The 71,806-nt window shown below is 45.8% G+C and overlaps 2 protein-coding genes and 1 pseudogene across 3 annotated transcripts in view; 2 read left to right on the plus strand and 1 right to left on the minus strand.

Moving 5' to 3' along the window:
* Positions 1-17,282: 17,282 nt before the first annotated feature.
* On the minus strand, positions 17,283-59,730 carry DUXA (double homeobox A). Its single transcript, XM_088027036.1, has 5 exons — positions 59,587-59,730; positions 58,882-58,990; positions 58,106-58,251; positions 52,643-52,760; positions 17,283-17,407 (listed from the first exon to the last, which is right to left on the minus strand). Exons 1-5 carry the CDS (start codon positions 59,728-59,730, stop codon positions 17,283-17,285), a joined length of 642 nt encoding a protein of 213 aa, XP_087883162.1.
* Positions 55,554-56,314, plus strand: LOC114202504 (proline-rich protein 3-like; annotated as a pseudogene).
* An 11,208-nt stretch (positions 59,731-70,938) lies between the features above and the next one.
* Positions 70,939-71,806, plus strand: part of LOC114202503 (uncharacterized) — a 16,245-nt gene continuing 15,377 nt past the window's right edge. Inside the window, exon 1 of one of the 2 annotated variants that reach the window (XM_028095749.2) lies at positions 70,939-71,296. In XM_028095749.2, coding sequence (XP_027951550.2) covers positions 71,267-71,296 — 30 coding nt within the window. In that variant the 5' untranslated portion in view covers positions 70,939-71,266. Of the gene's footprint in view, positions 71,297-71,613; positions 71,632-71,806 lie in introns of those variants that run through there. The other variant, XM_088026968.1, reaches the window with a different exon arrangement.

Genomic DNA, 71,806 nt, shown 5'->3' on the forward strand with positions numbered 1-71,806 from the left:
AATGTCACTGCCTTGAAGGGTCGTTCCCAACCCACCCTCGCTAACATAGTCCTTCCACTCTGGTCTTTGTCATCATATTACTTTGTTTTATTTCCTTCATCATTTATTATTTTTGGAAAGTGTCATTTTCATTTTCATGCTCAAACACACACACAAGAATTTAATCTGAATCAGGTCAGGTATCTTGTTGGTCTTGCGATCTAGTGATCAAGTCGGCATTCAGTTAAAAACCAAACAAACAGAAAAGGCATGTTCTTGAAATGTAGGAGTATGTGGTTTCCTGATTAATAAATCACAAGAAATGCACGGGGTGCCTGGCTGGCTCAGTTGGTGGAGCATGAGACTCTTGATCTCTGGGGGTTGTGAGTTTGAGCCCCACATTGGGTGTAGGGATTATGTAAAAAACAAAACAAAACAAAAAACAACTTGAAAAGAAATCACAAGAAATGCTCAGTGTTTTAATCCCAGTGTCTCCAACAGTACCTGGTCCATATTAGGTGTTCTCTAAATATTTTTTTGCAGGAATAAATGAACATGTGAAGAGACAGAATATTATTATTATTACACTAAAAGAAGCTGCTCAACCGAAAGCTGGCTTCTTTGGGAGGCTGAAAAGTTCTACACGGCCATTTCTTTGCTGTCTTGTAAATACTGTGTTCAAGTCTTGTCCTAACGAGTAATAACTCTGTGTTCTACTGGGGACACCTCGGGCCCCCGAGTTGGCTGGTGAGGAGTTTCTCTTCCCCTGGGGCCCCAGCTTGCAGTGGGGACAAGGTGTGATCAGGCTGTCCCCACAGAGAGGACAGCCGAAATGAGGAGGGAAGGGCTGGGAACTGGGCAGAGAGAACCCTGTCACTAAAATTCTCTAGGCCCTGCTAGCTGGAGTTCCTTTTAAAATAAGGATATGAAATTACCCCCTTTTATTTATTTTTAATGTGTGTGTTTTTTTAAAAGATTTTAAGGTAATCTCTATCCCCAAGGTGGGGCTTGAACTCATGACCCCAAGAGTCACATGCTCCATTGACTGAGCCAGCCAGGTGCCCTTAGAGTCACCTTTTATTTATTTCTTTTTTTAATTTATTTTTTAAGTCACTTTTTAAAAATAACGTTGTTCACTGGAATAAAATAGGCACAAGTGTTAGTATCCCAAATGTAGAGACTTCTTAAAGATTATGAGACAGAAGACCAGCAACGCAAAAAGAATAAAGGGGGAAAGACACGAACAGATAATTCACCAAGAAATTTATGAAAATAATATAAAATTAATAAAACTAAAGTTGAAAATAAAAATAACGAATAAAATAAAAACATACAAAAGTGAACATAAAATGGTCACACCCACAATGAGAGAAACACAAATTGAAGGAATATTGAGATACCAGTTCTCACCTATCAGACTAAGAAACCTTTAGGGGTGTCTGGGTGGCTCAGCCGTTAAGCGTCTGCCTTCGGCTCGGGTCGTGATCCCGGGGTCCTGGGATCGAGCCCCGCATCGGGCTCCCTGCTCGGCGGGAAGCCTGCTTCTCCCTCTCCCACTCCCCCTGCTTGTGTTCCCTCTCTCGCTGTCTCTCTCTCTCTCTGTCAAATAAATAAAATCTTTAAAAAAAAAAAAAGAAACCTTTAGAACATGTAACTATATGGACAAAACATAAATATATGGACAACAAAACATAAATATATACATGTGTTGGGGAGGCGATGAGGAAACAGCTTCTCTTATCTGGTGGGAATGCAAAGTAGGACAGTCCTTCAGGACAAAACTACACGCGTGCTTTCCTTTCAGCTCAACCACTTATGGAAATCTACCCTGAAGGGACAACTCCAACAGCAGGAAAATGCGTTGGCACAGAGTAATTCACTGCAGGATTGGCCGCAATTGCAAACGATCAGAAACCCCTTAAGTACCTGTCTGTGGTGGGGAAAAGTAACCCCCAAACTCAAAGAGGTTCCAATGATAAAGTCAGAATTATCCATTCTGGCCCATGGTGAATTATTGCACAGCTCCTGGCTCTGGGGGTGACCTGTAATTGCCCTCCTTGGGGGAAAGAGAACCACCATTCATGCTATCATTTGTGAGCTATTGATCGGTCTCCAGCTATATACCAGGCACCACTTAGTGCCCACATGCCCTGGACAAGAAGAGCCAATGGATTTTGCGTTGTTTCACTCTTTAAAAAAAAACAAAAAAAACAACTTAACTTTTGAGTAGTGAATACATTCATGTAATAGGAAACGCGAGTGATAGAAAAGGATAATTATTGCACTTTCCTTCCGTCCTCCACCCCCCAACTCCTGAGGCCCCTCTTTTGAGGCCACCAGGGTTACCAGATTCTTGGTGTATCCTTACAGAGATCCTGTGTATGCAAAACAAACATTTTCTGTTTGTTCCCTTCTTATTTATTTTTATTTTTATTTTTATTTATTTATTTATTTGACAGAGACACAGCGAGAGAGGGAACACAAGCAGGGGCAGTGGGAGAGGGAGAAGCAGGCTTCCCGCCGAGCAGGGAGCCCGATGCGGGGCTCGATCCCAGGACCCTGGGATTGAAGGCAGATGGTTAACGACTGAGCCACCCAGGTGCCCCTGTTTGTTCCCTTCTTAACACAAAACATGATGTTGTATGTGTCAAGCTGTGGGTTTTACTCTTTTTCCCTCACACAGTGGTGCATGTTAGTGATGGGTCTACAGCAGTGCATAGGAACTTGCTTCATTCTTTTCGTGGCCATATAGTATTCCACTCCTTGCTGCACCACAATTTATTTGATTTATCCCCTCTGCCTAGACTTTTAGGGTGTGTCTCACCTCTTGTCACTACAAATTCTGCTCATGTGAATAAGCTTGTTGGTGAAAGCTTAGGTCTGGACATAGCTGTGCAGAGAGATGCTTGCCTGTGGCATCCGGTCTTACCCCTGGGCAGTGCGGGCACCCCACACTCTGTGCACTAAAAACACCCACCAGGATCATCTCGGGAACCCCTGGATGTGTCTGGATCTCTCCTTTTCTGTTTTCAATCAATCTCTTAACTCTCCCTAAAGCTCCTTGACTCCCTTTCAAGGTAATCTGATCTGCTCAGGGTTACAACGTTTTAGAGCCAGAATCATTACCCTGACTCTGGACTAGTATGTATGTATGTATGTATGTATGTATTTAAAAAGATTTTATTTATTTATTTGAAAGAGAGAGAGTAAACACAAGCAGGCAGAGGGGTAGAGGGAGAGAGAGAAACAGACTCACTGCTGAGCAGGGAACCTGACTCGGGGCTCGATCCTAGGACCTTGGGATCGCGTCCTGAGCCAAAGGCAGACGCTTAACCAACTGAACCACCCAGACGCCCCTGTACTGTTTCTTAAAATAAATGAAAGCCAGGGCGCCTGGGTGGCTCTGTTGGTTAAGCAGACGACTGTTGATTTCAGCTCAGGTCATGATCTCAGGGTCCTGGGATGGAGCCCCGTGTCGGGCTCCGCGCTCAGTGAGGAGGGCCTCTGGTCCAGGATTCTCTCTCTCTCTCTCCCTCTGCCCCTCCCCCTGCTCATGCTCTCTCTTTCCCTCTCTTCTCTCAAATAAATATCTTTAAAAATAAAATGGAACATAAATGAAAGCCTATTCAGTATATTGAAAAGAATCTATAATGTTTGATGAAGGAGATGTTTTCAACCTCGTGTGCTGTTCCCGTCGACCTCTTTCCTGGGTTTCCAAGGCGCCACGCGTTCCCCTTGCCAGTAATTGTCTTGCTGTGCCTTCCTGTCTAAGGGGCTGACATTTAAGTGATAAATGTCATGCCTCAAAATCCAGCACGGAAAGACATCTCTGTGGAACTGCTAAGAGCTGTTTTTACTTGCAAATTTCCAACCTGAGCTGATCTCCCCGTGTTCGCATTACTCACACAATCTGGGAAGTGACTCATCGTTAGGGAGTCGTGATTCTCTGCAGGGCCCAATCTCTAAAGTTGTTGCAAAACAGAAGCGCTCTACATCTTTCCAACAAGGCAAATATTCACCTTTTTTTTTTCTTTTGAGTATTACAGAATTGCATTACCTTACAGCAAGGGATCACTCACTAATTTTTAAAAATTTCCACAACATTTTTCCTGGTGAGATACACAATACAGAAAAGAAGGTGCATCTAGCTCATTTGTTAAGGTCAACACGTGATTGGAGCTATTTCCCAGGCTGATGAAGGAGATCTGGCTTCCCAGAAACGCACCCCCCTCCAAAGATAACCACCATCTTGCCTTTCATAATAATAATTTCTTTGCTGTTGTTGATAGTTTCACTGCCTGGGTAAGCCATTGTTTTTTTGTTTGTTTGTTTTTAAAATAGTAATCTTCTTAATCGTTAAAATTTTGGTAATCTTTGTTTCCTTTTTTTTCTTTTTTTTCTTTTTTTTCCTTCTTCTCCACATCTCCCCATTCCCTCCCCTTTATGGCAAGTGAAACTGGTTTTCCAATCTATTGTGGGGATTTAAGTTTCTATCTTTTTAAAATTTGAATTGTGGGAAAAAACATAACAAAATTTACCCTCTTATCCATTTCGAGTGTACATTTGGGGTGCATTAATGACTTCCATATTGTTGTGCAGCCAACCCCACCACCCATCCATAGCTCTCTTCTCCAACTGATGCTCTGTCCCCATTAAATACCATCTCCCCATCCCCCTCCTCGAGCCCCTGGCACCACCGTCAACTTTCTGTCTCTATGCATTTGAGAACTCGAGGGACCTCACAGAGGTAGAATCATGTAACATTTTTCCTTTCATGACTGGCTTACTTCGCTCAGCATAAAGTCCCCAAGGTTCACGCACGTTGTAACTTGTGTCCAGATTCCCTTCCTTTTTAAGGTTGATAATATTCCACTGCATGGATATACACAGCTTGTTTATCTGGTCATCCGCTGATGGACACCAAGTCGCTTCAACTGTTTGGCTTTTGGGAATAAGGGGCCACTCACAGTTGGTGCCTGGCACACACAAGAGGGCAAAGCCCACAGGAAGACGTCAATCAATATTTGTATAATGACTGGAGGGATGAAGGAGTAAATCAGTGAAGAGGAGGAGACGATTGTCATGCCTTACACACTCACACAGCTGCTGGGCGGCTGTGACCGCCCCCCAAGCCTGCTGAGGCCAGACTCACTCCGGGTTTGCCTCTGTAAAGCTCTTGCCCAAAGACAGGATTCAACACTCAAGACACACGGGCCTGAGCTGGCGATTGACGTCCCAAGTCTGTGCCCCTTCTCTGGACCCCCTATCAGGCCACTTTGAGGGTCCCCTTTTCCAGCACCCACATCACCCCCCCAAGAGCTCTCACAGCTGTGGGTGATAGAGGCAGGCTCAGGTGGTTGCCATGGAAACTAGCACCATAGAGAGCTGAAGAATGATCGCCAATGTTAAATGTAAAAGCCAGGTCTTAAATAATAAATATGATGATGCTGTTATTTGCTGTAGAAAATACAAAGAAGTGTGGTTAAACACACACACACACACTCAACAAATAGCTCTGGAATGACAGACACAAAAAGTTGTTAGTGGGGAGGAGTGGGAAGGAAGGGAGCAGAAGGAAAAGTGAGCAGGTAGGTGTGGGAGGTAGATTCATTTCCACCCCTTCTTTCCTATTAGCGTGCAAATCGCCATCTTCCCCAACACTAAAATGACACAAGCAGAGTATCCAGAAAATTTTAGCTACTGATGTAAAGTCCAGTTAGAGCCCAGTTTTCAGCTTACACCAAAAGTAATTCCAAATGATTTAAAGGCAGACACTACGGTTAAAATAACCAACCAACCAAACAAACAAACAAACAAAAAAACAACAGTTTTGATTCTTGGAAAAAATAAACCAAGGAGCAACTTAATCAACATACTTAAAATATCCACTATATGCCATATAAGAAACAATTGATTGCCTTAATATATAAAGAACTCTAAAAAATCAATAAAGTAAACATCTCAGGAGGAAAAAAAAAAAACCTATGCAATCAGCAAGTGAAACATAAGAGAAATGCAAACACACTGGAACCCCAATGAGCAATGGTCATAATAAGAATGTTTGTGCCCCCCCATTTCATATGTTGAAACTCTAAACCCCAATGTGATGGTTTTTGGAGGTGGGATCTGTGGGAGGAAATGAGGTTTAGATGACATCATTAGGATGAGGTCTCTGTGATGGGATTAGTGTCCTTATAAGTAGAGACGACAGAGAGCAAGCTTTTCTCTCTCTCTTCACCTTGTGAGAACACAGCAGAGAAGCAGCCATCGGCAAACCAGGAAGACAAGTCCTCCATCTTGGATTTCCAGCCTCCAAAACCATGACAAACAAATGTCTGTTGTTTGAGCTGCCCAGGCTGCGCTATTCGGTTACATCAGTCCAAACTGAGTAAGACCTGGAGGGTCAGGGACAATGAGGTGCTCGCATATTTCCATGGAGAGTCCACTGGGGCAGCCATTTTGTGCAATGTGACTCAGCACTTTTTCCTCAGGAAATAACCGGTGCACATCGACATGCACACAAAGGTGTTCACTGTGTCACCAGCGAAATAGGAATTGGGAAGAACTGTGGGTGGCAGAACAACCACCCCCACCCACGTCCACATCCTAATCTCTGGGACCTGTGAATGTGGTGCCTGACATGGTAGAAGGGATTCCGCGGGCATCATTCAGTGAAGGATTTTGAGGGAGGGGCAGGATCCTGGATTACTCAGGGTGGGGCTCCAGGTGATCATAAGGGTCTTCAGAAGTGAAGGAAGGAGGCAAGAGGAGATGTGACTTGGGAGGCAGAGGCTGGAGGGACAAGGGGCCACAGCCAAGGCATGCAGGCAGCTCTGGAAGCTGGACACGGCAAGGGACAGAAGGAGCACAGCCCTGGCGCGTGTGGATTTGAGTCATGAGACCCGCTCTGGACTTGTGACTTCAGGGCTGTAAGATAATAGATGTGTGTTGTAAGCCACCGAGTTTGTGGTACTTCGTGACAGCAGCCGTAGACACTCGTAGACACTCGTGCAAGCCCCAATACCCATGAATAGAGAAAAGGGTCACTACCTTCAGGGATGTTTTCTATTGTATTTATTGACATGGAAACAGACCTATCTTTACGATACAACTATGGGAACTGTTGTTGAAATAAGTAGGTACTATATGCAGGTCTACTGGTTGTCACAGTTTGTTTTTAAGCCTTGTTGAGTGGTGGAGGTGGGGTTGCCAGGCCAGCTCAGCAGTTGCCATGGAAACAGCAACCTGGGGAAGGCAGGAGCTGGGGAAGGGGCAGAGCTGCTGCCGCTGGAAGGTTCCAGGCTCCAAGGTCAGACAGGGCATGGAAACGTTCAGGGTGGGGACCAAGGCTGCCGGGCAGACGCAGATGCATTTGTGCTTCTGACGGCCTTTACTGCGGCATCTCAAATTAGGGGAACAATCTTTCCTAGCTCATTGGGTTGTTGCAAGAATCCGATGATGTTTGCCAAGCATGTGGCCCTTTTCTGGGATTTTCTGTGGTGACAGGTAGAAACACACAGTAGGAGAATCACCAGATTGGGGGAGAGCCGGGTAAGAGTGCTGATCTCTGGGGCTTAGCTCAGTCCAGTGAGGAAGCTTAGTTCAAAAACCACACGTCCTCTGCAGACAGAACAGGGGTCTCTTAGCCACTCTTCCTTCCTTTTTCTTTCTTTCTCTTCTTTCTTTCTTTCTTTCTTTCTTTCTTTCTTTCTTTCTTTCTTTCTTTCTTTTTCCTTCTATCTATCTATCTATCTTTTGGTATGTCCATCCGTCCATCCATCCATCCATCTTTATCTATCTATCCATCCATCCATCCATCCAGCTATCTATCTACCTGAATATATAGAGGAATTTTTTCACTATTACTAGTTGAATTACCTTTCTTACTGTCCTGTTAACTGCCATTCTCCATCTACTCCAGCGTGTTCCCTGAAAGCAGAGATCTTTCCATCTTCTACATTCCTTTAATTCACAGAAAATTATTGTTATAGGTTGAATTGTATCTCACCCAAATTCACATATTGAAGCCCTAGCCCCCAGCACTTCAGAACGGGAGTGTACTTGCAGACAGAGCCTTTAAAGACACGATGAGGGGTGAAGTGGGGTCATCAGCCCTAATCCAATGTGACTGGTGTCCTCAGAAGAGGAGATCAGGACAGGGACACACACACAGGGAGGACCGCGTAAGGACACGGGGAGGAGACGGCCGTCGACAAGCCAAGGAGAGAGGCCGCGGGCGAAAGCCACCCTGCGCACACCTGGATCTTGGACTTCCGGCCTCCAGAACTGGGAGAGAATAGCTGTCTGTTGTTCAAGCTGCCCGGGTTGGGGTGCTTTGTTGTGGCACCTTGACAACGCCCAGGAGAAGGAATTTGCAAACATCTAGAAAATTCACAAGCACATTTCCCCTCTGGCTCAGGAGCGATTGATCAATACTTAACTCAAATTGCAAACACACACAACCTTGAATCTGCAATGACATCCCACGAGTTCATCCAGAAGTCACGACAAGATTCAGATGAAATTACATCTGTGCAATTAGACTGTTCACTGCACCGGGGTGTTATTGCTCTTATTTTGCAACAGAAACACAATAGAAACTCATCAGGAAACTGGCCCATGAAATTTTGGGGATCCACAAATGGAATGTCCTATGGCCATCAGTAAGAATACATGACGTCTTTGTGCGCTAATGGGGGTTCATCACCGGGACACGCTGTTTAGTAATGGAAGGGAGTGAAGGAAGGACAGGTATTGGTGCCGATCTATGTGTTCAGTAGCTCCGCAAGGACACAAAGGGGTTGGCAACGGGGTTTACCTCTAGAGCAGGGGTGGGCAAACATTTCTCTACCCAGGCCCACCGCCGGGAGGGCGAAAGCAGCTGCAGACAGTTCGTAAGGAATGGGCATGGCTGTGTCCCAACAGAGCTTTATCTGAAAACAGACAAGCCAGATGTGGCCTGTAGGGAGGACAGTTTTATGAGTCTCGAACTCACGACCCCAAGATCAAGAGTCCCATGCTCTGCCAGCTGAGCCAGCCAGGAGCCCCAGGAGGATGGTTTTCTGATTCCTGGTCTACAGCATGGATCTGGGGGGATGAGGGTCAAGACTGAGACGGAAACTTATCATCCCTGTTCCCTTCCATAGAGTTCACTGAATCCTCAAGCTCCTACGTGAGAGCAACACACAGATCTGGAAACCACGCTTAAGAAAATTGCTAGCCTCTTAAGAAGAGGCTAGCCGGGAAGCAGGAGGGCCAAAATGCACAGTCCATGTCTAATCACTGCCACGGGTTATCACGCCACCTTCAGAGAGGGACTGTTCCTTCTATCTTTTACCCAAGAGGGAACCAAAGCACAGAGAGTTTGAGTAAGCTTCTCTAGGATGCACAGCCGGTAGGGAGTCACTCCTGGGTCTCAATTCAAACCACGATGCCAGTCACCAGCACTCTGGTTCCCTCCCTATTTCTGTAGACAATGCCTCTTTATGTCCTCAGGTGCCCCCCCACACACCGGCTCTACTGACCCTTCCCCACCTCATTCCTTTTACCTCAACGTTCCCCTCAGGGGCCAGACAAACACGGGCTCACTCTGCCCCCATCAGCACCATACTGAAGTATAAAGAGCCCCCTGAGCCTGCAAGGGCCTCACACCCTGACTTCCTCCTCTCTGTCCCTCCCTCCGTCCGGCCTGCCCCCACGGCCTCTTGGCTCTGCTTCCAGAACACCCCAGATACATCCCTTCTCCCGGCCAGGCCTTGATGAGCACAGCAACCTCTGCCCCCCCAACCGACCAGCCTCTTTCCTATTTTTCTTTCTTTTAAAAATTTACCTAAGGTTTTTTATTTAACTCAAGAAATCCAAGTATTACCATTTCAAAACATCAACCACATCACAACGATGAATAACAGAAGTTATGTCCTCTGCCTCCTTCTGTGTTTCGAGGCCCAGTGCGCATGTCTCTGCTACAGCACATCTCCGTGTGAGGGTTAACTTTGACCAGATACGCTTGGTGTGTGCCAAGAGCCCGTGTGATGTGCAGTCACGCACCTTGGAATGTCCCTACAACCCAGCCGAGTCTCCCTGTTCAGAGCTGAATTTGCACTGGCACCTACCAGTCTGCTCTCCGCTTGTCCGGGCGTGGCTTCTGCAGATCCCAGCCAGGACGGTGCGCTGGGGGTTCTCTCTGTGCAGGGCGTGTTCGCCAAGCAGCATGTCCTCCAGGCCCAGCCGAGCTGCTTCCAATACGAGGGTCTCCTTTTCGGAGGCTGAATCGTATTCCGTGGTATCTACATCCCACAATTGCTTTATCTAGTCATCTGTCTATGGACAGTGATGTTGTGCAAGTCTCCTGCCTGTTTTCTGACTGTGTCGTTTGCCTTTACCCACGGGTGTTTTCGTTCCTATCCCATCGCTGATTTTATAGGTAAGGAAGCTGAAGCACAGAGAGGCTAAGTGACTTCCCCATGAATGCACAGCTGATAACCGGAAGAGCCAGAACACAGGAACCCAGGCCCTCTCCCTGCAGAGAGGCCCTCGCCCCTGTAGATGTGTCTTTAAGAGCATGTGGTCATTCTGTGTTCTGAGAAACAGCCCTGGACCATGTTCTGGAATCTGATCATTTCTAGGAGCTCCAGATGGCCTGGCTTGTACCCACCTCAGGGCCTCTGCACCTGCTGTTCCCTCAGCCAGGAAAGTCCTTCCCCAAGACATTCTCCCTGTCAGCATTCAGGCCCCAGCTCCAACATCATTGCCTCAGAGGCCCATTTCCTTTAGTTTGGCCTTTGATTTGTTGACTTGCTTGTTGTCTTGCCCTGCCAGGAGGATTTAAGCTCCGTGGGGCCAGGTGGCTTATCTGTGCAGGGACGGGCCTCCAACCCTAGCCCCATCTCTCACCAGTCCTCTCTCCGGCCCCTGAACGTTTCTCACGTCTACAAATGTACCATAGTCTCTGTCGCTATACCACCCAACACAAGAGATGAGCAATACATGCTCATTGAATGACATAATGAAAATAGCAAAAGTGGAAATCTGGAAATGGACTGTTTTCTTAAAAATTGGCAACCTGCAGATTAGAATCATGGAAATTGTCTTCTCCTGAGAAAACAAATGCTCTTTTTGTTCAAGTTCTTATTCTTCTCTCTCTGGTTCCAGGAGAAATTCTCTGTACAATATCAGGTCAGTGAGAGAAGTTTTCCTGCACCGTGACAATGGGATGGGGTACAGGAGCCGGCCTCCGGGATGGTCCCATAAGGCCCTGGCCAACTGGTGTTCATGCCCTCATAGTTCCCCACATCGAAGAGGGCTTTGTGATCAGTAAAATGGCAGAAATGACCACATGTGACTTTTTTCTGCCCTGCTCTCTCTTGGCCACCTGTTTAGAGGGAATCCAGCTGCCATGCTGGAGAGGCCTCCTGCCCACAGCCAGTGGCCATTCACCAGCCATGTGCATGCACCATCTTGGAAGTGGCTCTTCCATTGCCAGTCAAGCTTTCAGATGACCAGGGTCCCAGCCAATATCTTTACTGAAACCTTATGAGAGACTTATGTTCCCCAGCCCCTCTGTCCCTCACCTTACTCTGTTCTTCTTCCTTGTTCCTTATCAGCACCTGACCAGCACACGTTGGTTTCTGTTTATGACCTCCCCTTGTTATGACAAGCTACCACAAGGCCTGAATATTGCCTATTTGCTTTACTGCTAATGTCAACAGCCTCAACAGTACCTGGCATGCTGAAAAATTATTGGCTGAATGCTGTGGATTAAGAAGGGCCAATGTTTCTGATTGCTCAAGAAGTGGTATCTGTTTAAGTGGCCTCAGGACACCTTGCAGTTTCTTTTCCACTCTTTCCAGGATGCTGAGGCCGCCATGCTGTGAGGAGAACCAGGCCCCCAGGGGAGAGCCAGCACAACTGCTAAACACAAAGGGAAGACATCTGAGACCCCCTAGCCCAGTGGATCCTCCAGCCAAACGGGGTCATACAAGTGGGCCCAGGAAAAACCCATTCACAGAATGGGTTTCCACTAGCCAATCCATGGAATTGTGAGAAACAATGAGCTGTTGTTTCTATACAAGTGTGGGAGCAACTGGTTACCTGGCAGTAGGTGACTTATACACTCAATAAATGACCAGCTCCTTAACAGCCCTCCCTCCTCCTGCCCTTGGCCCCTGCAGTCCCTCTGTACACTGCAGCAAGAACCAGGTCTTGGAAAACACAGCTGCTAATGTCAAACTCTCATCTCACTCAAAGCAATGCAAAAGCTCCCTGTTGCCTTGAGGATAAAGGAAAAAGGCCGGAGATGATGAGGCTTTGCAGGCTGTAGCCTCTCCCTTTGTGTCCAGCCTCATCACCTTCCACCCCACACTCCAGGCACTCTGGAGTGTAACCGGTTTACTAAAGGCTCCATATTCCATCCTGCCATGGTGCATTTGCACATGCTGCTCCCCTGCGTAGAATGTTCTTCCCCGTGCCCACGCCTGGTCACATCAGATATCAACTCCAGCGTCATTTCCCCAGGAAAGCCCTCCTTGATTTCTTCAAGACAGACCATCCTGCCATAAGCTCTCACAGCCCTGGGCACCTTTCCTCTATGAATGCTTACCATGGGCTGTCATTTTTTCTGATACATGTCTGTATTAGAGTTCCCCAGAGAAAGTGATCACATGATTACAGAGTCTGGCAGGTCCAAACTCTGGGGGGGTTGGGGGGGGCCAGCGGGCTGAAGACCAAAGGTAAAGCTCATGCTGCAGTTCAAGTCTGAAGATCATCTGCTCGCAGAATCCTCTCTTGCTTGGGGGAGGTTAGTCTTCGTTCTGTTCATGCCTTTGATTGATTGGATAAGGCCCACCCACATTAGCGAGAGCAATGTGTTTGACTCAAAGACCACAAATTTAAACATTAATCTCATACAAAGAAACGCTCAGAATAACGTTTGAGCAGATGTTCAGGCACCATGGCCCAGACAAGTTGCCCATCACAACATCCATCTCCCTTGCTAAGAGGTAACTCCTGTGAGGGCAGGACCATATCTGTACTTTCCCTCTGTGCCCCTGCATGGTGGCCAGCATGGTGGCTGATGAGTAGCTGGTGCTCACTCAACGCTTGTCGTGGGAAACATGATGCTGTGGCCACTTCCTTCCTGCTGAGTCTCATCATCCTCTCCCCACACCCAGGATTCCTGCAGCAGCTCCCTTTGGCGTCTCACGGCCACCCTATTCCTCTTTTCTAGTCTAATCTTCAGCGTGGTTTTCCAAAACATAAATGTCAACAACAACAGTTGATCTGACTCTGAGCATCTTTACTTAAACACTCAGAGCAGATCCCCACCATCTACAGAGTAAAGCTTAGCTTGGCCCATAAATCACTCTCATTCTGTGGATTCTGGGATGTCCCCAAGACTCACACTCACTGTGTCCACACCCTGTGTAATCCTCCTGGGTGTGGCTTTGAGATCTTGCTCCTGTGATTGTGTTATGTTCCATGGCAGAAGGGAGATCCCCTGAGTGGGCCTGACCTAATCAGGTGGGCCTTTAAACAAAAGCAGAGGACACCAGAAAGACACACGCCTACTAACCCAAACCTGAATTCCTGACCAGAAAAACCATGAGGTAACAAATTTGTGCTGCTCTAAGCTGTGGGGCAGTGGTGATTTGTTGAGAGCCGGATGTGAACACACCTTCCATTGGCTACTCCACCAATGTGTATCGAATGCTGGCACTGGCAGGGCCCGAGGACCACAGCCCCAGGGAAGTGGAGCAGAAAGGTCCCGTGGTCGTGGCCACAGACCTCTCAATGGCTGCAGGTCTTGAGCTAGAACACACATTTTGGGGCCATCGAGCAACGCAGTTCATTATGGGGACCAGCTTGGTGTCACTAGGACCTGGTCCACAGCCTGGCTCTGCTCCTTCTGGCTGGTGTCAGAACCTCTCTGATCCCAAGCTATTCAACTATAAAGTAAGGGTGAGGATAGTGCCTTCCCTATGAGGTCCTGAGAATGAAATGATTGGACTCCTTCCTAAAGCATGTGGCCCGGGGCCTGGAATACTTCTGCACATGGAAATACTACCTGAACTCATCCCAACCAAGCCTTTCATCCATGTGTCCATAACCGTGTGCCTAAAGGCACGCACGTGCACACACACATGAACATGCGTGCACACAGCGAGGCTCCCACACGAATGGAAGCTCTCCTTGCTCCCATACCTGTATCGGTGGAAATCATTCAATAAGCATTTAATTGACACCAACTGGCTTCAAGACACCGTGAAGGGTCCCTGGGACAGAAAGCTACTTCCTTTGAAAATAACATTGCGAAATGAGCAGTTCTCAGATTGCAGAGGGAAAAACTGGTTAGAAAGAGAATGTGGTGATAACAGTTTGCCAAACAGATGGTTAGTATTACTCTTTTTCTCGTGTTTTGGAAAGGGGTGTCTCCACTATGCTGTCTGTACCGAGCTGGGTCCAAGAGAGCCATTCCTGTGCTTGGTCACATGGACATATGTGCTGCTGGTATCCGGCCTGGCCGTTAGCTCAGTGGAAATTCCATGGGATTCTGGAGCGCTGAGGGTCCGTCTGGGCCACTTAGCCTCGTGTGAAACTTCTGACAGCTTCTCGCTGGAGTGTTTCTCGCATCTGTCCCATTCACCAGGGTCAGGACTGGGGTGAAGCAGGGTAGGCTCTCAGCTCGGGTGCAAAATCAAAGAGTGGGTTTGAGCGGGGCACAAACATTTCAGTAATCAAGAGAAACAATATTTCAATGCAACATTTCTTTACAGTTTCAAAATTAATGCAAAAAAATCAACAGTGAACAAAATAACATTTTAACTAAAGAGGATCTGATGCAATCGGGATCAGGATGAGGTGAGGGAGGTGAGTCGCACAAAGTGTAGCATCAGAGCCCATCTTGAGCAAGAATTTAGGTGTTGGGTTTATTGTGGGTTATTCCTGCATAATTTTTTACCTAAAAAAAATACCACGTTCAAATGTCATCTTGACTCTTGCACCGCAGATGGACATCTCCCTTGTGCCCCCGGTCACTCCACATCCTTCCCCGCCGACTAAATGGCTCTCAGATCTCTCCTCCTTCCCCACCACCCTTGTCCTCTCTGCCATCACGTCTGGCCTGAACTGCCGCAGCAACCTCCCAACCATCCTGTCCATGCCCCAGCCTCGTCCATCTCATGGGAGTCAGGATTAAATCTTCCTTCCGACCTTTCCTCGAAGTCCACGTTCATCCGTCCACGGGTCCTGCTGACTCCACCATCGGCCCCCACTGTCTAGAAACGGCTAACCACTGGCCACTCAGTGCCCCCGGTGCCTGTGCCGTCACCTTTGGCAAGGGTGGTCGCACCTGACTCCGTACTACACGTTCTCAGCTGTCTTCCGTTCCCCGCCCAGGGTTTCCCGGGATGTGGGGCAGACGGCACCGTTGTGGTGTCATTTCACGGTTCGGCTTTAAACATAACCGAGTTTCACCGTAAAAACGCTGTTCCCTCGTGGACTCTTTCCATTTTGTTCCAGAGGAGGTTTCTGTGAGGTGCTGGTGCACCCTCAGCACCCGCCACGGCACTTGCTGATTGCTTTCTAAACAGAGGCGAGCTCTGTGCAGAGCCTGGGTAAGCAGTAGCATCTGGCCCAGGGGTTCCCTGCTCAGCACCGAGGCCCCGGGCCGGAGAACCGTTTGTGGCGGGGGCGTCCTGTGCAATGTGCCGGTCTCGGCGCCCCCGGATGTCAGCAGTGTGCCCCTCACCTATGTCATGACAACCAACACTGTTTCCAGGCACTTCCAGTCATCTTGTCGTGGGTGAAGTCACCCCTGGTTGAGAACCACTGGCTTAGCCACACTTATTCACAGTTTCGTTTCTACTGTGTTTCCTTTAAAGAAATGGGGGCGCCTGGGTGACTCAGTCGTTAAGCGTCTGCCTTTGGCACAGGTCATGGTCCCAGGGTCCTGGGATCGAGTCCCGCACCAGGCTCCCTGCTCGGTGGGAAGCCTGCTTCTCCCTCCAACTCTGCTGCTCCCCCTGCTTGTGCTCACTCTCTGTCTGTCAAGTAAATAAATCTTAAAAATACATATACATATATATTTAAAAAAAACCTTCATTTTTTGAGAGCAGTTTCAGGTTCAGAGTAAAATTAAGGGGAAGGTACAGAGAGATATCCTGTGCACCCCCACCCCCACTCCGGCAAGGCCTCCCCACTATCAACATCCCCCACCAAGGGTACATTTGTCACTGCTGATGAGCTGGTATCAACACGCCATGGTCGCCCGGAGTCCATAGTGTTCAGTCAGGGCACTCCGTGCACACTGTGGGTTTGGGCAGATGTGTGGTGGCATGTATCCAGCCTCATAGTATCATACAGAGTATTTTCACTGCCCTAAAAGTCCTCTGTGCTCCTCCTGTTCATCCCCCAACCCCCACTCACCACCCCACAAACGCAACACACACACAACACAATCCCTCGTGTGCTCACGCGCAGCCAGTCACACTCTCTCGCACACTTTGAGACCCACCACGATCAGCTGTATGTGGAGCACCACCCCTCCAGTTCCTCACGTGGCTCTGGAGGTGGGGACCCCGAGAAGACATGGAGGCCCTGAAAATCAGCGGGTGTGAGTCTGTGCTGTTGAATTCCTTTTTTTTTTTTTAAGATTTTATTTATTTATTCAACACAGAGAGAGCACGAGCAGGGAGAGAGGGAGAGGGAGAAGCCAGCTTCCCGCTGAGCAAGGGCTCGATCCCAGGACCCCAGTGTCACAACCCGAGCCCAAAGCAGACGCTTCACCCGCTGAGCCACCCAGGAGTCCCTGTGCTGTTGAACTCCTCACGAGTGTTTCCAACATGGCACACGGACGTTCGGACGTGGATGGGACACTAAGGTGAATGGTGACTGGGGCATGGGGGCTGGAAGAACACACAGAAGGGAGAAAAGCTGCTCTTAAAGGCCCCACGAGGCATTCTCAATGCCGGAGTCCTGGGAACTCGGCCTGGATCTTGTTTCTTTTTTTATGTTTCGCTCCAGCATCTTTTGTTCTGCTCTGCCCTTTCTGCCCCACAGCGGCTTCATCCGGAGTCCTCAGGTTCGCTATTAAGGAAAAGCCATCTGAACCCCATCCCCAACTGTAGGAAAACCCAGGCGTGTGCTGTAAAACCACCGGGGGGCGGGACGGTTCAGTACAGGGCAGGTTGGGGGGCACTTGGTGATGCCCCAGACTCCTGCCTTTCCACGGGACAGCCTCTCCGAACCAGGCGACGGGGTTGTCTGGAGGCCACGACCATCTGTGACCAATTTCACGGCGCTCGAGGTTAGAAACAGCAGCTCGGCAGCAGCTGCCGGGGGTTGTGGGCGATCAGGTGCTGCCCTCGGCCGCCTTCAGTGGAGACCGTGCGCTGCTCAGAGGCAGCTTGCTGTGCCCCGGGGGCCAGCGCAGCTGTCGGGGGGATTAGCCGTAAGGAAAGCCGATCCCATGACAAACGTGCCAGGTATGTCCGCCCCTGGGACGCGGGAGCGCCAAGGTTTGCATCATAGAACTGGTTGGCATCAAAAGATAGAGAACGTGTTTGTTTTCTGAGGCCCCCAGAGAGTCGGGATGTGGACATCATTGGACGTACCCAGAGAAACAGAACACGAGGTGCCAATCACACGTGGGCTGCAGGTGCCGCACGGAGCTGCGGGCTTGGGAGTTTCCGCATCGAGACTCCCTTCGGTGGTTTGCTCGCGTGCGTCGCTCGTGGTTTCTGGGATGTTCTGTTTCTCGCTCAGAATTCTGACACGGGGTACTTTGTGGTGAAAGGAGTACTGGAGGCAAAGTGGGAACTGTGCTGCTCGGGAGGGAAACCTGAGGCCAGAGGGGCCAAAGGTGTCATCAGAGGCTTTAGCGGAATGTCACCGTCGCCCCGTGAAACGACGAGCGTCCAAAGCCCCGGGCGTGGAGGGACTTGCGATTAAAGATTATGAATCTGTACAATTAAAGAGCTCCTCTTTCTGACTCTTTTAAGGAGGAGAGTGGGGTTTGAAGCGGGGCAGGGGAGTGGTCAGATGCGCGGTTCAGGAAGGTTATTCCAGCTTTGAGTTCGAAAAGTGGCGGGTGGGGGGCAATGTGTTGGAAAGCCTGAAAACATGCAAAAGCCGACAAGAGCATAATGGATCCTCTTAGACTCACGGTTTCGACGATGATCTGCTCACACCCCCACCCCCAGCCTACTGTATCTGCCACCCCACCCGCGATTCTTTTAAAGCCAATCCCAGACACGGTACCATTTCATCCATAAATATTTTAGTACCTGTGTCCTCAAGAGAAAGACTCTTTCTTGCATGAAGCTGACTTTGGAACCCATGCCGGGTGATTTTCACTAAATAGGAAGAGTGGTAAATGCGTTTCAGGGTTTGCATTTTTGTCAGGATTCTCCTGTTGGTCTCCACGGCTCACATTTCACTTGAGGTATCTGGGTTTTTTGGCTTTTTTTTTTTTTTAGAGTTTCTAATATGTTAAATAATCAATTGATTTCATACCAATTATACAGGAGTGCTCCCAGAATGGAGTTTTACTTTTAAAAAATTGTTTTTAATTTTTTGCTTTTTAGGGGCACCTGGGTGGCTCAGTCAGTTAAGCATCTGCCTTCGGCTCAGGTCATGATCTCAGGATCCTGGGATTGAGCCCCGCATCGGGCTCCCTGCTCAGCTGGGAACCTGCTTCTCCCTCTCCCTCTGCCCCTCCCCCTGCTTGTGCTCGCTCTCTCTCTGTCAAATACATAAAATCTTTAAAAAAATAAATTTGCTTTTTAAATGTAACTTTTTTTCCCCAAATGAGTGACTGTATGGGTTTTCTAGGGCTTTCAGAACAAAGCACACAGCCTGGGAGGCTTATGGGACAGAAATTATCTCCTAACGATTCCCCTGAAGCCTGTCTCCTTGGCTTGGACATGGCCACCTTCTCACTATGTTCTTACATGGTCTTCCTTCTGTGTCCTGAGCTCTTCTTCTTCTTTTTTTTTTTTTTAAGATTTTATTTTTAAGTCATCTCTACACCCAACATGGGGTTCAAATTCACTACCCTGAGAGCAAGAGTCACATGCTCTTCCAACTGAGCCAACCAGGCGCCCCCTGATCTCCTTTTCTTATAAGGACACCAGCCACACTGGATTAGGGCCCACCCCAACCACCTCATTTTTAATTTAACCACCTCTTAAAAGATCCTGTCTCCAAATACAGTGACATCCTGATGTCCTAGAGTTAGGATTCCAACACATCAGTTTTGGGGAGACACAAGTTGGCCTATGACAGCCAGAGCCCAGGTGGTGGGGCTACCCAGATGGGGCTGCAGGGCTTGGCAAGGGTCAGATCTGGAGATTCATTTTAGATCCCCATCAGCGGCTTAGACTTCACCCTGATTTCAGGAGGGAGCCCCCCTGGACATTTGGCAAAGGGGGGCCATGGTCAGACTTGCGTCCAAGCAAGATGGCCTTCGCCGCCAGTGGGGCACTGGGGCTGGGTTGGAGGCCAGAGGTGACCGTGGGGAGACCCAGGCAGAGACACTGGACACCTCTGGGGTCGGTAGGACGGACAGGCGTGGGCAGAGGGGAGAGATTTGGATCCAAGTCATCGGGCGTGAAATCTTTGTTCTCAACTGCTTCTGCCTCCCTGCAAGAGGAGACCCAGCCCTGCCTCTTCTCCTCTCTGCGCCCCCTTTTCCCTCCACGGAGCCCGGATGGGGTCCATGGCCATAAGCCTTTTTCTTTCTCGGGCTCTGCCTTCCCTTCCACTTGCATCGGTTTAAAGCACGTCGACAATATTCTCGGACGCCCTCTGCTGCCCGCTTTTCACAGCACGTGATAACGGCCTGTCCCTGGGCAGACACCGGGCCAAAGTGACTGCAGAGCCCTGGGATGTGGCCAGACCAGAGTGACGTGGGGTGTGAAGTGTGAAACACGCACTGGACCTCGAAGATTACGTGTGAGGGAAAGAGGGTGAAATGTCTTGTTAACAATGTCTTATATTGATCACACGTGATTATGTAATATTTTGGATATATTGGATTAAATAGCTATGGTTTGAGGGCGCCTGGGTGGCTCAGTCGTTAAGCGTCTGCCTTCGGCTCAGGTCATGATCCCAGGGTTCTGGGATTGAGCCCCGCATCGGGCTCCCTGCTTAGCTGGGAGCCTGCTTCTCCCTCTCCCTCTGCCCCTCCCCCTGCTTGTGCTCTCTCTCTCTCTCTCTCTCTCTCTGTGTCAAATGAATAAATAAAAATCTTAAAAAAAAAAAAAAGGAGGTGAGAGCCAGGATTATAACTTATACCTCCCTGGGAAGCCAGAAGAATCCAGAAATACACTCCCGTCCAATCAGCCCCAGGAGAGTGTGGTGTGACACAGAGGCACAAATTCATGCATCTCTCCACCACCCTAGGTGTGGCCACCTAGGCCCGTACTGTAGGCCTGCTGTGTGCCAAGTGCTCCCAAAGGTGGGGAGTCCGGAGGTAACTCAGACAGACGGGGCTCCACTCGCAGGGACACACTTCTCCTGAACAGGAGAGAGGGACAACACACAGTAGGAGCAAACAAAAAAATAAGACAGCAGCTGAAGGTTATTTGGAGACGTGAGAGAGAAAAATGATTGGGGTTAGGTCAGTGGGAGATTCTAGAAAGCGTTTTTCTAAGGTGGAGCCCTCAGATCCGCACGTGGGGCAAACCTCCCTTTGGTGGTGAACCTGCAGAGGGAGGCCCGGGGTCCCCCTGAGAAACACCTGCCAGGACCTGCCAGGCTGGGGCCACCTGAACTGGTCTCCACCGGCCTCAAACACAAGGCTTCTCTGCAGAGTGCAGGGGGGTGCAGGCTGGGGGGGGGAAGCCACCTGCCCGCGGCCCCTCTCAGTGAGCCCTCCACAAGCCCTCAGGGCCCCTCCTAGATTATAGACTGGGATTTGAACGTGCTCATGCCCACAGGCTAACTCCTGAGCCTGGACCTCACGCAGCCCCCTCCTCTTGCCGGCCTGGCTGAGGTTTCCATGGTAGCGGTGGTGACAGATCCTGAGGCTGGGAAGGTGGGGGCAGGGGCGTCAGCCTTTGGGGACCGGGGTCCCCATTAACAGTCTGCTTGTGACTTCTATGCAATTAAAATGCATCCTCAGACAGGGTATTTGCAGAAGGGGAAAAACAGGTCAACACAGGTCTCTGCAGCCTGTGTTGGAAATCCTGAAGCCCCTGAAAGAGCTGGTGGTATAAACCTTATCTGTCCTCCAACTCATTCACTCATTCATTCATTCGTTCATTACACCACTAATTTATTTCACAGAGTTATTCGGTTAAAGAGATGATGAGCCTGGATGATTCTATTAATGTACTGAGTCTACAACTACTTTAAGCCCCAGGCTTTGTTCTAGGGATGAAGGAAAAAACCCACAGTGCCTCCTTCCTTGATGCTTATTCCGTCTTAGATGTGGGGGTGCCCACACGGAAGTCAGTCTATAACATGACATCAGGCACCAGAGAGTCTCAGGAAGACAAAGCCATCAATACTGTTTTCAGTTTCATTTTCTTCCTCTTTCTTATTTATTTATGTGACAGAGAGAGAGCGAGAGAGGGAACCCAAGCAGGGGGAGTGGGAGAGGGAGAAGCAGGCCTCCCGCCGAGCAGGGAGCCTGATGCGGGGCTCAGTCGATCCCAGGACCCTGGGATCATGACCTGAGCCAAAGGCAGACGCCTGACAGACTGAGCCACCCAGTTGGTAGTCTGAGTCCCCAGCGGTAGGACATTTTAAGTGGTGGTTACATCGTAACTCAGTGAATGTAATAACCTCGTGGGGAATGTGCGGTGGAAACCCCACCTTCCTTCCCCGTCCCACAACACCCGTACCCTCCCTGGAAGCCACATCTGTCACACGTTCTTGAATGCATCATTCCAAGCACATGGCACCGTCAGCCCCCCATTTTTTTAACAGAATAGTAATTTGTGCACCCACTTTTCTTCGACTTGCTGTTTTCCACTTAATGTGAAGACAGCATAGCATGGCGGTTAGAAGCATGGATGGAACCCACTTACTGGCCGGTGGCGGTGGGACTCTGGGCCAGCTACTTAGCTGCCTGCTGCCTCAGCTCCGAAACGGGGATTGTCATAAGGATCGCGAGAGTATACTGGTGTCTGCTGAGCTGCGTGGACCCATTAAATGAAACATAAATCTCGGAGATCATCCCATACCAGTGTGCTTAAGCAACTTACTCCTTTTTCATATAGATTCGGAGTATCTGACTCTGTGGATGCTTCGTCCCCTCCTCATAGAGACTGAGGTTGCACCCGACCCTTTGTTATAAGAAACGATCTGCCATCAAATCCCGGATACACGTGCTATTTCACACATGCGTGAGCGCATCTGTGCGGTACATTCCTTGAGGTGGAGTTTCTGGATCACACGGTTCAGGCATTCCGAGTTGGCGTGGAGAATGCCAAGTGGCCCACCGTACGGGTTGTGTCAGTCTACACGCCCGCCCATGACGGATGAGCGCTGAAGAGATTTCAACCTAAAAACACGGTTTTCCGATTTCTCTTGAACATTCAGAAGACATGAACAGCACCAGGTTCAATTTCATGCATGGAAGCCATTAAACAGTGTCTGGTAGCCCCTGAGCACTTCAGAAAAACGCACTCTCTCCCCTTTACCGCGCTCCCCACCCCTCCCTGCTATCCTCAGGGTCGAGACTCCATCGGTGCCCATTTATATTGTGCTTGAGGTGCGAGCTCCCCTTCCACAGGAGATGTTATTCTGCATGCTTGAGAACACTGAGGCCAGACAGACAGGATCACTTATTTTAAGAAAATGTCAGCCCTTTTCCACAGTGGGTGTGCCATTTTATGCTCCCACCAACAGCATACAAATGTTTCCGTTGCTCCGCATCCTCACCAACACTTGATATTGTCAATCTCCTTATTTTCCCCCATTCTGGTGAGCAGAGTGGTCACTTTTTTTTTTTTTTTTAGTGAGTGTGGGAGGGGAGAGGATGCATCTTTGTGGAAAAGGGGAGTATTTCCGATTGGTTATGGTGCACCAGCCCACATCTGTTTTCCTCCCTTCTGTGACCTGGGCAACCCTCATGAGCATTTAAGGTGGGGAGGTTGGACTTCAGAAGTGGCTGCGAGCTTGGGAGGCAGCTACTTCTGATACTGATGCCCCAGGGGTTGCTCTCCCCACTCCACTGCTCCCTTCTCTTGATTCTAGGGTCAGGGATGCTCTCCTGCTACTCAAGTCCTGCATGCCAACCTTGCCCACCTCGCCTGGCCTGCCTTCCTTGATGGTGTCCCTTCCATAAAAGCATTTTCTGTACCCCCCGCATTTCATAGGTCATTCTGCCTTTCAGAAAACTTCTGTCCCTCCTAACAAGTCACTGATGCTCCCATAGATTCATAAACATTTACATATGAAGCACCTACTGCGCGCCAAGCCCTGGGATGGGTGGAGGGTACAGGAGGAGACCAGAAGAGGCAAAGTTGCCGTTCTCACGGAAGGGAACTTGGTCGGTAGTGAGGGAAAGACAACAAAAAAAGAAACGAGGGTGCGGGAAATGGGGAGATGTTGGTCAAAGAGTGCAGTTTCAGTTGTGGGGGATGAATAAGTTGTGGGGGTCTAACGTAGAGCGTGGTGACTCTAGTGAACCGTAACTGTACTGTAGCTATAACATTTGCTACACACACACACACAGACACACACACACACAATCACGCACAAATCATCACCATGTCACCATGTGAGGGGATGGATGTGCGAATTAGCTTGCTAGTAGTTGTTGTTTCACTCTGTAGATGTGTGTCCAAACATGTATCAAAATGACGTAAATGCATATACAGTTCTTATTTGTCAATTATACCTCACTTAAGCTGGGGGAAATAGGAAATGAAGAAGCCAGTCTCAGGTGCTGAGATGACATGCCTAAAACAAAGCCGACAGTGAGTAGAACAGAGGGCAGTGAGCAGGGAAGGTTCTTCTGCTTTTGCTGGTTGGGGGGGCGGCCCAGGACTCTGCATTTTTAATCATCCCCTTGCCCCCTCCACACACATACATATTCTGATGCAGGCAAAGTCTGCAACACGCTTTTCAAAAATCCTGGCTGCACCGTGACAGGCATGGTGCTGCATAATTTACAAACAGCACCTATTATAACCCTCACCACGATCCGGGGCTCCAGGGGAAACATTCCCCACTTTTAGAAGAGAAAACTGAGTACCAGAAAGGTGAAGTCACTTTCCCACGACCTTCTATTTTCATCCGATCCCCCCCACAAATATTTACTGAGAACCATTAGTATGGCAGGCTGGGATTCTAACCCTCACACAGTCCAGAAAGTTCCATTCTCCGAGTGTCTCCCAGCCTCCTCCCCATCGCCACTCTGGCTGCAGTTTCCATGGCGACGGGCAGAGCCTGCCTACATCATTGAAGCCTCGGCAAATTCTCTTAAGGACCAGGGCAAAGTAACAGAGTAACTTTCTAGAAAAGTTGAGCTGGCGCTGGGGGAGGTCTTGGGGGGGGCGGTCCAGGCCGGAGGTACCCCCATCTGGGATTTTGGGCACGTCTTTGGGGCACATCACAATTTAAAATGGGCACATTTAAAATGGTTTCTTAGCAGGAGGGGAAGAAAAAAAAAAAGCCTACCTGCCAGTGCCTTTACAAACACGAGTAGAAATCACGGGTTTCGGTTCTATGGCAGCCACCAGCCCCGATGATGCAAACAGCTTTTGTTCTTTCCAATACTAAGTAGTTTCTTGGCTGATTCATTCATTCAACAGGTATTTATCCCTAGTGTTTCCAGGACCCAAAGTTAACAGATTGGAGGAGATGCAGGTTTAACCAAAAGAATGACATCTGTGAATGACAGAAAAAAAGAGGCTCCTTATGTTGGAGGCTACCACTCCCCAGCTGATCAGTGACTGAGAGTTTTCCTCCATGTCTTTTTGACTTTCAAGTATCTGCCCTCTTGCCAAATATCTACTTGATATCTCAAGCAGCCATTAAGCAAATATATGTTGGGGGCTAGCTATGTGCGTTTAATTGTCCTAAGTTCTGGGAATACAGGGTAAACAAGATAGATAAGGTCTTTACTTTCCTGGAATGTTCACCATCATGCAGGGATGCAGAAAGCAAATGAGTAAGAAATAAATTAGCAAGATTATTTCACACGCTAAAGCAGGTTCTAAAACTGTGCAGTGGAAATACAATATAAGCCTCAAATGCACACCACGCCTGTAATTTTAAATTTTCCAGGAGCCATATTTAAAAAGGTAAAAAGACAACAGTGGAATTAATCTTTTTTTTTTAAGATTTTATTTATTTGACAGAGAGAGAGCACACAAGCAGGGGGATCAGCTGGCAGAGGGAGAGGGAGAAGCAGGCTCCCTGCCGAGCAGGGACCCCCCCCCCCGATGTAGGGTTCAATCCCAGGACCCTGGGATCGTGACCTGAGCCGAAGGCAGACACTTAACCGACTGAGCCACCCAGGCATCCCAATAGAATTAATCTTAAGAGGTTTTACTAATCTTAATAGGTTTTATTTAACCCAATATATGCAAAATATTACCATTTAGACCAAGGACACCAATGCAATAAAGCGATCAATGAGATATCAATTTTTTTTTACTAGATTTTCAAAATCTGGAGTTTATTTCACAAGTACAACACATCTCCATTGGGACTAGCCACATTTCAAGCACTCAGTAGCCACAAGCTTGCAGCTACCATATTGGAAGACATAGCTCTAAAGACCACTGTAAGGAAAGCTGTAGGGTAAAGAGAGAAAGTGATGGATTTGGAAGTAGGTGGATACTTTGGACAAGATCTCTTGCTTCAGGAAGTCTGGAGAGGAGCCCAGGAATTTGCATCTATAAACCTTTACCTGCCAGATGATTCTGAGCCAGGTGATCCCCAAGGCACACATGGGTATCAAGGCCTGGGCAGGCAGGGAGTGATTGAACACCCCCCCAACAATCCTAGTAGCTAAGAATGATAATTATGCCCATTTGCAAAGGGCAAACTGAGCCTTCAGGGAGGTCACCTCCATTACCAAAGACCCTGTATTTTCATTCGTTCACAAATAATAAATATAGGTATTTATTGACCACCCGCTCTGTGCTGAGACTGGGATTTTGCATCCACACATTGTGTGTCTTGTGGGCCTGGAAAATTCCAGTCTCCAAATCCTGCACTGCATCTCGCTCACCCCTGCCTGCCACCCCTCCAGCTGCCGTTTCTATGGCAACAGTCTGTGCCTAACATCAGCTAAGCACCCTTGAGCCGAGTGAGAAGTGGTTGATGTCAGAATAGCCTGGACTGAGGATGGTATGGCTGAGGGCGGGTTAAGCCCTGCAATCCCTACCCCACCCCACATTACTGGTCACTTAAGCCTTTATTACTCATTAAAAGGTCTCTTTGGAGAGGAAAAAAAGAAGTCTCTTTGGATGGGTTTTTTTGCAGAAGAGAAAAAAATTTGGCCAAGTGAGTTGCTGCTGATTCTTAAAGAAACCGCAGGTTTACCGTGAAGCTGCCGCTGCAGGTGCCAAGCACATACCCGTGATCTATTCTCACCACTCAGCAGCACCTCATTCTTCCTTCCACACAAGTTGATTGAGTGCCTGGGGCACTGTGGACACTTGAACATAATTGCAAAAAAAAAAAAACCAAAAACAAAAACCCTATTATAAGGAGTGAAAAATAGGGCTGCAAAAGCTTCAAGGATCTTTCTCCCCAAGAAACACAAGTGTGAGGGTTCCATTTATCCTCGTTTCAAAAGATGTCGGGCCCCTGTTTTCTGGCACCTGTTCGCACCCAACCGCTCCAAGAAACTAACAGTAACTTGAACAAAACCGAAGAATCAGCTACAATTCATAACCCAAATTCCCAAATTACGTTACTTTCAAGATCAGTGGCGGGGGAGGGGGGACGGGTGTTGCAAATGGAGATTGTTTTGGGCAGTGCATTCAGAAATTGCTATTAATTTCGAGACTTTGCTGTTATGAATCACAATTCAAATTCTCGGGACAGGTGTTTCCCAGTGGCACTTTGGATGGCCTGGAGAAATTTCTCAATAAATTCACGCCTCAAGAAGGGAAGTAGATGGCATGAGGGACAAAGGGTTGAACATCTGCTTAAGCAAATGTTTGCTTGTTTTTGTCCACAACACTGTGTAAACTGCTAGTGTTTTCTTCTAATGATTATGAACATTTTCACCGGTTATTTTTTTTTTTCAGAAGCCCAGCCATTCGGGTCCTAAAATATCATGGTCCTAATAAGTAAATGATGGCAGTGTAGAGGGGAGAATAAACTTTAAGTGTTTATTTTCGTGATCCTAAGCAGAATGGACAAAGAATGAAGAGTTCAGAGATTATGGCAAACAGCCCTGCAGAGAGATGTTCTGAAATACACAGAGTATGAGGGAGTCCAAGCCAGCCAGAGACCCTGAAGCACGTTAATTATTCCTGCTGGCAACCCTCCACTTGGCCACACACAAACTTCAATTTTATTGTACAATTTTTATTGTACCATAGCTTGTAATAACACACTATTGGAAACAAACTCAATATTCTTCAAGAAGGGGCTGGCTAAATTCTAATGAACGTATTCAATGGGATTCTATTCAGCTGTGTAGAATTCTAAGGATGTCCTTTAGGGACTGAAAGAGCAAAATGCACAGTGAAGTGAAAGCAACTTGTGTAATAATGGAAGGGTGGCTATCGTTGTGGAAAAAAGGGGGAGAGGAACATATATATATATATAATGCAATACATCATATTGCAATACATAAAACGTATGTCATAAATAATATATAAAACGTGTAATATAATAATATATAAAAAGACGTCTATGTATAGGCTATCTCTCTTACGGCATGGGGGAGGCATGGGGTAGCTGGTGGACATGGGTGATGTCCTAGGTTGATGGGGTAGACTGGATGCTGTATCCTTCCAAAATTCATATGTTGAAAGCTAATCCCCAGTTTGGAGGTGGAGCATTTGGGAAGTAATTAGGTTGTGAGGAGCCCTCATGAATGGGATCGGTGCCCTGGTAAGAGGCCCTACATGGTGACTGTAGTTAATAATACCACATTGCATATTTGAAAGTCGCTAAAAGAGTAGGTTTTTTTTTTTTTTAGGATTTTATTTATTTATTTGACAGACACAGAGAGAGAAAGCACAAGCATGCAGTGGCAGGCAGAGGGAGAGGGAGAAGCAGGCTCCCCGCTGAGCAGAGAGCCCGACACGGGACTCCCATCCCAGGACCCTGCGATCAAGACCTGAGCCGAAGGCAGACGCTTAACTGACTGAGCCACCCAGGCGCCAAGCAAGGTTTATTGAGCGATAGCAAAGTGATAGCACAAAGCTCCTAAGGAGGGAGGGGACTCGCTAAAAGAGTAGATCTTAAACGTTCTCATCACAAGAAAAGAAAAATCGTGAGTGTGTGTGGTGACAGATGTTAGCCAGACATATTGTGGCGATCATTTCACAATACACAAAAATATCAAATCCTTACGTTGTACATCTGAAAGTAATATAACGTTATATGTCCATTATATACGTCAAGAGAAAAGCCAGAGAGCTCCCAGAGAGCCTCCTTGCCCCCTTTTGTCATGTGAGGTTATAGCAAGAAGATTGCCATCTGTGAACCAGGACATGGGCCCTCACCAGACACCAAATCTGCCGGCACCTTGATATTGGACTTCCAGCCTCAGACTGTGAGAAAGAAATCTCTGTTGTTCATAAGCCACCCACTGGGTGGTATTCCGATATAACAGCCTGCATGGTCTACGACAGCAGCACTCCCCAGAAGCAGAGCTTCAGGCTCTGTGTGGGTGATTACAAGAGAGGATGATGGATGTACCAAACTCCTTTCTCTTTCTTTCATTTCTGATAAGTCAGCCAGGTCATGATGTGTTATCCTTTTATATATTGTTGGGTATCGCGTGGCAAAATTTGTTTAGAACTTTTATGTGTCTGTGTATGATGAGATAGGCCTGCCATTTTCCACTCTAAGGACACCTCTGACAGGGCAAAAATACAGATTTCTGTTTGCACAGCAATAGGATGATGCCCAAATGAATGGTCTCGAAGGGACCAAAAAAGACTGACTGATGCCAAAGTGGCCCAGTTGGGAGGCCCGAAGCAAGGCGCCAGCCTGGTTCCCAGGCCTGAGGCGCTCTGGTCTAGGGACAAGAAGCCCACGCACAGTACATTAGAGAAGTTCGCAGGCATTGGGGGGTGACGACGCCGACTCAGTGGGACTTGCAGTGCGTTGGCCGCAGGGATCCCAGAGAAGGGTGCAAATGGGGGATTTCTTCTGGGGCTTCATCCTGAGGGACTTGGTGGATCGCAGTGTCTCTGGCCAAGGCAGGCTAGCCTGAAACACAGGAGGGAGAGATGGAGGTAGCTACTCTTGTCATCCAAGGGTGTGGGGAGACTGGGGGCAGCGGGAATGGGGAGAGAATCAGAGGGACCTTGGTGAGAGACAATGTGAGAAGAATAAAAGCACTGAGAGCTCATGCTCAGGGAGGAGTTTACCACCTCCCCCACCGCCAGATGACAATCATCAGTAGAATTTTCCACTGAGCTAAAGGCCAGGCTGGACTCCAAGAATTATATGCATCCCATGTAATCAAGGATGGGGAAGGTTTCTCTTAGACACAAAACAGTGCGGACAGCATTCTGGAGACATCTGTTTAAAATCACATGTGTCTGAATACCCACTTGTTTAGCAAATTACCCCTGGATTTGATCCTCCACCAGTCTTCATCCAAATTTTAGGAACTGACAACATTGACTTTTATAATCTGCGGGCTTTATTTATCTAGAAGTGTTTACCATAGTGTCTGGCACACAATAAGTGCTCAATGGAGCTCTTGTGGAATCAATTTCCCCAACACAGAAAGAATGGAACATTTCGTGTTAACCTAATGTGTACCCTCTTTTTTTAAATGTTGACATATATTTCATATTTACCTAAGTACATGTCTACATGTGCATAGGTAGAGGCATATTCATAAGGAAGTTTGGATTGATAAATTCAGGTGGAAGTTAACTCCCAGGGTTTGGGATCTACACCCGAAGGGATGACAAATGCTTTATCCAAGTCAACTCACTTCCCCTCCCAAGGAGCCCCAGGGGCGGGCATGCGCGAGTCTAATCTACACTCTAACAAACAAGGAAACTGAGGCGCGGAGAGACATAGCAGTCACAGAGCGTGAGTGCCACCAACCATTTTGCCCCCAAAGCAAACACCCCGAACACCCCACTAGCAGTGTCTCCACCCCCCGCCCAACACCATGCTCCTTCATCACACTCACTCCCCTGGTGATTTCTTGCAGGCTCTGGCTTTTATCACAAACATGCTGATGGCGCCAGAATGCGTATCTGGGTTAGAGAGCCCAGAGCGGGGTTGTCAGGGTTCACAAATAAAAATACTGGACGCCTGGTTTAATATGAATTTCAGACAAACAAGTAATTTCTTAATAACTGTTTTGCTTTAGAAGAGATTTAGATTTGGAGAAAAGTTGCAAAGGTATACGGAGATTTCCCCTAGACCCTGCACCTGGTTTCCTCTATTATTTGCAACTTACATTACCAAGGTTTGTCACAATTAATGAACTGTCAAGACATTGTTGTTTAACTGAAGTCCATACCTTTATTCAGATTTCCTTCATTTTTACCTAATGTTCTTTAACTGTTCTGGGATCCCAGCCATGTCACATTTTTAAAGGCTTTATTTTTATTTATTTTTTAAAGATCTATCCACCTATTTTTTTTTAAGATTTTATTTATTTGCCAGGGAGAGAGCACAAGCAGGGGGAGAGGCAGGTAGAGGGAGAAGCAAGTTCCCCACTGAGCAAGGAACCCAGTGTGGGACTCCATCCCAGGACCCTGAGATCCCGACCTGAGCCTAAACCAGGAGTTGGACGCCCAATGGACTGGGCCACCCAGGCACCTCACCACATTTTTAATTCTCATGTCTCCTCAGGCTCCCTTTGGCTGTGGCAGCTTCTTCAGCTTTCCCTGTATTTGATGACCTTGACAGTTTTGAGGACTGGAAAGGTATTTTGTAGAAAGTCCCTCAACTGGGACTAATTGATGTTTTTCTCATGATTGGACTAAGGTTATGGGTTTTGGGGAAGAAAACCCCAGAGACGAAAGTGCCATTTTTTATCACACCATATCAAGAGTACATACTGTTGATGTGGCTCGTGGCTTGGCCACCTGGATGAGGTAGTGTTTGTCAAGTTTCTTTCCCATAAAATTACTCTTTTCTCTACCTTTCCATACTTCCTCTTTAGAAGGAAATTACCAGCTACAGTCCACACCTAAAGAGTAAAGAGTTAGGCTCCACCTACTTGAGGGCAGACAATCAACGCAAATTATTTGGGACTTTTTTCTATATGGGAAATTTCTCTGTTCCCCCTGCAAAACTAATAATTGTTTTTATTTATTTATTTATTTATTTATTTATTTATTTATTTATTTATTTATTTTTAAAGTAAGCTCTAGGCCCCACAAGGGGCTTGATCTCCCAACCCCAAGATCAAGAGTCACCTGCTCAGTCACCTGACTGAGCCAGCCAGGCACTCCACTAATAATTGTTTTTAACTGTAAGTAGGTCTTTTCTTTGAGACACACATGAAAAAGTTATTTGTTGTTTATCTGAAATTCAAACTTAAGTGGGCGTCCTGCATTGCATCTGGCAACGTTATCCCAGAGCCATATATCCAAGGGCATTTTTGACATCCCACTATTGGAGGTCCAAAAGGCATCTCAGAATAACAAATCCCAATCTAAGCCACTGACAGCCACCCTCACCCAGCCAGCCAGCTGGTTCCCATAAAGGCATCTCATTCCTCCAGTTGCCCAGGCCCCAGAACCCGGGAGGATCCTTGACTCCTCTCATATCTCATAGCCAATCAGAAGATCGGGGCCGATCCTCATTCAAAACTGTATCCAAAATTTCAGCAACTTTGCACCATGCCCAATGTCACTGCCCTGGTCCATGCCACCAACAGCTCTCGAAGGAACGATTGCAAGAGCCCACCATGCCCAAGCCATTCTCCCAACCTCTATCCTTGCGCCGAGTCTAGTCTCAACACAGTGTCATAATCCTAATTATCCTAAATGTAAATTGGAGGCTGTCCTTCCTGTTAAAGTCCTCCCATGGTTCCCATCTTGCTCAGAGTAAAGGTTGCTATGCTGAAGGCTGAGACCTCTGTGTTCTTTGCTTTCCCATATCAGCTGTCTTTACTCTGGCCTCTCTTCAGCCACACAGACCTCCGGCAGGGCAGGCGTGAGTCCACGCCTCTACTCCTGTTCTTCTATCAGGAAAACAACATGGCGACATGTCTTCACTCAACTCAGGATGTCTTCTCTAGACCCCCTACTGGAAGTGTCACGACCACCACCCCCCCACTGCGTTCCATGTCCCCCTTCTCTGCTTTGCATTAATTGCTCCTGAGGAAGAGAAAAGCAGCCCCTGATCTCCAGGAGGAAATGGCCTGGCACGTCATGAGGACGGGAAGCCTAGCTGTGGTGTTCTGTTACACATCAGCCCTCAACAATTGTCCTCCAGAACATCGACCTTGGAAGAGGCCACTCTATAATCATGATGGATCAGGACAAAACACATCTGCTCTGTAATCATGTCTAAACCCAGACGTGAACATTGTCCAAGACACAGAAAGATACTCAGTCATAGCATCACCCTCATTTCTGACCACATCCAATCTAGAACAAAGCCTTGCTTCCTTAGACTCTTCCTCAGAATCCCTTAAAGCAAATCCAAATTCTAGGTAGGATAGGTTGTTCCCAACACCCTCTTACCCAGTTTCTACTGTGCCTTCTCCTGCATTTCAAAAATGAACCATTGTATTCAACTCCAGGTGTCTTCCTGGACACTCCTTAGAATTCGACATTAACACGCTTGTCATCATATTCATTGTCTGTCGCCCCATTTTAACGTACACTCTCTGAGGACAGAAATTCTGCCTGGCAGTGACTGGCTTGACAAATAGTTTTTGAATGAAATTATCAATGATGAAATCGAAGCTCAGGGGCAGGAGGGAATCTGGGCAAGGGCACACATCACGATGTGGTGGAGACAGCTGTAAACCCAGCTCTGGGAGCCCTTGCTCCCGAGCCCTGCTGCTGGGTTCGCACCACCCCACTTGGGCATTGGTGGAATTTGCCTTCCCCTTCTCGAAATTTACCTGTTGCCCCTCTGGGGAGGTAGTTCCCTCTTTGAAAAACAATGGATTGAAGTAAGTCTGGAGCAACAACATTCTTCATTTTCCAGATCAGTGGGACACTCTTTTCCCCAAATGAGGAAGTTTTAGACAATATTCTAGCAGCGCCATCTTTTGACAATTGACCTCAATCACTGGTGAGCTTTTTTGCATCCATATGCAACTTCTTAACCCAAAGGAACTGAACCAAGGGGTGGGGAGGAGGCAGTTATGTCCACGCGCTGCCAACCTGGGCCTTCTGAGACGGAGTTCCTGCCCTGTCCCTCAGGAGTAACTGAGAATCTGTGAGCTCACCCCACAGATGAGTGACCCCTCTTCAGGTTTGCATGGAGTCGTTCTCTCACTGGAGAGCTCCATCCCAGCTGAGGCTGCCTCTCTCTCTCCTCTGCTGCAGTTCTCCAACCTTTCCATGCCCCCCCCCTTCCTTTGACTTTGGCATTCCAGAGATCTGCCCTTTCTCAAGATGGGTTTTTTGTTTTTAGAGATTTTATTTATTTGTTTGTTTGTTTGTTTATTTTAGAAAGAGGGAGCATGAGCAGGGGGAGGAGCAGAGGGAGAGGGAGGGGGAAAGAATCTCAAATAGACCTCGTACAATGCACAGAGCCCCACGTGGGGCTTGATCTCAAGACCTTGAGACCATGACTTGAACCGAAACCAAGAGCAGGACGCTTAACCCGTTGAGCCACCCAGGTGCTGCTCAAAATAGGTTTTTGGCACTGTTATCCTTTCAACAAGAATACATTAAGAGGGCGCCTGGGTGGCTCAGTCGTTAAGCGTCTGCCTTTGGCTCAGCTCGTGATCTCAGGGTCCTGGGATCGAGACTTGCATGGGGCTCCCTGCTCAGCGGGGAGCCTGCTTCTCCCTCTACCCCTCCCCCCTGCTCATGCTCTTTCTCTCTTGCTCTTGCATGCGCTCGCTCTCTCTCTCTCTCTTGCAAAAATAAATAAATTCTTAAAAAAAAAAAGAATACATTGAAGATTTGCTCCTCCCCAAGACCCGCTCTAGGTCGGGGACATCCTGGGGAACAAGGTTGGCTGTGTCATTGCCCAGAGGGAGCTAACACTATAGGGCAGGAGGACAGATCATTAGCAGATGAACCCACTTTTTATAAAAATCGTTTTGGATATGGACACGTGCAGGCTCTGAAGAAAATGAAGCAGGTGATATTTTAGAGAGTGAACTGAAGTGGAAAGATTCTGCTTCCTTAGTTTCAGGGACCCCAGGATCCCACATTTTTAACAAGCCCCTCCAGCCAGGCGCTCCGAGGCATGTGGTCTCTGGGCCCAATTTGAGAAACAAGCTAAAAGGAATCAGATCTGGTGCCAGGCATTTTATAGGATGATTTGCTTTATGTTCACGCCAACCCTATGATCCAAGAACGGTTATGATTCGTGTTCTAGAAGAGGAGCGTGGGGCTTGGAGAGGAAAGATCACATGCCAAGTTTCAATATTCTTGATTGTGCGGCCAGGCTGTGATTTGGATCCCACACACAGCCTGACTGCGAAGCCTGGGCGAGCTTGGGTCTCTGGGCTCCAGTCCTTCCTCCGGCCCCTCCAGCCCTGCACCTCCCACCTCTGTTTCCATGGCAACAGCTTGAGCAGCCTCTGTCCTCACACAGGTGGGGTCCCTGTGACGGGAAGAGGGGGGAAGGGGGTCCGCGTAGCTAAGCTGTTGTCACAGGATGCCACAGACTGGGCGGTTTCTTTCTTGCCGTCTGGAGGCTGGACTTTGGAGCTCAAGGCACTGGCAGATTTGGTGTCTGGTGGGAACCGGGCCGTCTGGTTCACAGACTACGTCTTCTCTGTGTCCTCCTGTGGGGGAAGGGGCGAGGGAGTGCTCTGGGGTCCCTTTAACGAGGGTACTGGTCCCAGCATGAAGGCGCCACCTCCCAAAGGCCCACTTCCTCCTCATGCCATCACCTGTGGGTTAGATTTCAGCAGATGAATTTGGGGCACACAGTCGGTTAAACGTCTGCCTTCAGCTCAGGTCATGATCCTGGAGTCCCGCATGGAGGGAGCCTGCTTCTTCCTCTGCCCGTTTCAGACACCAGACCAGTGTGGCTGGGAAAGGAAGGGCTGAGCAAGGGCTTGAGCCTCCAGTGGCCCCAAGAAGTCTATCAGGTACGTTTTTGCCCAAATTAAAATGGAAACTTAAGAGTCCTTACACTGGCACACACACACAAAAAAAAATAGAATGGCTTTGTGGTCTTCTGCGGATGCCTAAAGAAATCCCATGTTCTAGTCAGCACGGCTGAAAGTGCCAGTGGCTGAAAGTATAATTATTTATATGACTGAAAATAAAGTACGTGCTGGGATATTACTCAGCCACGAGAAAGAAAGAAGTCCTGACATTTGCAACAACATGGGTGGGGATTTTTGGATACGGACATCATGCTGAGGGTGTCATGCTGAGATACAGTCAGACGGAGAAAGACAAATACCACATAATCTCACTTATGTGGAATCTTTAAAAGAAAAAGAAGAAGAGAGAGTCAAACTCACAGAAACAGCAGCATGGTGGTTGCCAGGGGCGGGCAGGTGGGGGAAATGGGTTGTCGGTCCCATAAGACGAGTAAGTTCTGAGGCGCTAAAGCACAGCGTGGTGATACTGGGCAGGAAAGGTTTTCCTACCTTTCAAGCTCCTTCCAGGTGGTTTAAGAATTAAATTAACATGAGCCAGACTGACAGGAGGAAAAAAAAAAACAAACCAATATTTAATTATGTGCACACAGAGGAGGCCCAGTAACAAAACTGAGACCCCAAGAAATGACCAAGACAAGCAGTTTTCATACTTTTTAGACAAAGTGACAATAAATCTGTGAGGAATTGACAGGAGAAACAAATATATGTTTGGGAGCTTCAATTAGTGAAGAATTCTAAACAGAATTTGGGCCGAGGGTAGTAAATTAGTGAAAAGTGATAGGAGTTGTTTATATAGACTTCTGGCTCTAAATCTGCTAACTCTGGTAATAAGGACATCTCTCTACCTCCTGGTACAGGGAGGGTCCCTTTGACGTGAGAGATTTATTTCATGTTTTCTGGAGCCAGAGCGGGCCTCAGAGTGCTTTAGGTTTTGTGGGGGGGGGGTTGTTTGTCTTTGTTTTTTTGCACTGGCTGTTTCTTAAGAAACTTTTAATTTCAAATAATCAGTATACCAAAATGGCACATTTGGGGGCAGCCTGCCCTTGGCCCCTATAATTACTGTAGTTAACAATACCGTATTGTGTACTTGAAATTGCTCAGAGTAGAGTTTACACTTTCTCACCACACACACACACACACACACACACAGTTACTCAAATAAAACCACCAATTTTAAAAACAAAATAAATGTTCATGAAGGAAATGGATAATATTATTCTGGTGGTGATTCTCTGAAATGATTAAAATGAATTTGATATACTGTGATACATACGTCATTTTTTGCAGGCGTGCACAGAGGATGAGATGCCTCAATGTGTGTAAATGAGGTCAAATTAGCGCATCCCCCGCCCTGCTCCCCGTTTCTTTCTTCAAATTATTTCTCTTTCCGATTTTCTCTTTATTTTCTCTTTCCCCTCCACCAACGCTCCTCAGCCCAAGGGGAAAGGACAAAACCCAGGAACTATCTTCTGCCTCCTGCTCATAATCTCTGTCTCCCTCTCTCCCTCTCTCTCTTTGTAGCAGAAAGCCCCAGAAGGAGCGGATGCAGGGGTCTGAGAAATGTGATCTTCTCTGTGAACTGCAAGCATCCCACAGACCTCAGATCTTCATGCTCAGGCAGGGAGCACAATGCAGCTGTGGTCTCAAGACCCCTCTCCAGCTGCAGAAACGCCCGGAATCTCAAAGGAAAACATTTCTAGTGTCATCATTTTAGGAGTGAGGAGAACTTTCTCCAAAGACCTCTCGGCAGACACCGTCTCACGTCCCATTGCCCAGATCTCGGTCACCTAACCAGCCCTAATGTAATCATCAGCAAGGAGAATGGGAGCTCCATGAGTGAATTAGACCCACCGAAGTGACTCCTGTAGCTCGGGATGGGGTCGCTCTTTCATGACTCAAGTGCTTGCTCCAGGTTTTCACAGACCTTATTCCCTTTCGTCACTCAGGCCTCCGCACAAACACCACCTCCTCAGGAGAGCCTTCCAGGAATACCCCACGTAGAGTAACCTCACCCAGCCACTCCCCCTCTTACTGCATTGTTACCTGTTCTCCCGGCACTTATCACAATCATAAGTCATCTTGCTCACTTATGTTTTCTACCAGGCAGACACCATCATTCTTGGCGTTTTACGGGCAAGGAAAACAGAGGCACGTTCTTTGGTCCCTTTAAGGGTCAACCCTGAGTTTGCACGGATGTGGATGTTACCACCTTGGTTTCCTCCCCATCACTTACCTGCATCCCCCTAAATTGTGGTTTTGGGGTGCCTTTGATTTTTTTAAATAATAAATCTGAAAAAAATTACTATAATTTGGGGCACCTGGCTGGCTCAGTTGGTGGAGCATGTGACTCGGTCTCGGGGCTGCAAGTTGGAGTTCCAGGTTGGGTGTAGAGATTTCTTTAAAAAAATAATAGTAGGGACGCCTGGGTGGCTCAGTCAGTTAAGCGTCTGCCTTTGGCTCAGGTCATGATCCCGGGACCCTGGGATCGAGCCCCCGTGGGACTCCCCGCTCAGAGGGAAGCCTGCTTCTCCCTCCCCCGCCCCCGTCTCTCCCCCGATTTGTGCTCTCTCTCAAATAAATAAAATCTAAAATAAAATAAAATAAAATAAAAAGTCACCTCTGCTTGAGAACCACTGCTCTAAATGGTTGAACTCAGACTTGAGCCTGCATCACAATCCCATAGGGGTGGTAGGGGAAGGCATGAATGGGGGCTTGTGTAAACAGTGCTGGGCCCTATCTCTAGGGTTTCTGGTTTGGGAGGTCTGGAAACCTTACCTGGAGAGTCCCTGCTGTAAATAATCAAGATTTCTGTCTCTCTCTTTTTGTTTTGTTTTGCTTTGCTTCTTCCTCTTTTATTTAATAAAGATTTCATGTGGCAGGGAAATGTTAAATCCATCAGCATATGGAGTTAAGAGCCCGTCGGGACGTGTGCATTGTGCTAAGCCTTAAGGTATGTGCGGTCCATGAGGGAACGATGATTCTGCACTCCTGGGGACACAAAAGGCCCCCTTCGGCTGGTTGTATTACCTCGCCTTGCACCTGCGAGCCTGTGCCTGTGAATTTCTGTGGCCGTTGCTATGCATGACCACTAGATGGTGCTGGAAGCCAAAAAATAAAGTGGTCCGTCTCCTGCAGAAATTAGACGCGGGTGGGGGGTTGCCTTTTTAAGGCTTTCTTCCCGGGTTAAAACAAGAACCCCCACCAGTTAGACACTCCATTATACCTGCAGTTCGCCATTATATAGAGTTTTCCGTATTAGCAGTTTTTCTTTAAATAGGTTGATTTATTTATGTGTTTTTATTTTTTTAGAGAGAGCAAGCGAGAACACGGGGTGGGGGAGGGACGGTTTAAGAGGGAGAGAGAGAATCTTAGATAGGCTCCGTGCCCAGCATGGACCCCACAGCTGGGCTGCATCTCACAACCCTGAGAACATGACCTGAGCCGAAATCATGAGCCTGAAGCTTAACTGATTGAACCACCCAGGCTCCCCCTGATTTACTTATTTTCAAAGATTTTATTTTTAAGTAATCTCTACACCCAACATGGGGCTCGAAATCACAGGGTCAAGCGTCGCTTACTCCATTGACTGAGCGAGTCAGGTGTCCCTCTTTAAATAGATTTAAAGGCATTAGCAAACATAGGCATTAAAAAAAAAAAAAACTAGCAATGCTTCGCTTTCAGTGGGGAACTGGAAGCATCTGTGAGAAACACAGTAGCCAAAAAGAAGGGGTAGAAGCGGGGGACAGAGGGAGGGGAAGAGCAAGGAGGGCATGCTATCAGAATTTAACTGTCTAAGATTCCCAGAAAGGGGCCATTTTCCTTCAGCACTGCCCTTAAAAGGGAAGTGGGTAATTATTAGACATTTTAACAACATATTGACACCAAGTTGAGCTTTCTTTTTGATGCAATTAGTATGATTTAATAATACTATATGGCATGTCCATATATAGCCTTAAAATTACCTCTCATGTTGGGAAAATGAACTAGGTCCTGCATATGTCAAGCAATGGATGGTGAAGATTCAGCAAATAATGTCCTCCATAATAGTTAATTAGTAAAATTGTGCTCCAAGTTCTAGTATTTCAGAGCCGAGAGAGTTCAGAGCGTGCATAATGGTAATAATGATAATAATATTTATTATTTATGTATATGTTATAATATATGTTATGTATATATAATAACATTTATTCAATGATTCCGCTCTGCCAGGCATTATTCTGTGCCTTATGAGGTCACTCAGTGAGTCTTCATTTAATCTCTAAACAAACGTAGGAGCGACCTAGTAGTAGTGTTCCCAGGGGCTTGTGCAACCGTGCAGCTACACAACCAGTCCCAGCCCTTAATTTGTGTAAGAAATGGAAACCAGCTTCGTGTAAGTGAGCTGATCCATGGTAAGTCTGGAGGAAAATCTTGTGGTCCTTTTATACTGTTGCCTTGTGTGCATAAGAAAGTGTATCTGTGAGCCTCCGCGCACAGGAGGATGTGCCTCCTGTTGCCACTAGGGAATGATAGAAACCAAGCGATATCATGATGTCTGTAAACACTGCTGGGCTCACAGACAGTGTGCTAACATGAGGTTTACGGTTTGCATCCATTCGTTTGCTCATTCATTCATCTACACAACAAATAACTACTGAGCATCTAATAGGTGCCCAGGACAGTTTTGCAGTTTCAGGATACAACCATGCATAAGACAAAGTCCCATGGACTTTATTTGTTTTTAAGATTCTATTTATTTATTTGACATAGAGAGAGAGCGAGCCAGAGAGTACAAGGGGGAGGAAGGAGGACTGGCAGAGGGAGAAGGAGAAGCAGGCTCCCCGTTGAGCAGAAAGCCGGACGTGGGATTCAGTCCCAGGACGCTGGGATCCTGACCTGGGCCGAGGGCAGAGGCTTAACTGACTGAGCCACCCAGGCGCCCTCCCATGGACTTTATACCCTAGTGGCCTCGAGGGAGGCATTAATCTATTTCTGAATGCGAGGGGAATGAGGTATGATTAATCAGCCACCCCTAGTGATCCAACAGAATCCACTTTAAAGGTCTTTGCAAGAGACAATTGGAACTTGGCAATGGGAAGCCAGAGGGAGTGATGGACAAGGGAGGTGCTTTGAGGGAGAATAAACAGGACTTTCTGGCAGTCAGGAAGTAGGAAGTGTAGGAAAAGTCAAGGTTAAGGCTGGACCATCATATCCCTGGCTTGGGGTACGATGGAGAGTACGGGACCCTGCAGGTGTTTCCCTGCATAGGGTGTGCACTAGGAGTGTTCTGTGGTGTCAGAACTAATCTTCCGCTATTTTAATGCTCTGGAACATCCCTATTAACTACATGTTTCTCAAATTTTTTTAAAGATTTTATTTATTTGACAGAGAGAGGCACAGCGAGAGAGGGAACACAAGCAGGGGGAGTGGGAGAGGGAGAAGCAGGCCTCCCGCGGAGCAGGGAGCCCGATGCGGGGCTCGATCCCAGGACCCTGGGATCATGACCTGAGCTGAAGGCAGACGCTTAACGACTGAGCCACCCAGGCGTCCCCTCGAATGTTTTTAAATTTTACCCAAAGAACTCTGCTCAGCCTTTCCTAGTAAATCACTCATCTGAGGTTTTCAAACGTATTACTATAAATTAGCATCTACAATGTTTTTACCCTTGAAACCTGATCTGTATATGTGACTACTTCTTGATAATTCAAGACTCTGATAATGTGTGTGTTCTTTTTTTCCTAGTTAGGTCTGCAAACCATTGGACTATTTTCAAAGTTCAGCCTCTGATATTTGCATATCAATGCCTCTTCTCTCTTCTGATTTCCTTGATTGCTGCTTTTATCCCTGTTGATGTTTGTCTTATATTTGTTTCTTAGATTTTCTGATTTTTTTTTACAATGTTATTGATATAAAGTTGACCTACAATAGACAAGACACACTTAAAGTGAACAATTTGGCACTTTTTAATAAATGTATACCTGCCATCATCACCATCAAGATAGCGAACCTATCCATCATCCCCAAAAGTTTCTGCGTGTGCCTTTCTAATCTCCCCAACAGGCCCTCCAGCAGCCCCCTCTCCAGAAAACCCTGATCTGCTTTTGGTCGCTATACATTCACTTGAACCTTCTAAACTATTATATAGTGCAATTATATGATACATGTATTTGTGTGTCCGACTTCTTTTATGAATCATAATGATTTTGAGGTTCATTCATGGTCCTGTGAGTAACAGTAGTTCATTCCTTTGTTGTTGTTGTGGTTTGTTTTTGCTGAGTAGTATTTTATTGATACCACAATTTATTTATCCATTCACCAGGTAATTGGCATTGGGTTTGTTTCCAGTTTCTGGCAATTGTTCTGAGTCTGTGGGGGGCAAAGGTGGATGCAATGACATTCCTGTAAGATCCAAGGGGGAGAAAGTGGTGGTTCTGATCAGGATAGCAGTGTTGAGAAGGTTCTAGATATTTTGAAAATGGAGCCACTGGATTACTGACCAGTTCAAGGAGAATAGGAGACTGCTTTTTTCAAAGTGTGTGCAAATCATATCATTAATCAGTAGTTAAAACAGGTAAAGAAATCAGACTTTAATTTCAGTGATATTTCCTGGAAACCAGTTTCTCTTAAAATGATGGGGGTTCCCCCCACCATCATCTCTGTAACATTCTTTGCGAGCCACTTTTTCTTCAGGTCCTTATTTACTTATTTCTAACATTATTTGAACCCAACACAATGATATATTTACTGTCAGTTTTGCTTCTGTCCAGCAATAAAGACACTGCTCATTTTTGTTTGTTTGTTTGTTTCCCTTTGGTTTTCTAAGTAATCATTCAAACACCGAACATCTCTTCCTTTCCAGGAGCTATACTGGACTTTTCAGTGATATGCACCACTAAACTTCATCTTGCTGCTGAAGTTGGTTTTAATATTCTGTCATTTCCGACACAAGGAGTCCTAACTGATGCAAATTTAGAAAAGAGGAAAAGTTTCATAATTCTTCTTGCCCAAGTATTTCGATGATTTGAAGATTGTATGAAATAATGATGTCTTAGTCTGTTGGCGTACATAACAAAATTCCACCTTCTGGATAGCTTCCCACATTCATTACATTTCCAGGATTTCTCACCCGTGTGAGTTCTCTGGTGTATGAGGTGTGCTTTTCTTCTAAAGGCTTTCTGGCAGAACCCACATTAATAGTATCTCTCACCTATATGAGACCTTGTGTGTTTCATGAGGGATGAGTGATCGATCAGTAAAGGCTTTCCCACACTTGTTAAATCCATACAGTTTCTCTCCAGAATATCCTTTCTGGTGTCCAGTCAGGTGTAACTTCAGACTGAACACGGCTGCATTCACCATATTCATAGGTTTTCTTGCCTGTTTGGATTTTCTCACACTTCGTTTGAAACTGACTCTAACAGAACAATTTTTTTCATCTCCATTAAATTCATAAAGGTTCTTTCTTCTACAGTTAAGTACATCTAAGCTATTTTTCAAACTCCATGCTCATGGAGTTTTTGTCTTGATGGAATAATGTTTGAGTTGAGATGAAATTTTTTTTTAAGATTTTGTTTTTTTGAGAAAGAGAAAGTGCACTTGCACGAGAGAGAACACAAGCAGGGGGCGCTGCAGAGGGAGAGGGGGAAAAAAGGCTCCCCGCTGAGCAGGGAGCCCGACATGGGGCTCGATCCCAGGACCCCAGGACCCCAGGATCACGACCTGAGCCAAAGGCAGACGCTTAACGACTGAGCCACCCAGGTGCCCCGAGATAGAATATGTTTGCAAAAGCTTCATATCCATAGCCTTTCTGCTTAGTAGGTGTTTTATCATAGATGAAGTTCTCTTGATTCAAAATCCTCTCCTTATTTTCTTGGTGCATCTCTATTTGGTTTGCATCTCCCCATCACCTCCTGAAAGGGAAATCAGAATTCATCACTTGGGATTCTTCCCACCAGTATGCTATGAAATGAAACTCTTTGACACACTGTCTTTGATGGACATACACTCTTCTTTAGCCCCATACAACTTGCCACACTCCTAACAATATTTTTTACTTACTGGTTCCCACATCTGGCTTCCATTAACTGTGAGAACATTCAAGACCAGAATCTCAGTTCTAGGCTTCAAAGTTTTTTCCTTCTGTTTTCTCTTGCTGTTGACCATGTACAAAGCGATAATTTCTCTCTTCGGCACAAACCCACAATTCTTCTAGTCCACACCAACACAGCAAACAGAAGAGATGAGCCAAGGGGAGACTCCAGGACATTGGCTGTGTGCAAGTTTTGACAGCAAGGAGTCCACAGGGGCACAAGGGCCCAGGAGGGATGTCTCCAGGAAAAAACACAAAATTGATAGGCTAAATATTGAAGGGAGTAAGGTGAATCTACACGGGTACAGATGTGATGTCAACTTATAAAATAGAGATGAATTGAGAATAAAAGAAACAGAAGTTCAGCTGCATCTTTGAAATGAACCTGTGCCAAGACCACGAGGCAAAGGTGGTGTCAGCTAGGACACAGGAAAGAAAGGTGAGAATGGAAAATAATAAGGTCAGAAAAGTAACCATGGACCAGTGATGCTGAAGACTCAAAAGCATGACAATGATCTGGGGTGTCCTGGCAGCATTACACTCTAATATGAAAAGTTTACAATCCAACCCTACAAATCTAAAACATTTGACCTTCAAAGAAAAAAAACCCAACAACCTACCTCCAGTGGAATCTGGTATAAGTTGGCAAGTTGTTTCCCAATGCCTGTGGTCTTTTTGTCTCCTTGGGTGGATTGGAAATGAAAAGACATATATTCTGAAAAGCTAAATTAAGGATCAAAATAAATTTAGTCAGCCCCCTCCCTAGCTCATCACACACGATAATCCAGTCCGGAAAAAAAAAACCCACAATACTTACAACCTATCGGAAGGACTAAACCCCACTTAAATTAGTACTATCAGACCTCCTCACCCACCATTTCCCCAAAACCTCATAAACTCCCATAAAAATTGCAATTTTAGAAATATTTTGAAAAATCTGTCGAGTTTCCAACGAAGATATTTTAAATCCCATGAAAGTAAAAAATCCTTCATTTTAAATCGATACAGTGAAAACAATAAAGTGATACAGTGAAAAAGAAAAACATCAGTCTTTATCCAAATAATCGAAGGCGCCATGAAATAAATTAAAACAGCAACAAGAAAATCTCTTATAAGCAGTTGTATTTTTTTAACCTCCTCAACATTATGTCAACTTTGGTGTAAAAATGAACGTTAAAAATAACTTTCCATCTTCATCAAGATTCTTTGCTTCTGGTTGAAAATAACTTACAAACTGAAACACATTATTTGAATTTAAGCAAGAGGAAGAGAGCAGATGACAACCTTGGGGTAAAATTGGGTCCACAGAAGAAGAACAAGGAGTGCCCTTCACCCACACATTTCATCTCAAAATGAAACCAATATGCCAGTTAGGTCCCTCCCTTGTCTGGGTCTTGAATTAAAATGCTTGTTACGTAACCTCTGCCTATAGACATAGCAACTTTCCAAAACTAAGTGTCCAACTGAATCCTGAAAGATTACACCAGACTTTATGAGATAGGCTACAAGTGACTTGATATTCCCTCAAACATATCTGAAGATGGTTATTTGTAAAATAACCTTACTGTGAAGGGGAGGGATAAATATGACTTTGGGGGCAGTGAAAATACCCACTATGACGCTACAGTGGTAGATACCATTTGTCCAAACCCTCTGGCTCAAGCCCAGAGGACGTAGAGCACCAAGGGCAAACGCTAATGTAAGCAATGGTCTTCGGATGATAAGGATGGGTCAATGTAGACTCCTCAGTTGCACAAATGTACCACTCTGGTGGTCGGTTGGAGGCATGTTGATAACGGAGGAAGGTTGTGGGGCGGGGGGGGGGGGGGGGGGTGGCAATATGGGAACTTTCTTTACTTTTTTTTTTAACTAAAAATGGCATGCCAGCTGGTTCTATAATTTCCTCTCAATTTTGCTATGAATCTAAAACTTTTTTTTAATTGTCTTTCTAAAAAATGAACTGATTCTACTTTTTTTTTCCAATATTTTATTTATTTGACAGAGAAAGAGAGAGAGCACAAGCAGGGGGAGAAACAGAGGGAGAGGGAGAGAAGCAGGCTCCCCACTGAGCAAGAAGCCCAATGTGGCGCTCGATCCCGGGACCCTGGGATCATGACCTGAGCCGAAGGCACACACTTAAGCGATTGAGCCACCCAGGTGCCTGTGAATTGATTCTACTAATCAATCCTGATTTGAGAGGTGAAATGAGAGGGGTGAAATGAAAGGAATGACTTACATCATTTTCCCCCTAACTGTGGCAAAGGTGAGAATTGCTGTGGGGAAGTTGCTTTATCATCCTTCAAAAGTGTCAGGGTGTGGGTTTAGTGTTAGTGGAGAGGGTTTGTTAAGACTTAATGGTTTGAAAAATAAATGGTGATCGAGCCTGCAGACATATTCCAACCTGGAGTTTAGAGTCCCGAGACCTAATTTGACAGCATCATTGTTATCTCCACATGGCAAGAATAGGAATTTCAGAGTAGTTTGAATGGTAAAACTGGTGAACATTGAGCTGGTTCCCCGCCATGCAGAAGCATCACATGCTGGTTTACTGTCTGTGTGGAAATTCACTTGAAAATACCTCTGCTAACTCCAATCCAGTCCCAAAAAGTAACCACAATGTCTCAAACTGTAGATAATTGTTCTCAAACTGCAGAACTGGACTCCAGTGATAAAGCGTTTTTCTTAGGGGTTCCTGGGTGGTTTAGTCGGTTAAGCATCTGACTCTTGATTTTCGCTCAGGTCATGACCTCAGGGTCCTGGGATCGAGCCCCGCATCGGGCTCCCTGCTCAGCAGGAAGCCTGCTTCTCCCTCTCCCACGCCCCCTGCTTGTGTTCCCTCTCTCACTGTGTCTCTCTCTGTCAAATAAATAAATAAAATTTTAAAAAAAGTTTAAATGTTTACAAAAAATAAAAAGCATCTTTCTTAAATAAAAATAATTTGAAAGCAAGTATAACCTAACACTTTAGAATTATGATGGAAGAACTTGCCACTGCATCTCCTTACCAAGCCATATGTCAGCTCGTGGCCCTCAAACTGATATCCCTCCAGCGCTGAGCACTCCTCTGAACTAAAGGCGACCTACTCTGAAAATCTCCAGGAGGCTGTGGGAAGCCGGGTAGCCAGTGGTAAAGCAAGTGCACCCCGGGGCCCCGCCTCTGATCCACCTTGTACCAGCTGTCGGACCACCAACAGATGACATTATCACTCCAGGCCTCAACCGCCTCATCTGCCGTAGTCATAATGAAGGAAGTGACCATGTAGTGAGGGTTAACTGGTCTAAGACACGGAAAGAGCTCAGAAGGGCACCGGGCACAAAGTAATTGTATACATTCATTATTATCTCTATCTCAGAAGTTGCTGTCCCACGGACAGATTCAGGGGTTTCATAGCAAACGAGGTGGACGGGAAAATCCACATTCAAATCTTAACCCTGTAGTGTCCAGGACTGCTGTGATCCCTAACACACAGCCCACTTCTCTTTCACGAGCCTCCCGAGCCTCCTGACACTTGTGGATTGACTGTTTATTCTCCAGATCCATGCCCTTTTAAACCTGAAGCCGATTAGAAGCCTTTCAATGGCTCATGGTTTCCCCTTTCTTTTAGGAAGCTTCCCCTCCCGCCCCTCCCCTACCCCCCTGAGCACTTCCTTCCTAAATAGCATCCCTACCAAACAGTCTCTTCTGGTCCTTGGACGTTTTGCTCCTTTCTCACCTCAGTACTCTTGAACTTACTGCCTTGAAATCTTTTCCTCTAGATTCTCAGGCAGTTCATGCATTCTCCTGTCAATGTTGGCTCAAAATATCACCTCACCAGCAACGTTTTCTGGCTCTCAGTTATTTTAAGGAGACCTTGCCCCAAAACCACCCAACTTACTTTATCTTCATTAAGTATTTATTATACTTTCGCTTTATTTAGTTCTTTTTCTGACTTCTGGGTTCGATGCCAGCCCACCGTTACTAATATTCACGTCTTCTTTTTAGGTGCCTTAGTGCAGTATTTTAGGTTTCTTCATTTGGGTCATGTACATTCTCTTAAAATTTATCCTTATTGTTTTGGTTCTGTAACTGAACCCAAGTCCATCTGCCTGACGTGCAGCAAAGCCAATCACTGAGACACCAGGTGTGCAGCAAGGAAAGGGTTTATTCAAGAGGCAGCCAGATGAGGAGACAAGGAGGTGGGAGGGAGCTTCAAACCCGCCTTCCGGAAGGGGGAGAGAACAAGTTTTTTATAATCAAAGGAGTTGAGGCTACATGCATATTGATGAAGAGAGTGGGGGAGCATGACTTTTCATGAGTAAAGACGGAGTGTCATAATGAGCAAACCTATATGTAACATACATCCCATATTCATTTGGGGGTAAAGACAACACCAGAACAAAGCAAAACCCAGCCCCTGATGTCAGGACGAGGGGAAGCAATTTAGGGCAGCTGGTATAAGCTGGATGGGGTCTTGGGCTCATTTTCTTGATTAAGAAATGCAGGGCCTTCCTTGTTCATGGGCTGGGACTGTATCAGTTGACCTTGAGTCCAGGCTTCCGCAGAGACAGCTAGTGGGTTTGTTGGGTCTGAAAAGGCCCAATAGTTTATTGGGAAAACAGTTGTCTAAAAAACAAAATTAAAATATTCTGCTAGTCTTTTTTAAAGATTTTATTTATAATCTTCTGCTAGTTTTAACTTCATTAACTCATGGGGCGCTGTTTCAGTTTTGCTGTGATTAAGATACAGTTTTACATATACTTTCTAACCTACTAACGCCATCAAATAGATACCAGTGTTTGAGGAGCAGATTTATAAAATTGGAAAGATGCTGCCAATGTAATGTTGAATTAAATAGTTCACAAGATGCTTTCTAGATCTGCACTGTTCAATAGGGTAACCGCTAGCCACGTACCTCTGCACATTTTTTTGCCTTTATTTTTTTAATTTAAATTCAATTAATTAACATATAGTGTATTATTAGTTTCAGAGGTAGAGTTTAGCGATTCCTCATTTGCATATAACACCAAGTGCTCGTTACATTAAGTGCCCTCCTTAATGCCCATCCCCCAGCCACCCCCCCCACTTCCCCCTCCAACAACCCTCGGTTTGTTTCCCATAGTGACTGTATACAATTAAACTAAAATTACGGGGCACCTGGGTGGCGCATTTGGTGAAGCGTCCAACACTCTTGGTTTCAGCTCAGGTCCTGATCTCAGTGTCGTGAGATCAGGCCCCACGTTGGGGCTCTGTGCTTGGTGCAGACTCTGCTTGAGATTCTTTCTCCATTTCCCTCTGCCCCTCCCACTTGTGTTCCCTCTCTCAAATAAATAAAGCTTTAAAAATTAAAATAAATTAAAAATGCAGTTCCTCTTGTCACACTAGCCATTATTTGTCCTACTCAGTAGTCAGCTGTGGCTTGTGGCTATTAGCACCAGTAAAGAGTATTTCCAGCAACACAGAAATTTCTGTTGGATAGTATTGACCTAGAATATGAACTTATTTAAAAATAAAGTATATATGTCACAGATATCTTCGTGTGTGGGTATGGGTATACATCAATTAAAGGTTTTCCATCTATTACATAATATAGATTTTTTAACTTTTATAGAATGTAAATTTTTTTTAGGTTTTTTTTAAGAATTTATTTATTTATTTGAAAGAGAGAATGAGATAGAGAGCATGAGAGGGGGGAGGGTCAGAGGGAGAAGCAGACTCCCCGCTGAGCAGGGAGCCCGATGCGGGACTCGATCCCAGGACTCTAGGGTCATGACCTGAGCCGAAGGCAGTTGCTTAACCAACTGAGCCACCCAGGCACCCTAGAATGTAACTTTATTAACTGGGTATGAAATTTTAGCATATTTAAAATTACCACACTCCTTGTAGAAGTCCCTATTTGACCAGATATTTTACTTTTTAAAATATCTGCTTCAGGGGCACCGGGCTAGCTCAGTCAGTAGAGATGTGACTCTTGATCTTGGGGTCATGAGTTTGAGGTCACATTGGGTGTGGAGCCTAGTTTAAAAAAATAAAATGTTTTTTAAAAATAATAAAATATCTGCTTCATAATATCTGTTTATTTTAAAAATTCTTCATCATATGGTCCAGCAATTCACTTCTGGATATATAACCCAAAGAATTGAAAACAGAGATTGAAACAGATATTTGTACCCCCAGGTTTATAGCATCATTATTCACAATAGCCCAAAGATGGAAGCAACCTAAGTGTCCACCAATGAATAAATGAATAAAGCAAATGTGGTATATGCATATAATGGAATATTATTCAGCCATAGAAAGGAAGACAAATTTGACACACACTATAAGATGGATAAGCCTTGAAGGCATAATGCTATGGGAAAAAAAGTCAGACACAAGGTCAAATATTGTATGATTCTATTTATATGAGATACCTAGAATAGTCAAATTCATAGAGAAAGAAAGTAGAATGGTGGTTACCACAGGTTGAGGTGAAGGGAGATGGGAAGTTATTGTTTTGCAGTATAGAGTTTTAGTTTTGCAAGGGGAAAACAATTATGGAGTTGGATGGTGGCGCTGGTTGAAAAACATACATGTAATTAATGCCATGGAACTGTACATTGGTTGTGATAGTACATTTTATGTTCTATTTATTTTACTACAATTACACTTAATTATTAAAAAAGAAAATACTGCCTAAAGAATGCAGCCCCTGGGGGGGTCTCCAGAAAGTCACTTAAGACTATTTATAAAACAAGCAAGTCAAGGAATAGGTCACTTAGAAATGACAAATACAGGGGCACCTAGGTGGCTCAGTCATTAAGCGTCTGCCTTTGGCTCAGGTCATGATCCCAGGGTCCTGGGATCGAGTCCCGCGTCGGGCTCCTTGGTCAGCAGAGAGTCTGCTTCTCCCTCTGTCTGCCGCTCCCTCTCTTTGTGCACTCTCCCTCTCTCTCTCTGTCAAATAAATAAATAAAATCTTCTTTTAAAAAAAAAGAAAAAGTTCTAGAAACGGACAGTGGTCACACTTTCTCAACAGTGTGAATGTACTTAATGCTCTCAATTGTACACTTAAAAATCATTAAAATGGCAACAGATTTTATGTTATGTCTATTTTACCAAATATTTAAAAATCCTTTTTCTTCTTAGGAAAATTGGCAGTGTGTTAACTTTTTTTTCACATGATAGTACATGCTACATATAGAAGAGAACTCTTTAGAAAATGTAGTTCCTAAAAATAAAATTACCATATGACCCAGTAATTCTACTACTGAGCATTTACCCAAAGAATAGGAAAACACTAACTTGAAAAGATATATACACCCCTGTGTTTATCGCACCATTACTTAAAACAGCCAAATTATGGAAGCATTCCAAGTGTCCATCCATTGATGAATGGATAAAGTATATATATGATAGAATATATATATTCCATATATATAGGTGAAATATATAATAAATATAAATAAAGACTATATATAATGGAATAATATATATAACGGAATATTACTCAGCCATAAAAAAGAATGACATCTTGCCATTTGCAACAACATGGATGGATCTAGAGAGTATCATGCTAGGTGAAATAAATCAAGGGGTGCCTGGCTGGCTCAGTCAGTAGAACATGTAACTCTGATCTTGGGGTTGTGAGTTTGAGCCCCATGTTGGGGGTAGAGATTACTAAAAAATAAAAATAAAAACTTTTTAAAGAGAGGGGGCACCTGGGTGGCTCAGTCGGTTAAGCAGCCGACTTGGTTTCAGCTCAAGTCATGATCTCATGGGTCGTGGGATTGAGCCCCGTGTCAGGCTCTGAGCTCAGCAGGGAGTCTGCTTGAAAGACTCTCTTCCTCTGTGCCCCGCCCCCGACTCAAGTCTGTATATGAGAGCATGGGAGAGCACTCTCTCTCTATCTCTCAAATAAATAAGTCTTTTTAACAAACTTTTTAAAAAGCCACATGTTAAAATATACTAGTCAGAGAAAGACAAATACCATTTGATTTCACTCATATGTGGAATTTAAGAAAGAAAACAAATGAACAAAGGAAAAAGGAGAAACAAAAAACCAGACTCTTAGCTACAGAGAATAGACTGACGGTTACCAGAAGGGAGGTGGAGGGAATGGGGGAGATAGGTGAGGAGGCTTATGAGTACTTACCATGATGAGCACTGAATAGTGTATAGAATTGTTGAAACCCTGTATTGTACACCTGACACTAATATAACACTGTATGTTAACCATACTGGAATTAAGATAAAAAATAATAAATCATTGGCCATCAGCAAATGATTCAACCTCCAGCCCCTCCCCACTTCCTGGAGTTCAGGGAGGAAGAACTCTAATTTCTCCAATCACTGGAAATTCCAAAGGTTTGAGAAGCTCTGTGCCAGCAATGGGGATGAAGACCAAATAAATGCTTCTTACTGAAAAGCACAATTACTATGATGACTGAAAAATGCTATCGATAAGTTTATTTTCATTGTCCTCAAGATCTGCTGAACTCTGGATCTACGACCAGCCAGTAGGGCTATGTGGTGCCATATGTATCTGTCTCTGGCTCCTGAAGTTCTGTTTACCATCTCCAGCAGGCTCGGCTTCGGGAAAAGCTGAAGGTATGTTTAGAATGACATATTCCCAAGATGAGTGAGAAAGATTTAGAGCCCAGGCTGAAGACATAAAATGTACTGAATGTCTCTCTGGCCACCCTGCATTTGCACTGGAGAAATAAGACAGCCGAGAGTGAGACTGGTGTCATTTTGTGTAGTTTCTATGCCTACGGGGGATTGGAAGAAGCCAGTTTATACGTTCAAACATGAAAGTAAACTCAGCTCCCGCCTTTCTAGCCCAACATGGAACTTACTATCTCCTGGGACAGCCATGCACTAGGCGGCCCCTGGCAGAACACACCTAAGGACTGATTCTTCCATTAAGTCAACCATACCTTCCACAAAATTTACCAATTGTTTACTATGTACCAGGCACTGAGAAGACATCAGTGACCAAAATGCACATTCTACTGGGGTATCTGGACTCCGGCTGGAAAAATGGCCAGTGGAATTCCTTGGGGGGGACCCCTGACTTGGGAAGAGCCTCCAGAGACTATAACCAATCCCCTTACTCCATGGAACCTGATAAGACACTTGAGTAGGAATATCTTCTACTTCCCAAGAGATAGTTGGACTTGACTCCACCACGTGGAAGGACTGGACAGTCAGGAGCCTCTGCTTGTGAGCCAAAATGAGAACAACAGGGTGATTACCTTGAACTCTCTCATCCCAGAGATCCTGTTCCTGGTCTTGTCTCTGTTCTGAGTCTTGATCATCAGGTTCTCTTTTTCTCTGGACATGGAATCTGGATCTCCGATTTTGAAACCAAATCTAAGTAGGTAAAACATTGAGAATTAGTTAAAACAAGTGATGCCATGAAAACTTCACCATTGCTTTTTTCATAAGGCAGAAGGAAGAGTAAGATGATTTGTTTTAGGCTTAATTTCAAAATCACTGACATTCCATATGACATCTAGGAAAGTCTGTTGGGTCTGGAGATAAAGCCCAAAATTCTGAACCACACACCTAGTACCTTCATGATGGGTTTCATTCCCTCAACTCCCCATGACCCCCTCATTACCACTGCTGGGTTTCCCCTAACGTGCCTAGACTGAAGCTCTTCCCTCTGCCTGGAATTCCTTTCCCATCTTTTTTCCTTCCTCTCAAAAATGCCTATTTTTCTTCCATGACCCAGGAGAGTATATCTGTCTAGGAAAATATTTTTCATCCCACAATACATAATTGATTGCTACCCCTAGCCTCTGCTGATAAAATACACACATTTATGCACATTAGACACATGTTAAATATATGCATACATAATTTATAATAATAACTTTAGAAAAACACAGATTTATATATTACACACACACACACATTCATATTCCACAGCTGCTACTTTTGGTCTTCACAGAGGAGGAGAATAAAGCACAGGTCTAGAGTTCAAAAACCAGGCTTTGGAAAAGTCACATTATGTCACTGAAACTTTCACATCCTTCCTGAAGGTATAGACCACTCTGCAGATGAATGCTGGTTTTGGAAGACCTGCACATATGTAGCCCTGTATGTGGCGTCTACACCCAAATCATAAATCCCTTTCTCCATCTGCCATGCTTGTGATATCTACAAGAATTAGACCCCTGTTGACAAAGTTATTCAGAGATTTCTCATTATCTCTGCACCTATCCATATCTTTATCTTAAGGAAAAATATATTCAGCTTTGAATTCTAGGGAGAAACTAGCCCAAGGAATATGGAATGGCTATACTAGGACGTAATTCGCTTTGCATTTCACCACTAGCTTCTGTTTTCTTCTCTCTCAATTCACACTCTTTTAGAATCACACCAAACCTTTTACTCAAAAGTCAGTCTGCCGCTCATACCCATCTTCTCTATAAAATCTCCCAGCCTTCACTGGGACCCATTCTCTCCTCCCCAGAGCTCTGGAGTCTTTGGAAGCTGCCTCTTAGATATCCAGTCTTAGGTATCTCAGACAGACACCTCCAGCCCTGGGGGAACTCCTTGTATTCTTCCGGAACCCAATCCCCCTGCTGGATAATGCCAATACCGGGGGTCCGATATTGGACCAGCCATCCAAGCTAAACCCGCCATATCCTCCCCTGTCTATTTGATCTCCTTCCCTCTCCATGCCGTCGTTGTCCTCCACACCCCATCTGTGCATATGCTGTCAATCTATGTGCATGCTGTCTCGTAAACGCTCATTTCCACGTTTCAGCCTCCTTGACTTTCCACTGATTGTCAAACTTATTTCCTGTCTCCATCGTTAAATCCATTCTTCACTCTGGGGGAAGAGGAGCTATTTCAAACTGTAACCATAGCATGCTTTCTCCTCTGCCTCAATTCTTCAAGCATGTCTCTACCACCCAAAGGATAAAATATAAACTCTTCTAGCAAGCATTTTCCATTTTCCAAGTGTGTAATCCACTTCAAGACCTCTGAGCTCGGCTCAGCATATAGGGATTAATGAGATGGGCCCCATTTCACAGCTCTCAGGATAATGAATGATTTTATATTTGGGGTTTGTGTCCACCATCTTAACTGGCTACAAACAGCTGGTTCAGACTTGAAGCCTCCTTAAGTATCTTTATGACACCTTGGTTCACCAGCCCGTAGACAAATTTACAATTTTCTGGAAGCCACAGGACTGCTCTTAGAGATCCAGTCTGCCACAAATGCCGCCCTTATTAACCCCCACTATTCTGGTCTTCCCCCGGGGAATTTCCCCCTACTTTGCAAGCCTCGGATCAACTTTTCCTCTGTCAAACTATTTCTGACCAGACACATCGGCTTCCCTGTTGATAAACACATTTGTTCACTCATATTTGTCTAGAAGGTAAATTTGTGTGATTTAATCACACCATCGAAATTTGTCAGTTTATTTGCCCATCTCCCTTATTATTTTCCAAGATTCTGTTCTTCTTTATGAATATCTCACTAGGTAGGACTGTTCCTAGCACACTGTAGGCGCTTGGTATGAATGCAACATGAAAGACACAGAAGGAGAAAGGAAGAGAAGAGAGAGAAAGGAGCATCAGACCCACTGATGTGCATCCGTTCCCTGATTACTGGAAGGAGCACTGGTTTAAATACACACCTGGAGTACTCCGCTCTGACAGCATGATATTCCATCAGGATCCTACATTTCTGGAACGCCTGGGTGGCTCGGTAGGTTAAGCTTCTGCCTTCGGCTTAGGTCATGATCCCAGGGGCCTGGGATCGAGCCCCACATCAGGCTCTTTGGTCAGCAGGGAGCCTGCTTCTCCCTCTGCACTGTTGCTCCCCCTGCTTCTGCACTCTCCCAAATAAAATCTTTTTTTTACAAAAGGACCCTGCATTTCTGATCTACATGTTAAATCTCTGAAGTAGACAAAATAATTTCAAACCCATGGGATAATTAGAAAGGTTGAAAAATACAATAGATATAAAGACTTTAGCCAAATGTCTGGCTTGTATTCAATGTAATCTTCCTTCCTTCCTTCCTTCCTTCAACAAATTCTTATTGTCATGTGCCAGGCGCTGTTCAGAAAACAAATGGGAAACAATCCCAACGGGCCCCTTCCTCACCGCCCTCCGAATCCCACTGTAGCCATTGCCACAACCATGATGCCGAAGCTGAAGAAGCAGAATCAGAAGCAGCAGCCCTCACTGCCAGAGCAGGAGGGAAGAAACGAGATGAGAAGGATGGAGTCCCATTGGACCACGTAGCCTCCTGGCCAGTGGAAAGCCTGATGACCCCAAGTCAGCTCTTTACAGAGGTCCTCCAGAATCAAGGGGACTAATGATTCTACCACTGCTGAGTCTCCCACCTCCTCCCCTGGGCAAAGGCCCAAATCAGGGAGGCCAAGGCCCCTGGTGTGGCCCAAATGGTTGTGGTTGGTAGGGGTGACTGAGGCTGAATCTCCTCTTCCCAGACCAGACCATGGGGGTCCCTCCAGGGGAGGCTTTCACAAAAAGCAGAGAATCTCTCGAAGGCTCAAAAGCTGGTCTCTTATCAAGAATATCTCCCTGGGGCACCTCGGTGGCTCAGTCGTTAAGCGTCTGCCTTCGGCTCAGGTCATGATCCCAGGGTCCTGGGATCAAGCCCCGCATCGGGCTCCCTGCTCAGCTGGAAGCCTGCTTCTCCCTCTCCCACTCCCCCTGCTTGTGTTCCCTCTCTCACTGTGTCTCTCTCTCTCTGTCAAATAAATAAATAAAATCTTAAAAAAAAAAAAAAAAAGAATATCTCCCTGCCCAAGGATGGACTCCAGGTTATGGAAGACAAATCCAACTGCCTTATATGCTGACACGTAGCCAAAAAGGGCCACTGTTGATATGAGGACCTCTGTGCCTTCTACCAGTCAGGCATCAACGGACCTCCTCTGTGAGACTGCCTTCCCATCCAGGCTGGGAAGAGCCCTCCATGACCTGAAGGCCATATATTTCCCTGTGGTCCTGTGATGGCTACTGTGAGGCTGTTCCCCCCACCATCCTCTGTCAGTGACACCCACCTGCATCTGCCGCCTCCCCCATTTGGGGTTCAGAGTTGTTTCTACAGTAAGGGATTCTCTAGTATCTTCTATGCTTTTTTCAAGCCCAGCTAGTATCTTTATAATCATTGTTTTAAATTCTCGTTCAGACAACTTACTTATATCCATATTGATTAAATCCCTGGCTGTGAGTACTACCTCCTGTTCTTTCTTGTGGGATGAATTTCTCCTCATCATTTTGTCCAGAAAAGAAGAAAGAAAAAGGAAAAACAACAAAAACAACTACCTTCCAAAAGGTGGTTGCTTTCCTACTTGTAGAGTTGTCAATATTTGTTTCCTCAGAACTCTGATTTCTCAGATATTCAGAATGATTTGATAACTATCAAGTTGTATTTGAGGGATGAGACAAACTTAGGGCCCCCTGACTCCTTTACCATCTTGACTCCTCCCTTGGGGTCCAGAGTTGTTTCATCAGTGGTGCAGTGTGCACCCCTTCTGATCCAGCCTCCAGACTCGCTTTCAGGACCCCATGTTTGCTCCCTTCATCTGCCTCCTGGGTCCTCTTCCGCCTCGCCAACTGACTGCTGAACAGGTAACCTCTTTGGTGTTGTTGCTTGTGCACCTATCCCCAGTACTACCCTCAATTCCTAAGAGCCCTGGAGCAGTTTCCTACCATTCCCTTCTTCTAGCTGCTTGTTTTGAGTCCTTTTTATGTGACACCTCAGTGTTGCCAGCTCCTCTGTGGTACTCACCAGGTCATCTGACCTGGGCTCAAGTTTGAATGACACTAGTGGAGTTTCCCCCCGAAAGGCCACTCTCCTTGCCCTTGCATTTTGTGGTTTCTGTGTCAGTAGTGGTGATCCCCACTACTCTGGTCTGTGATTGCTGTGCCTATGAAACTGTGCATCCCTTTGTAGCCTTTCCCAATGTGGGCGGCATCTTCGTGACTTCCTAATGCTAGAGTTTTTTTTCTGCCAAAAATGAGTGAGGCTCTTGGTGCCCTCTAGACTTTCCACACCTCCCAACATGGGAGAGTTGTGGAACTTTCCAGAAGACTGCCTCCCTGGTCCTCCCCATTTTTCTACTGGTATCGTTTCTTCCGTGTTTGATGCAAGCCTTTGAGGTGTTCACTAAAGGCTCTGGTGGGCTACCCTATCTCCTCTCCAGCCCACTTTCGTTAAACGAGGCCTCACTGGGTGAGGCCACTAGCCCTTTTGTCTGAATTCTGTGACTCTCCGCCCAGCTGACCTTTGGGTGGAACCTGGATAATACTGTTGCCTTCTTCCAACCTTCTGCTGCATCCCTTGCATCTTCATTGGTTGCTTTCTGTGAAAATGGCAGCGGACAGGTTCAGTTTTGAACTGGTCCTGAGGAAATGGGCTCAGGCAAGAGGGATGAGAGCCACAGGAGAACTGAGAGTGATTTTTTTGTAAAAATTTTTAATATTACTAATAAATGCAGTGAACAGATGAAAAAAAAAGACAAAAAATAAAACATTGATTACAACAAAAAAGAACTAAAGGGGGTGAGAGCTGGCTGTCGGGGAACCTGGGTTAGAACCTACCAGATGAAGAGAACAGCTTGTGGAAAGATCCTGGAGTGGGAATGTGCCTGTCATGTCCACATGGCTCCCCGTCCCATACATCTCCAGCCCTAGGAGATGGAGCAGTCGAATTCTTCAACACTTACTTGGACTCTTGACTCTGGAATGCCAATTTCTTTAGCAAGTTGCTCCCTGGTATCAATGCCAGGATAAGGGTTGTTCATAAATGCCCCGATGAGGGTGTGTAATTGTGAAGAAGTATAGCTGGTACGACACCGTCTGTCTTCTCTACCTGTGACAGATGTAAGACTGAGGGTCAAGGAACATTTCAGAGGTCAGTTTACATATTCAAACAAGGAACCCAAACATGTCCCACCCTGTCTCCCATCTAATTTGGAACCTGTTTCCTCTCCTTAAGAGGGCCTTGCCCCAGCTTATTCCAGGCAGAAGGTTCTAGAGGAGATGTAGTATATGGTTAGGTTAGAACGTAAGCAGAGGAGAGTCTCAGAAGGTCCATGAACCAGGGCGCCTGGGTGGCTCAGTCGGTTAAGCATCTGACTTTGGCTCAGGTCATGACCCCGGAGACTCGGGATCAAGCCCCATATCAGGCTCCCTGCTCATCAGGGAGTCTGCTTCTCCCTCTGGCCCTCACCCCACTCTCATGCTCTCTCTCTCTCTCTCCCTTCCTCTCTCTCAAATAAATAAACAACATCTTAAAAAGAAGAAGAAGAAGAAGATCCATGAATCATGCAGGGAAGAATATCCAGGTTCCATGCTGAACCCTGAACCAGAAGACCCTGATCAGGAGGTCCAGGGAGAGAACATTCTTTTCCCACTCAGAGTAGTAGTTAGCGCCAGTGTGGAGAGGCACTGGTTACCCAAGAGCCTCTGCTGGGGAATACGACTGGAGCAGACTATTTACTTTGAATCTCCTCTTCAGAGTGATCTTGGTCTTGACTTGATTCTAAGTCCTCATCGGGTTCTGATTTTTTCTGGCACTGGTGCCTAGCTCTTCGATTCTGAAACCAAATCTTAAGTGAGAAAAGAAAATGAGAGAATTAAGTATGTTTATGTCATCTCAACCTCATCACTGCCTGTCTTCAGTGTGTGTGTGATTCTTATTAGATCAAAGCTCAGGATTGTTACTGATACCTGTCACATCTGACTAAGTCTTAGGTCAAGGATTGGCATTTAGCATCTTCACAATCTGGTCCCAACATGACTATATTAATGTTTTTAAGTTAATAAATAGATACTGCGGTTACGCATTTAACAACCAGCTCAAGCATTTCCTCTTCTCTGAAGGAGTACCTACACACTTCCTTCCTCTTTGATCCTCAGTACCCACATTTGTGAGGTGAGACAAAGAGCAACATCCTTGTGAGTTCATTCTGGGTGTCAATCAAGATACTCCAGGGCAACCCTCTCTGGTCCCCTCCCTCTTCAGGAGCTTTGTACTATTGCTCAATAAACTTTACTATCCCTCAATAAACTTTGCTTTAAGTTTATTTAAAAAGATAGTCCACACAAAGCCCTTAGCAGACTGGCTCATAACATGTGCTTGATCAACAGTTTCCTCTCCTCCTGTTCTAATTCTAGTCTTGGAGATATAGAATTTGTAATTTACCTGGATTCTGGACTCATCAGTGTTGATTTCTAAAGCAAGTCTTTGTTTGGTAGCATAACCTGGGTAAGGATTTTGGTCAAATGCCTTGATGAGGATTTTCAATTGATCTTCTGTGAATTTGGTGCGGCTGCGTCTCTGATTCATTGTTATGGTCTCTTTGGAAAGATTAGGAAAGAAGAAGCATTTAATAGGCCAGCTTAAACATTTCAAACTTCAGGCTCAGGCTAGTGTCTGATTTCCTCTTTTCATTTGGAATCCACCAGAACCCAATAGGAAAGAACTCTGCCACAGTTATAAAGCCCTTAAACACACAAGTGTGTTCTGTGTTTTGTTTTCTTTTTAAGATTTTATGTATTTATTTGAGAGAGAGAGAGAGCACAAGCAGGGGGAGCAGCTGAGAGAGAGGGAGAAGCAGGCTCCCCGCTGAGCAGGGAGCCGAACATGGGGCTCAATCCCAGGACCCTGGGATCATGACCTGAGCTGAAGGCAGATGCCCAACCGACTGAGCCACCCAGGTGCCCCACATTATGTGATTTTAGATATGGGACACCACCTTAAAATAGCCAAATCCGGAAAGTCTGGACATTTGTTTGGAACATATGATTTTGTAACAAAATTAGACTTAGTGAACTGAGATGAGAAGAAAATTTACTAGGGTTTCTAGAGGTTCAGTTGGAAGCACAACAGCTGTATTCATAAGAGAGGAGACTTTAGGGGCGCCTGGGTCTCAGTCGTTAAGCGTCTGCCTTCAACTCAGGTTATGATCCCAGGGTCCTGGGATCGAGCCCCACATGGGGCTCCCTGCTCAGCAGGAAGCCCGTTTCTCCCTCTCCCACTTCCCCTGCTTGTGTTCCCTCTCTTGCTGTCTCTCTGTCAAAAAATAAATAAAATCTTAAAAAAAAAATAGAGGAGACGTTAATGTACTGAGTTGCTTTGATTGGCACCTCATAGGAAAGAGCAAGTTGAATCTTTCTGTCTCTGATACAGTTTTGCAATATTTCTGAGGTCACTCTCAAGAAAGTCTAACTCCACATTTATGCAAAAAGAAAATCCAGTGAAAACTCTTAACTATGGCTACTCATTACATTCCTTAAGCAAAAGAATTCATTTGGATTCCCAGTCTATAAAGATGCTTTTCTCTTTGATCCCTGAATGTCCCTCCTAAAAGCCTAAATCTTCAATTGCATGCCAGTCTACTACCTCCTGGTCTATTGTACTTCACTGAAAGTTGAAGGTTAACTTTATGTATGTATTTTTATTTACTTTATATTTTATTTTTTTATTTTTATTTTTTTATTATATTATGTTAATCACCATACAGTACATCATTAGTTTTTGACAGAGTGATCTGTGATTCATTGTTTGTATATAACACCCAGTGCTCATTACCACACGTGCCCTCCTTAATACCCATCTCCCAGCTATTTACTTATTTTTTAGATTTTGAATTTTTTTTAAAGTAATGTCTACACCCAACATGGGGGTTGAACTCACAACACTGATATCAGAGTCACCTGCTCTACCCCACTGAGCCAGCCAGTCACCCTGAAAGGGGAAAGTTAACTTTACTGTCACCCACGATTCCTCTTAAATCATACCATGTTGATCAGGCCCTTACATATATCTTTTTTTTTAATGATTTTTTTAAAGATTTTATTTATTTATTTATTTGAGAGAGAGAAGGAGAGAGAGAGAGAGAGCATGAGAGGGGGGAGGGTCAGAGGGAGAAGCAGACTCCCCGCTGAGCAGGGAGCCCGATGCGGGACTCGATCCCAGGACTCCAGGATCATGACCTGAGCTGAAGGCAGTCGCTTAGCCAACTGAGCCACCCAGGCACCCATATATCTTTTTTTTTTTTAAAGATCTTATTTATTTGACAGAGCACAAGTGGAGGGAGAAGCAGGCTCCCTGCTGAGCAAGGAGCCCGATGGGGGGCTCAATTCCATGACCCTGGGATCATGACCCAGGCCAAAGGCAGCCGCTTAACCGACTGAGCCACCCAGGCATCCCAGGCCTTACCTATATCTTTGACATCATCACCTAGTGACCTACTTGGCCTTATACCCTGAAACAGGTGTGTCCTCCAGCCACCACACCTAACTCCTTTCTGTCCCCCAACCAGGCCAACTTCCTCCTATTTCAAGCTTGGTACTTGTTCTTCTCTTCCTGTGATGTTCTTCCCACGGTGATGGACTAACTTGCACCTTTACGACAGGTTCCAGCTTGAGCATTATCTTCTCAGAGTCCTTCCCTGACTCTCCAGTCTAAGGACCGTGCTCCATGCTCCAAATAGTCTGCGACAGAATTTTTTTTTTTTTAAGATTTTTATTTATTTATTTGAGAGCTCGTGGGAGAGAGAACGAGCAGGGGGAGGGGCAGAGGGAGAGGGAGAAGCAGGCTCCCCGCCGAACAGGGAGCCCGACTTGGGGCTCAATCCCAGGACCCTGGGATCATGACCTGAGCAGAAGGCAGACATTTAACTGAGCCACCCAGGTACCCCTGTGATTAATTTTTCTGATGGCAAAGTGATTGGCTCCGAGGTTGACCTTAGGTAAAAAAAAAAAAAAAAACAACGAAACAAAACTCTCACAGGACCCCACCCATCTTATACCATCACTTACATTATTCTCTGTGCACAGGTCCTTGACTATCCATTCTTAGAAGGAAAAATTCCTTTACAATAAAAAGCTTAAAGGAAAGCCCTTAAGTAGCTGTAGTAGAACTTCTAACCAACCCAGACCAACTCCGTAGGGAGTAGGGGAAGAGATAAGCAGATTAGCGCTTCCTGAGACACTACAGTTAGCGGCTGGGCTGGGAGGCCGAGATGAGGAAGAGCAAAAGTAAGATGAAAGTAAGGAAGGAGGAAAGCAAAGAGATCAAAGCTGAGTAAGATTTTTCTTTTTTTTTTTTTAAGATTTTATTTATTTGTCAGAGAGAGAGAGAGAGAACAAGCAAAGGGAGTGGCAGGCAAAGGGAGAAGGAGCCCAATGCGGGACTCAATCCCAGGACCCTGGGATCATGACCCGAGCCAAAGGCAGATGCTTAACCGACTGAGCCACCCGGCCATCCCAGTGAGATCTCTTTCATCAATCCTGGGGCATGTTTTAGCCCCATAAGCTAAAGGCTCCTTGAGAGCAGTATCAAGGTCCAGTTCGTCTCTGACTGGGGAGTTGGGGGGGTGTTGGGGGGCACAAAGTTCCAGAGTTACAGCTTAATAATTCCCTTCCTGAGTCTGTACCCTAGAGGAGCCGACGACACATGTACATCTGGGTAATGCAAATGGATAGTCACTGCCATGGTGTTGGTAGTAGTGACCATCTTAAATGTCTACCGACGGAACTGCATTTCCAAACGAAAATACCAAGTAAACCTTATTTTAGGATATTTGGATTTACGGAAGTTACAAAGATAGTATGAGGAGTTCCCATGTATCAACACCCGGTATCCCCTATCGTTCACTGTACTTTTTAAAAAGTAATCTCTGTACCCAGTGTGGAGCTCAAACTCATAACCCCAAGAGCAAGAGGCGCATGCTCTACCAACTCAGTCAGCCAGGTACTCCTCCCCTATTATTAACATCTTATATTAGTACAGGATATTTGTCACAGCTAACGAATCAATACTGATACGTTATTAGTAACTGAAGTCCATACTTTAGGGCGCCTGGGTGGCTCAGTTGGTTAAGCGACTGCCTTCGGCTCGGGTCATGATCCCGGAGTCCCAGGATCAAGTCCCACATCGGGCTCCCTGCTCAGGGCGGAGTCTGCTTCTCCTTTGACCCTCTCTCCTCTCATGCTCTCTCTCAAATAATAAAATAAAATCTTAAAAAAAAATAAAGTCCATACTTTATTCACATTTTTAAAGTTTTTTACCAAAAAATTTTTTACCAGATATCCTTTTTCTGTTCTAGGATGCTTTTCAAGGTATCATACTACATTGGGTCATCATGTCTCCTTAGGCTCCCTCTGGCTCTGACAGTTTCTCAGGCTTTCTTAGTTTTTCATGATATGGACAGTTCTGAGGAGTCCTGAGCAGATATTTTGTAGAACCTCATTGGAGTTTATCTGGTATTTTTCTGTGATGAGACTAGAGCTGTGTTTTCTGAGAAGAACCAAACAGGATTTTGAGGGCAACCTAAAATGTGCAGGGAGGATAAAAGCCCACAAGGTAGATTATATATTTTGTTAAAAAAAGGATAAAGATAACAGATTTTTTTTTGAAGATTTTATTTATTTTTGACAGAGAGAGAGTGTGTACAAGCAGGGGAAGCAGCAGTCAGAGGCAGAGGGAGAAGCAGGCTCCCTGCTCAGCAGGGAGCCCAACGCAGAGCTTGATCCCAGGACCCTGGGGTCATGACCTGAGCCGAAGGCAGACGCTTAAGGACTGAGCCATCCGGGCGCCCCATGATGATAGATTTAATTATCCAGTTGAAAGAGATTAGTAGAAATTTTTTCCCTATGGTACTCATGCAGAAACAGACAAGTAGACAAATGGAACCAAATAGAAAGCCAAGGCACAGAAAGCCTGTTATATGTGAGAACTTGGAGTGGCTATAGCCTCCAAAATCAGTGGGAAAGGGTAGTGTTGGGAGAGAACGGCTTACTGTGTGAAGAAAAATGAAGTTGAGCCATACAATATACAGTATATGTTAAAATGCCAAATTAAAGACATGTAAAATGTAACAGTAAATGGAAGATTATGTACAAGAAAACCTATGTTACACTGAGATAGAAAAGAGTTACTTAAATAAAATGCCAAAATGCAATGGGAAAAATTGATGGAACTGAAGACATCATAATTGAAAACTGCAGTTCAAAAGTTAGAAAATCAGATAAAGCCAGATGCTTGCAATTATGGGGATTTTAATTGTTCAAAAACATATTTCTAGAGTGCCTATTAAAAAGCCAGACCCTATCCTAGGCACTGTGAACAAAACAGTCAAGATAGCCCTGACCTCACAGAGAGTCAGGAGATAGAAAGCAAATGAGTGAAATATATAGTATGTCGGATGGTAAGTATTCCCATGGCAAAAAAGAAGGAAGGAGGGAAAAGAGAGAATGCACAGGGTAAGGTCCCATTTTCAAGTGAAGTAATTAGTGAAGACCTCACTGAGAAAATGACTTGAGCAAAGACTTGAAGCAAATGAGAGAAGGAGCCACGTTGACACTTAGAGAGGCTCACTGCAGGGACTTGGGATCGCAGGGGGAGCCTGCCTGGCCTATTGAAGAGACAGCAAGAAGGTTACACAGCCTGCAGAAGAGGAAATAAAGCATAAGCAGGTGAGGTCCTAGACCTCAGATGAGGCGGGGAAAGCGGATTATATAGGGCCTCATAGGGCCTTGTGGGGATGGACCAAAAAAATGGTCAGATTCCTAAAATATTTTAAAGTTAAAACCAACAAAATTTCCAGCCTGATTAGATGTGGGTCATAAGAGAAAAATGGGTCGAGGATGTTTCCTAGATTTTTTTGGCCGGGGCACCCGGCATGTCCTGAGTGAGGATAAACTCAGGGAGGGAGAGTTTGGGTGGAAACATGGAGCGTCCAGTTTGGGACATGTTGAGTTTGAGATGCTGGTTAGAGACAAGTAAACAAGTTAGATAGACAAATCCAAAGTTCTGGAGAAAAGTTGAGTCTGGAGAGAGAAATCTAGAAGCCTCTTTGATTCCAAAGATCTTCTGGTCTCTGAACGTTCTCATACCTCTCATAGTTTTTTTTTTTTTTTCTAAGTGTATCTCTCTCCCTTTTCTTCTTCCTGAAGCAAGAATCTATCTTGTTTAGTTCTTGAAATGCCTGTATCTTTCTGAAATCCCCAATGCTCAATGCTCAGAAAACAGCATATTTTCTTTCTTTTTTTTTTTTAAAGATTTTATTCATTCACTTGAGAGAGAGAATGAGAGGGAGAGAGCACATGAGAGGGGGGAGGGTCAGAGGGAGAAGCAGACCCCCCGCCGAGCAGGGAGCCGATGCGGGACTCGATCCCGGGACTCCAGGATCACGACCTGAGCCGAAGGCAGTTGCCCAACCAACTGAGCCACCCAGGCGCCCGAAAACAGCATATTTTCATCTCACATGAGAGGAACTGGTTTTCCCTAATCCTAGTACACTTATTTCAAAGTTTAAAAATGGAATTCCCACAACTTCTGACAAGCCCAGGAGGTTTTTAGTCCAATTTCCTCCCCAAACCAATGAAATGGAAACTTTAGTCAGGTGTGTGGGGAACTTACTGTTTGGAGAGTTGTCTTGGGCCATGTTGGAAGAGAGTTCTGAAGTCTAAGGATCAGACTGGGAATCAGCCTCGAGGATGGTTTTATATCATCAGCCTGGATGGCCCCTCCTGTTTATTTAATCTTTAGTGATTCTGAAGTTTTATCTTTACCAATTGAATCACTTCTTAGAATCATAGACCCTCTTAACCTAGGAAGGGCTAGGTAAGTCTCCTATTCTTCCATTAATAGAGATTTAATAATTTATACTAACCTGTACACCTAAACCATCACAGGAGCATTTCTGAGTACTACCATATTCACACATTTTTATCAATGTTTATTATATACATTTTTTAAATTGCTTTTTTTAATGCTCTTCACTTATCTTTTGAAGTGGTGACCTTTTCTTATTAAATTTTTTTAAAGATTTTTTTATTTATTTGACAGAGAGAGACACAGTGAGAGAGGGAACACAAGCAGGGGGAGTGGGAGAGGGAGAAGCAGACTTCCCGCAGAGCAGGGAGCCCAATGCGGGGCTCGATGTGGGGCTCGATCCCAGGACCCCGGGATCATGACCTGAGCCGAAGGCAGACGCTTAACCATCTGAGCCACCCAGGCACCCAGTAAAATTTTTTTAAAACCTTGGAATTTAAAGATAAAAATAAAATATTTTACAAATAGGGAAAAATATTTGCAACACCAGATAGACAATATAGTAAAGTGGTTATAAATATAGATCCTGGACCCAGCCAGACACATAATTCTGAATACTAACTTTATACTTAAGTTCTGTATGACTTTGGAAAAATTACTGAACCTTTCTGATTGCCTTCTGAAAAGCATCACTGCTTAAATAGTCAATTTGAACGTATTTTTTTTTTAAAGATTTTATTTATTTGACAGAGAGAGACACAATGGGAGAGGGAACACAAGCAGGGGGAGCGAGAGAGGGAGAAGCAGGCTTCCCGCGGAGCAGGGAGCCCGATGCGGGGCTCAATCCCAGGACCCTGGGATCATGACCCGAGCCAAAGGCAGACGCTTAACCGACTGAGCCACCCAGGCACCCCATGAACATATTTTTAAAAATACTTATTTTACAAAGCATCACCGTGAAACATAGAATTTTCACCATCACATATTTTTTAAAGATTTTATTTACTTATTTGACAGAGAGAGACACAGTGAGAGAGGGAACACAAGCAGGGGGAGTGAGAGAGGGAGAAGCAGGCTTCCTGCGGAGCAGGGAGCCCCATGCGGGGCTCGATCCCAGGACCCTGGATCATGACCTGAATGTTGAGGTAAAAAGCAAGGTCCAGATAATGACATATCATAAGACATCCCATTTTTACCGTTCAAAATCAAGTAGAACCAAACTTTATCTAGGCACATACAGATATATAATTTTAAAAAATAAATAAGTCATCTACACAAAATTTATGACAGTGGTTATCTCTCAGGTATATTTGATATAAATGATTGATAATGTTCTAGTTATGATTTGCGTGGTAAATTCACAGGTGATCATTACATATATATTAAATTTTACAAAGTGAAATGAGTTGTAAAAGAACAAAAACGATGACAATGTCATATAAATCAGTGATTATGATTAATCAAATTCTATGTCCCTGAGGCTATATTAAAAGGATAAACTATTACCACTTATAGCAAGGATTTTTTTTCTTGCATTTTTCATAGAATATTTTCACTTTTTTTTTAAAGATTTTATTTATTCATTTGAGAGAAGGTGAATGAGAGAGCGAGCACGAGCCCAGGGGGGAGGGGCAGAGGGAGAGGGAGAACCAGACTCCCGCTGAGCAGGGAGCCCGGTGCGGGGCTCTAGGATCATGACCTGAGCCAAAGGCAGTCGCTTAATGGACTGAGCCACCCAGGTGCCCCAGCCAATATTTTAACTTTTGATTGAAGTATAATATAAATGTTGAAAGTACACATATCGGGATGCGTGGGTGGCTCATGGCTTATGTAGAAGAGGCAAATTTTACCTCTACCTTCTTAGGATCTCTGGATGGGCCTGAGAATTAAATTGACATAAAACATATTAACAGGAAGGAAGCTTATAAATTTATTTAATGTAAGTTCTACCTGATACACAAGGCTTCATAAGGAAACGAAGACCCAAAGAAGTAGCAAAACCTAAGTGCTTATATATTAAGTTGAACAAAGAGAGGCAATTGTTCAAAAGTAGCTAAAATAAATGGGGAGACTAAAGGAAGATAAAAGTTATCGTTAAAAAAAAAGATTTTATTTATTTGAGTGAGAGAGAGAGAGAGCACAAGCAGAGGGAGAGGCAGAAGCAGGCCTTCTCTTGAGCAGGGAGCCCAATGCGGGGCTGCATCCCAGGACCCTGGGATCATGACCTGAGCCGAAGGCAGACACTTAACTGACTGAGCCACCCAGGTGCCCCAAAAGTTATCTTTTTTTTTTTTAAAGATTTTATTTATTTATTCATGAGAGACAGAGAGAGAAGCAGAGGTAGAAGCAGGCTCCCCGCGGAGCAGGGAGCCCGATGTGGGACTCGATCCCAGCACCCTGGGATCATGACCTGAGCTGAAGGCAGACGCTCAACAACTGAGCCACCCAGGCACCCCCCCAAAGGTTATCTTAACAAGGTTTGTTTGTATGGGTTTTTTGTTTTTGGTTTTGGGGTTTTTTTTGGTTTTTTTTTTTGGTTTTGACTCCTCATCTCTGGTGATAACAATGTTTCCTCCTAGTGTATTTTTGTTACACTTTTGTCACATTTGCTCTATCACTCATCCTTTTTCCCTCCCACTCTCCATCAATTTATATTTTTCTGAAACATTTAAGAGCTTCATACTTCATGTCTCATATTTGTTTGTATTTTCTGAGAACAAGGATATTATCTTACACAACCAGGGGACAATTTCTAATGTCAGAGAATTTAACATTAGGTCAATAGGTCAACAGATTCATTCGGATCATATTGCATTCATCATATAAAGTCCATTATATGTAGTATGGTCCGTCCTAGCAATGGACCAATACCAGATTTGATCTAGTTAAGCATAAGTATGACTTTTTTTTTACTGTTTTTATTTGGAAATTAAGTATGTTTTAAGGAGATGTATGTGGGTGCCAAGTTGACAAGAGGTAGAATATGATGGCTAGTTTTATGTGTAAACTTAGCTAGGCTATACTAGCCAGTTATTGGATCAAACTCTAATTTAGTGTTGCTGTGAAGATATTTTATAGATATGCTCAACATCTACAACTGGTTGGCTTTAAGCAAAGGATTTTATTTTGGTAATGTGGGTGGACCTTATCCAATCAGTGAAAAGATCTTAAAGGTTTAAGTAAGAGTTCTCAGAGGAAGAAATTCAGTGTCAAGACTGCAGCATTAGCTTTGTCTGGAGACTTTCCAGCTCACTAGCCTACCCTCTACCCTATGGATAGAGTAAAACTTGCCACGCCCCATAATCATATAAGTGAATTTCTTGAAATAAATCTCATATACATATTGTACCTACATATGTATATGCAATACACATATATACACCATATAGTTATAAAAGGTGTATACATGTAAATATTTATAAAACATGTATCTTACTAGTTCTCTACAGAACCCTTGATATAGTCTTCATTCCTTGACCTAATTAATAACTTGTCACTATGACTCTCTCTCATCTTAGGATTATTAACTCAAGGGCATTTCTATACTCCGTGATTCCAGTTCTCAATCTGTATGCATCCTCAAATCATCAAAGATGCATTTGATTGTCTCAGCTCCACAGTTATGAAAAAAAAAATCACCAGTGGTGACTTCTAAGATTGCTTTATGTACCTCTGGGTGGACTTTAGAACCGTAATGTGAGTTTGTTGGTTTCTTGACATCAACCAGTTAACAAAGCCAAGTTGGTCCAGGATTCATGCTCCATCCATTGTCTTCTCCAGTCTACATTCATTCCTCTGATAGTCCTACGTAGTATCATGATTTGGAATATAGGTGAAGGGTCCACACAAAATGAACAAACCTTTTTTAAAATTTTAAAGAGAGAGTTTTATTTAAGCTCAAGTTAGGACAGCTGACCAGTATACACTCACAAAGAAGAGAGTGCTCTGGGGAAGGAACGTTTGGTACAGTGTTATATTTTTGTTTTTACACAGAGTTACAAATCATCATGACCAGGGGCATTCCAGAAAGTTAGACTTTGTCTTACGTCTTTAGTATGTGCAAAACCGTTATGACTTTAAGGGGAACTAAGGAGGGTTCCCCCCCCCCCTTATCTTTATGTTTAGAATGTTCCTTTTCGGTTATTTTTTCCAACAAAGCAGATGTGCAGTGTGTGCTTGGGGCAGAAATAGAGCCCATGCTTTGACGTTTTGCCAAAGTCATTTTGACTTTGTTAAATGCTAAAGTATAGCTTCCCTGCGAGCCCAAAAAGCAGGGCCCACAAACACGGAAAGTTGAAAATTTCCTTTATTTTATCAAGGCTGAACTCTCTTCCAATGTTCAGTCATTGGCTGAAATGCCTACCTAACACATGCTTGTGGTCTCACGGGCATTTCAAATTGACAATGTTCAAAACCGGAGTCCTGAGTTTCCCTCCGCACGCCCTCTATTTGCTCCTCCTCCCCACTTCACAGAATGGCAAATCCATTTTTTGGTAATCTGGGCCAATTACATGACTCAGAAATTCGTTCATCTTACAGAAGGCCCAAGAGAGTGTGCAATTTGTGAACGCGGACTGCCGGTGTCGATTTTTAAACTACTCTTTTGTCTGCTCCCAGACAAGAGGATCGGGGGAGGTGGTACCAAAAAGGGGAAGTCAACCGGCCAGCCTCGAGCCGAGGGCGAGTTCTGGGCCTTTGCATATGCCTCCGCCCTGACGAACGTCCGTCCCGAGCCTCGGGTTTACAGAACGAAGGCTCGCGCTCCTGCCCCCTGGGCCCCCCGAATCGCAAAGAGGCCGGTCGGCCGCTCAGCGGCTCGCGCTCCGTCCTCCCGGAGGAAGACTCCGGCGAAGAGCCGCCTCGCGCGGCCGGACACAGACGAGGGAAACCACAGTACCCAGAAGGCATCGGAGGCGGCGCGGGCCCCTGACAGCCCCGGAAAGGGGCGTTTCCTGAGGCCCCCTACGTGGGCGGGACTTCCGGGCGCTCCGCTGCCGCCGCCATTAGCCTCTGCCGTTGGCCCCGGGACGGCGTTGACTCGCCGAGGGCTGGGCCAGTGCCGCACCTTGGCCCTTCCGCGGGGAACGAGCCGGAAGGAGGAAGGAACTCACCTTCGCGTTTTGTAGCGGCCGGGACCCCCTGGAGCGGTGTGCCCTCCCCCGGCCGCCCGCTGGGCCGCGGCCCCTGCAGCCGCCCCCATCCCCGCAGTCGCCAAGGGCGGCGCCCCGGGTCGTGGTGCCTTCTACTCGGGGGACGCCGCGCTCCGCCGAGGTCGCCAGGGCGCGCAGAGCAGAGGTGTGCTCGCCCGCAGGGCCCCGCGATGGCGGCGCCGCCGAGCGGCCGGGCCCAGGTCAGTGGACGTCGGTTCCGGGATTGCTGCCGCTCTGCGGGGGAGCACGGGCGCTGCGCGGCCGGGAGCTCCGACGTCCGCCGCACGTGTCTCTGCGGTTGTGTGTTTGGGCGTGCGCGCCTGGCGTGCCACCCGCGGGTCCCCGCTTCCGTGAGGCGTTTGGGCCCCTTCGCTACGTGGTGGAAAGAAGGATGCTCCCGCCGGGGACGCCCGTCATTCTTAGGGGAGGCTCCACCCCGCCCCCTGCCCTGGGTTGATTCACGCTGCCCCACCTGTCCCCCTCCAACAGGGGACCTTGGGCACCGGGCGGAGGCGGGAGAGCTTTTCAGACAGAGGTGCGTGGACTAAAGCAAAGTACCTTGGGTGTTTAGGGAGGCCCACGAGGGCCGGTGAGGTTGCGGTGGTTCCTCCCGGCTGCTGAGCGCCTCTGGAGGGCGCGGCCCTGTGGTCTTCTGCAGGGGGCACCTCCAGCCCTCAGCCAGCACGCTTGGGGGCCGGTGCCTGTGTTAC

The sequence above is a fragment of the Eumetopias jubatus genome, unplaced genomic scaffold (assembly GCF_037043125.1).
Source record: "Eumetopias jubatus isolate StellerSeaLion01/CBP00866 unplaced genomic scaffold, mEumJub1_p1.0 scaffold_10, whole genome shotgun sequence".
Taxonomy (NCBI): domain Eukaryota; kingdom Metazoa; phylum Chordata; class Mammalia; order Carnivora; family Otariidae; genus Eumetopias; species Eumetopias jubatus.

Bases quoted from the DNA above. Each gene is read 5' to 3' on its own strand.
- DUXA (XM_088027036.1), bottom strand. From the start codon at position 59,730: ATGAATCAGAGACGCAGCCGCACCAAATTCACAGAAGATCAATTGAAA. The intron at 52,761-58,105 runs GTAAGTGTTGAA...TTACCTACTTAG, and splicing joins TTCCAGAGTCAAGAGTCCAA to ATTTGGTTTCAAAATCGGAG. The intron at 17,408-52,642 runs GTAATCACCCTG...TCCCCCCGACAG, and splicing joins CTGGGATGAGAGAGTTCAAG to CTGCGCTGGCCCCCGGGGCA.